The sequence below is a fragment of the Leuciscus leuciscus genome (genome assembly GCF_965113295.1).
Source record: "Leuciscus leuciscus genome assembly, chromosome: 4".
In the NCBI taxonomy this organism is placed as follows: domain Eukaryota; kingdom Metazoa; phylum Chordata; class Actinopteri; order Cypriniformes; family Leuciscidae; genus Leuciscus; species Leuciscus leuciscus.
Window position 1 is genome coordinate 49,595,223 of NC_138728.1, and position 72,089 is coordinate 49,667,311.

At 37.9% G+C, this 72,089-nt stretch overlaps 2 protein-coding genes and 2 long non-coding RNA genes across 11 annotated transcripts; 3 read left to right on the plus strand and 1 right to left on the minus strand.

Moving 5' to 3' along the window:
- The first annotated feature begins 2,747 nt into the window (after positions 1-2,747).
- On the plus strand, positions 2,748-6,048 carry LOC309497060. 5 transcript variants are annotated; one of them, XR_014205335.1, is made up of 3 exons: positions 2,748-3,582; positions 3,684-3,739; positions 3,944-6,048. It is a non-coding gene; the product is annotated as an uncharacterized lncRNA (long non-coding RNA). The 5 variants fall into 5 exon arrangements; XR_014205336.1 differs by having other exon boundaries at positions 3,947-6,048; XR_014205333.1 differs by having other exon boundaries at positions 2,748-3,739.
- A 2,556-nt stretch (positions 6,049-8,604) lies between these two features.
- Positions 8,605-23,015, plus strand: LOC309496981 (uncharacterized protein). 3 transcript variants are annotated; one of them, XM_082167190.1, is made up of 9 exons: positions 8,605-10,538; positions 11,183-11,206; positions 13,079-15,098; positions 15,562-15,633; positions 15,859-15,874; positions 18,248-18,306; positions 20,479-20,592; positions 20,717-20,791; positions 22,083-23,015. In XM_082167190.1, exons 1-9 carry the CDS (start codon positions 10,386-10,388, stop codon positions 22,316-22,318), a joined length of 2,769 nt encoding a protein of 922 aa, XP_082023316.1. In that variant the 5' UTR covers positions 8,605-10,385; the 3' UTR covers positions 22,319-23,015. The 3 variants fall into 3 exon arrangements, with proteins under 3 accessions (XP_082023316.1, XP_082023317.1, XP_082023318.1); XM_082167191.1 differs by lacking the exon at positions 20,479-20,592; XM_082167192.1 differs by having other exon boundaries at positions 10,402-12,544.
- Position 23,016: 1 nt separating this feature from the next.
- On the minus strand, positions 23,017-29,390 carry LOC309497085. The gene is made up of 3 exons (XR_014205367.1): positions 28,901-29,390; positions 26,739-26,791; positions 23,017-23,595 (listed from the first exon to the last, which is right to left on the minus strand). It is a non-coding gene; the product is annotated as an uncharacterized lncRNA (long non-coding RNA).
- Positions 29,391-41,945: 12,555 nt separating this feature from the next.
- On the plus strand, positions 41,946-54,236 carry LOC309497013 (uncharacterized protein). Of its 2 annotated transcripts, none has more exons than XM_082167259.1 (3): positions 41,946-42,680; positions 50,407-50,519; positions 52,012-54,236. In XM_082167259.1, the coding sequence occupies exons 2-3, from the start codon at positions 50,469-50,471 to the stop codon at positions 53,170-53,172; spliced, it is 1,212 nt and encodes a 403-aa protein (XP_082023385.1). In that variant the 5' UTR covers positions 41,946-42,680; positions 50,407-50,468; the 3' UTR covers positions 53,173-54,236. The 2 variants fall into 2 exon arrangements, with proteins under 2 accessions (XP_082023385.1, XP_082023384.1); XM_082167258.1 differs by lacking the exon at positions 41,946-42,680 and adding an exon at positions 49,403-50,249.
- Positions 54,237-72,089: the final 17,853 nt, after the last annotated feature.

Sequence of the window (72,089 nt, forward strand, 5' to 3'; positions counted from 1 at the left end):
CAGGACTCAGGCATGTCCGAAAGTGAGTAACTTTAGTAACTTGTGGATCAGTGCTGACGCAAGACGCGAACTGTTTCGAACGATTCAGTCCGATTTAGTGTACTGGTTCGACCAGCTCACTAAAAAGAACCGGTTCAAAAGAACGATTCGTTCACGAACCGGACATCACTACAACACACACAATCAAGACGTACAATGTGTGTGTGTGTGTGTGTGTGTGTGTGTGTGTGTGTGTGTGTGTGTGAGCGCGCGAGAGAGAGAGAGCATGTGTTCAACACACACAATCACACAGTAATCCTGTTCACTGTTTATATAGAGAGAGAGTGTGTGTGTGTGTGTGTGTGTGTGTGTGTGTGTGTGTGTGTGTGTGTGTGTGTGTGTGTGTGTGTGTGTGTGTGTGTGTGTGTGTGTGTGTGTGTGTGTTTGAATGTGACTGTGTGTGTGTGTGTGTGTGTGTGAGAGAGAGAGAGAGAGAGAGCATGTGTTCAACACACACAATCACACAGTAATCCTGTTCACTGTTTATATATAGAGAGAATGTGTGTGTGTGTGTGCGTGTGTGTGTGTGTGTGTGTGTGTGTGTGTGTGTGTTTGTATAGCTATCTTTGTGAGGACCTTCGTGAGTTTTTAACCTTTGGAGTGAGGACATTTTTGCAAAGTGAGGACATTTTGGCCGGTCCTCACTTTGTTTTCACTGTAATGGCCTCTGGAGGCTGAAAATAGGCTTCTCTCAAAGTTTCAGAGAGGTCCTCGAAAAGATAGTAAAATGAGAAAAAAGTGTGTGAATTTACCCCGGGCGTTCACACACATTTTGCTCTCTAGCGCCCCCACTGTCTTTTCACGTTTACTCCATTTTGCTCTCTAGCGCCCCCACTGTCTTTTCACGTGTACTGCATTTTCCATATATTTCAATGCATTATATCAGGAAGTTCTTCACATTTGCCACAGATGTTCACAAACTAAAAGATAAACTGAGTAGGTTTTGGGTCAAGGTCAAGATTACTATAACCACATGTTCTTCCCATTCTTGTGAATGTGGTATATCACGGAAGGAATTTATTTAATACAGATGTCCAGTTTCACTCACAAAATACTTTTAGGCCATAAATTAAGAATTGATTTGCTAATTTTGGACACATTTTAAAAAAGTATCTCGTCTAATAGGGTACAGTGATGAAATGCTGACACAAGGTTAAAGGTCAGCTTCAATGCAAAAACATGATTACCCTTTTAAAAATGATTAACTATAATCCACAAAAGACTGTAGCCATAGTTTAGTTAACCATTGCCATTTTTAGATATTATTGTATGTATAATAGTACAAAAACTAAGTTACCTTGGATAGCACAGTAAAACCATGGTTAATTTGCTCTGAAGAATAGACGTGTCTATTATAATTGTGTTTACTATAGTCACGGTTAAAATATTACTGCAGTAAAAGAGTGGTACATTTTAATAGAGGTATAATTTATTAACATGGATTACATATCATTTTCAGTGTTTTATTTAAAACTTTTTACATCCATATGCATTTACTTGCATAACAGGACAGATACACTAATGAAATATTAGTCCTGTAAAATTATTCCTTTTTGATTTTCCTTAAGAGTACAAAAGGACTTGATTTTTAGTGTATTTAGGCCCAGTTTAACAGACAGCTCTAAGACTAAGCCAGGACTAGGCCTTAGTTAAATTAGGATATGTAAGTAGCTTTAATAAAATGGCTCTGATAAGTACATTACTGGTGTGAATCTTGAGAAAAAAAAATGGCACTGACATTTTTAATATTTATCAGTGCAAGTTATTTAAAGTTAGACAGCTCTAACTTGAGTTTTACTTTAAGACTAGCCTTAAACCTTTCTGCCACTTCACTTCCTGTCTACTTACTGTCCTATCATAATACACACAAATCTTTGAAGATAAAGAAAGAAAAAAATCAGATTACCTGGGGCAGTTGTTTTCATGAATTCACCCTTACATCTGATGGAATAGAGTAAAATAATAAGGACAGTCTGAGGACAGTCTCCAAGTCTGGAGCTTCAGTCAAACCCAGAGTAGCTACTCTGTGTAAGCTAGGAGTAGGAAGCAGCAGAGAGCGAGGAGTCAGGTGCTGAGGGATGCAGAAAACCCCCGAGGTGAGACAGCTGTGTAAATACACCTCCTTCTACAGTATCTCTATCAATAAGTCACTCTCAATTCATCACATATTTGCTCAGAATCTCACTTTTTTAATGTTAATAAATAATTAATAATAATAATAATAATAAATAATACATGCAAGGTACTTCATGCTGATGCTTCAGTGAAAGACATGCATGTGTCAGACCACGAGGCACGCAATTCCTTGCATCTGTAAAAGCATACATTTTATATTAAAAATAGTATAAAAATTTAAAGGATATATATATATATATATTCATACTTTTGTAGAGCACCAAACCCCACTCCTACCCTGAACCTATCAACTTCTCAACAACGTAAAATTATATTAAGGAAAGCTATTAGTGGTTAAGATAAAACATTTTGTGAATATGTTATATGTTATTTCTAAGACATTTTTATAAAAGCTACTTGAATATCATAATTGAAGGTCAAGTCCTGGATTAAGCTAAGCTCTGTCTGTGAAACCAGGGCCTAGTGTGAAAACAAAATGAGTGCAAATAATAAAATATATAAAATAAGGAAAAAGAACATGTGTTAATGCATATTGACAATAGCAAACATAAAATATAAAAAGGTAACACTACGCAACCCAGCTAACAATGACCTGGCGGTCCACCAGCGTTTTTTGGGCGGCACGAAGTCAGCGGTTTGACACGGTCGGACCTCCGGCGGCACACCATCGGCAACCCGACCAATCTGAAAACCCCGTCGGTCTGCCAGCGTTTTTTGGGTGGCACGCCACCAGCGGTTTTCCGCGGCTGGGCCACCGTCGGCACACCAGTGGCAAGCCGATAGTCGGTCCACGTGTTTCTGAGCGCTTACAGGACGTCTTTAATTTATAAATATATATATATATATATATATATATATATATATATATATATTTATTTATTTATTTATTTATTTAACAGTTAAAAAGAATCTGAAAGCACAGAATAAAAAAATGGTGAAACTGACCTAATAGCTGCAGCAATATCAAAAGCAAAATGTTGGTGATATAAAAAATATTGCCTATGAGCATTTTTAGCACGCGTTCAAATGAAATATGGGGCTTGAGTGTTCGTAAAAACAACAACAAAAATATTTAAATTATTTTTAAAAAGCCACAATTGTCCCACTATCACGAGCAGTAGTGGTAATTGCACCTATGCATGGGTCATATAACTTCAAAATGAGTTTTAAATTCATAATTTTATGAAGAGATTTTTATTCAAGTAAGGTTCTTATTCTAGATGTTTATGTTTGTAAATGCTGTGTGTGTGACTGTGACGCGTTTTAATGTGCGTGCGCGTGAACACTCGAGCCGGGTTCAAACACTGGAGTGGAGATGAGTTGCCAAGGAAACGGCGCGGGTCCGCACCGCACTACTGCAACTGTCAGCAAAACTCCGTCTCTCGCTGTTGTTTTCACTGCTTTCAGGTGAGTTTAGCCTCTAAAATCACACAAATAATACACACAACTGTTCTTGACACTTATCTTACTTGTAATTGACACGCTTCTGTTGAATATTTACTTCATAGAAATGGTTTAGTGTCTTCGAAAAAGTCCGTTAGCATCTCAACCGTTTTCAGAAGAGGTAGGCTAACTATAGCTTGAGCTTTTGTTTATGAAAGTTTGGGCCTTTAATCACATCTTATGTGTAGATGAGAGGTTTTGATAGTTTTGTAAAGATTTTGCTTGTACTGTTAATCGGTGACGTCACTTACATGGAGTACTTAAAAATTGCTGAAACTAGCTCAACGGTTAACAAATATTGATAAAAAATGTTCTGTGATTTCAGCAGCAACACAAATAATCCATCTACAACAGAGGAAAGCTCCAAAATGTCGACATTTTTGAAGAAAGCTGCTGCCAGAGAAGTGGGAAACACATGGTGAGGTGAGGAAGCTCATTAAATAACAGAGAAGATTTTCTTTTTCCCGAAAATATTAGTTAATGTTATCTCATTGGTTTTTTTGTCAACTTGTTCTCTTTCAATTAGGACTGGTTTTATATTTCTATTTCCATCTGATTAATCGTGGGCCTCATTTAACTGAGAGTAGGCATTTATGAATAATTTTGGAAATATTAAATAAAATATGAAAAACATTGCACTGTTGATCAAACTAGTCTACTTTAATGTTTCAAAAGGAAGTTTGATTTGTTTTGTGTTTATCAATGTCAGATGGATAAATGAATATTAGATGCAGTTCAGGGTAGGATCAAGTTTCTCTCTGTGAAAAAGAATGTGTGTAATATTCAAAATAGTTTCTGTGTTTTAATGTGTGTGTGTGTGTGTGTGTGTGTGTGTGTGTGTTTGGGTAGCGTGTGTATGCATGTATCCACACATGCTCAGGTCCAAGGGCTCGATGTTTGCAAGCACACATGCACATATGTGTACATGAACATAATGAACATGTTCATATTTTACTTAATATTTTCAAAATTATTCATAAATGCCTACTCTCAGAAAAATTAGGCCCACGATTAATCAGATGCAAATAGAAATATAAAAACAGTCGTAACTGAAAGAAAACAAGTTGACAAAAATATTGAATCCAGAATTGGGTGATAATATAGCATAACAAGTGATTTATAAGCTATTTTTTGTAGACCAGTTATTTTTGACCGGGAACACCACAAGTGTTATAGGGTTTTGAACACAACACAATGAAAAAGTAAACCTAAAAACATACATTTTGTTATCCTAATTAAGAAATCATTGTCTGTTCTTTCTCTTTTCTGCATTTCACTTCTGTTGTAGCTTCTGTCCTTTTAATAAACCTGTCATTGTATAATAATATTGTTGGCTCTGTGGCAAATGGTTAGTTGTGTTCCTAGATCCTTCCATGCAGATGCCCTGCACCATAGCAGAGTTGAGCTGATCATCATCTCTGAGGCGCTATCACCCATATGACTAGTAAGTAAAACCAAGCCAAAGACAAATTTCCACTTGTGGACAATAAAGGAACTAAACTAAAACTTCAAACATACTCTAATGTTGTTGGTAAAAAAAAATGTTTTGAAAGAAGTCTCTTATGCTCACCAAGACTGCATTTATTTAATAAAAAATACAGTAAAAACAATAATATTGTGAAATAATATTCAAACATTTAAATAACTGTTTTCTATGGAAAATGAATTGATGAAACGTTTATGATTATTATCAGTTTTGAAATCAGTTGTGCTGCTTCACATTTTTGTGTTTTTCAGGATTATTTGATGAATAGAAAGGGAAAAAAAGCATTTTTTTTGAAAAATCTTTACTCTCTCTCTCTTGGTCAATTTAATGCATCCTTGCTGAATAAAAATATTTATTTTCTATTCTTATAAAAATAATCATTCTATTGAACCCAAACTTTTGAATAGTAGTGTAAACTACCATTTATATATGTTGGGTCTATATTTAACAATCCTGGAGAGAGAAAAAAGAAAGTGGATTAAAATGTTACACTGGTTTACAAAAAAAAATATTAATCAGCACAACTGTTTTCAACATTACAAATACTCAGAAATGTTTAGGACGTTTGCATTGTGAGAATGTATAGTATTCAAATATAAAAATGCTGACTCGTTAGGTCATGTTTTCTCATTAAAATCTGACGATTTCCTATTAATTCAATATAATGTAAGGGAATAACTCTAGAATATCCTTCCTGATATGTTTGGGGCCCAGAAACATGATCCTAATTTAAATCTAGATTAAAGACACATCTCTGTAGCCAAGCATTCAATTTACACATCTCATAATCTTGCACTACAGTTATATGTGATGAAATAATAAAAAGTGCACATGATCATCTTTTGCCTAAAATAATATGACAGCAGCAATGCTAATCTTTCTCCTGTTGCTTCCCTGTTTCTATCTCAGGATGCTCAGCAAGTTCACTAGAGATTACAGCAGCTCTAGTGTGGATCCAGCCTCACTCGTGAAGACCCAGTTTCACACACAGGGCTTAGATTAAGCCAGGATTAGGCCTTAGTTAAATTAGGATATTTAAGTAGCTTTTTTAAATGTACTTCAGAAAAAAAGAAGGAAAAAAAAACATTACTGGTGCGCATATTGAGACAAAACAATGGCCCTGAAATATTTTAAGATATGTCAGTGCAAGTTGCTTCCAGTTAAGACAGTTCAAAAATGCATTTTAGTCAGGGACTATCTTAAGCCTTTTCTGTGGAACCGGGGAAGGGAAGGGAAGGTTTGCATGACAGTTTTGCTGACAAATAAACAGGAATATCTCAGTACACGTAACTAAGAGAAAGAGTAAACATTGTTCTAACATATTACCAACATTGTAAGAATAGCAGGTTAAAAATCTGCAACCCTTTGAAGGATAGCAATTAGGACTTTAAACTCATGACTTGGATTATCTTATGGACATTACTTTGTTGCCAAAAGATGCTCTCCAGTGAATAGCAGTCGCCTCTGGCTGATTAAAGGATATTTCGCGATTGTATAACCTTGAACATGCATTTTTTGTAAAGCTGCTATGAAACAATTTGTATTGTGAAAAGCACTATATGGTTTTACTATGGTACAACTGTACCAACCATGTTATTTATTTATTTATTTATTTATTTTTCAAACCATGGTTCAACTAGTAATATTGCTGTAATAATTGCTGTAAAATTATGGTAATCATGACTATAAACGTATGTTTTTAAACCTTGGTTGTTGTGAAAGCATGGTTCATTTTGTTAGCAACTATGGTTTTACTGCAAATGCTGTGGTAAAACCATGGTTAATTTTCATAAGGGTACAACTTATCCTATAATGTCCTTGACTAATAGTCACATTGGATAAAAGAATCTGATAAATGTAATGCAAATGTATCCATTTCATCTGTTCACTGAAAATTAATTTAATAAAAATTAATTTGCAACTGCTATTGAAACTGGTGTACATTGCTTTTTTTATCCATTATAGTGAATTTTGGTTAGCATGAGTAACTGATTATAAACCGTGGACCGACCGTGGTCCGCCAGAAAACACTTATTATAAACCAGCGGCACGATAGCGGACCACCGTCGGGAAAGCGGCGGCTGCCGCTGGAGGTCCGCTAGAATAACGATGAGCAAAACGCCAGTGATCCGCCGGCGGCGTCCGCCGGTGGGCCGCCAACTTTGCCACCGGTGGTCCGCCACTGGCCCGCTGGACTCATGTTAGCTGGGAAGCATACTCGTTTTGTATGAAGATGCATGTGCATTAATTAATAACATGTCCACATTAAAGCAGTCCATGCAGCGGGCTTAAACATTTAGCTCACAAACACCTAACAGTCCTGACTTCATTTACAATATTTTAAAATTCTGTTTTTAATAACTTACATGCCGTCTGTCGCGCGCGCTCCCGCTGCCAGCGTCTTCCGTTCGCGGTGATCCGTTCAAACCGCATTATTTGAATCATATTCGGTGAATCACTGAATCGTCAACATGAACGAACTAACAAATCTTTCAGTTGTGTTTAATGAACCGATTTAACAGTTTGATTGAAAAGAATCATTTGGTTCACGAATCGAACACCGCTTCTGCGTCTCGGAGCACGTGATGATTATTTCAAAATAATAAGAAACTACATGTGTTTATGAAATTCTTGCAATTAAACCTTGGCATCAAGCGAAATAAAAGTTTGTACAAATAAAAATTATTTGATAAATTAGAGATACTTCTACTAAAGTACATTAACAAAGTAACAATACTCACTGTTACATTACTGTCCACCCCAGCTAATTTGACAAATATGACGTTATGGATGAGCTTTTATTGTTTAGGCCCCATTTGACCTATTTTTAGTCACTTTTTGTCTGCTAAAACTTGCTGGACATTCATTAATCGATGCATACCTGTGAGCTTTTGGCTTTTGTTTGTTTAAAGAGTGTAGATTTGTACACACTCATACAGGCTTTAACACCCCACTGCTGAATCATTAGGCTAACTGAAGAATATAGGCTTCCTTGAAACAAAAACAGGAGTTTGCTAAATTATGTTTGGTGTACAATGTGGATGAAGAAGTGCTGTTGTCTTGGGTTCCTCGAGTATCATATTAAGATAACAAGTCTTTTTGAGCTTTTCTGAAGAATCACAGGCCTCTAGCTCTATTCAGATAGGATTATTTTTTACTAGAGTAGAAGAGTAGTGTAATATCACCTCAAGATGTCTGTAATTTTAATGGCCAACCCAGATAGCACACGTACGTCTGCAAGATGTCTGTTAAAGATGTCTTGATCTGGAAAGCATCTGCTGTGTGCAGACGTCTGTAAGATGTCAGTTTTACATACATTCTACATCATAAACATCTTAAAGACATCTAATAGACGTCTATTTGACATCTGATAGGAAACGTCCAATAGTTGTATTGCAGATGAGCAAACTACGTCTTGCAGATGTAAATATAGACGTCAAATAGACGTCTCCGAGATGTACCTGTGCTATCAGGGAATTCACATTTGATGAGAAGTCTTGTGACACATACACAGGTCAAATTGAATGATATATAAATTAATTTAATTAAATTCTGATTGGATTCTGTCAGAAAAAAAGGCATCTACGGAAGGCTAAAAGAAATGTTGTGCCTTCAACCTTCTTTTTGATCTGAATTGTATGTGGTAAACACTCGAGGTGTCTACTTTTAAACAGAAACTGACCAAATCTTTTCTGTCAACACAGGATTGTTAGCTGAGGTATTTTCGTTGACCTTTTTACACAAGGTAGAAGTTGGCATAATATGTCCTGATATTGTCTGTAATGATCTCTGATACGGCACTTTTGTACGAGACAAACACCACAGAGAAGCTCTGGTAATAATTTCTGTACTCCATCTCTAAATGTAAAACCTGTCCTGTCTGAACAGGGCTTGTGTGTCCTGCACACATTCTTGGATGGACTCACCCTGCTGAAAAAACAGCATATGCTGGTTAGGTATGTTTTGGTGCTGGGATGCTGGTTTATGCTGGTCCTTTGCTGGTTTATGTTGGTCATGTTGCTGGTCAAGGACCAGCATAAACCAGCTAAAACCAGCATCCCAGCACCAAAACCTACCTAACCAGCATATGCTGTTTTTTTCACCTGAAAGTCTAGTCTGAGCTCTTTCAACTGAAAGAAACTTGCCCTGACTGAACTTAAAACATGTCACGGTCTTCGTTTTGTCTCAAGATGCACACCAGTAATGCTTTTTTCTAAGGTATATTCATAAAAATGTCTTAATTGAACTATTGCCTAATTCTGGTTTAGGCCAAGTCCTGTCTGTGAGACCCGGCCTTAAAGACTATCAGACGACCCTGCACAGTGAAAAAGGTGCTCAAGGCCACCCGGTGCAATGAAGCGGGTCTCATTCAAATGTTTAGTGTGTCACATGACTAATCACTGCAAACTAATCAGTGAGCCCATGTAATGAACCACTTTTTTTGTTTTCTTAGTAAGGAAACTACCATGAATGCAAAAATGATATTTATATATAACACACACTAGAAGTCCTTTGCACAATCTGACATGTGCTTAATATTGAACCGGAAACCGGCCAGAGGAGAACTGGCCCCAACTAAGCCTGGTTTCTCCCAAGATGTTTTTTCTCCATTCTCTCACGAATGGGGTTTTGGTTCCTTGCTGCTGTCGCCTCTGGCTAGCTTAGTTCGGGGCCCCTTATTTCTAGTGATTATCATCATTTTGATTACAGAGACCATCTCTGCATTTGATGAATAAATAGTTTAATCTGGTCATTATACATTACCCTCACTCTATTCTCCTATTCGATAATGTTCAGTGCTTTGCTACAATCTGTATTGTTAAAAGCGCTATATAAATAAAAGTGATTGATTGATTAATATATATTATTGACAGAAAACAACCAAGTATATAAATAATATAATTATATAAAAATATATCAATATAATAATAAAAAATAAAAAAGGTTAATAATTAAAATAGGATTGGTTTCATTTATGCATCAAAAATTATAATCTAGTATTTATTCTAAAAGATACTTTCAAAATAATTACTTTAAAGTATATTTAGCTGGTTATAGATTTTTTATTATTATTTTACTTAAAGAGTTCCACATTGTATTAATAATTTGAGTACTTCACTACTGATCCATTGTAGTGTGTTCATGAATGTGCATTTAACTACAGCAATAGCTGCCGTTTTAATATTGTTCACATTAATTGGACTGACGGTTTGTGACTTTAAACACTGGAGAACATGCTCGTGATAGTTTGCTCAGTTGAGTCCTGATTAGGCCTTAATTGATGGCCACGCCCACCCCTCCCCCACTCCCACCCCTCCCCCACTCCCCGAACACCTGCACAGCGAGTGCCGCAGAAATGGAGCGATTGAAGAGGAGGATGGAGCGATTGCGTTTGCATCACGATAAATGCGCTGCTGCTGCTGCTGAACGACAGGTAAGACTTCACCATATTTGTCATCGCAATTATTTTATTTTATTTTGTATTGGTCATGATTGTCGTGTGGCGCGGTGGTTGTTAGAGTAACTTTACAGGTAACATTTTACGATCTAAGGCCTAGTTCTTAACCCAGCGGGCACATTAATATTTGACGTCGAATATTAGTCATTAAGATGCTGTAACATCACTTTAAATTAATTTTGAAGGGCAATTTTTACCAGTAATAATTAAGTGAAAATCCCACACTGAGATTGGTTTAATGTATCTGTAGGTCAATATGTTTGTCGTTCGATTTTCACAAAATAAATATCAATTTTGTTTAGCCTCAGTTTGATTTGCAGGTCTGACCTGTTTTTAGACGTATTTTTTCCAATATCAGAGTTCGTGTAACTTGTGTGAGTGTTTGAGGGGGAGGGGGAGGGGCACGCGCTGGAAACAGTTTCAGTCAAGTAGAGAAGCGACAACTAATAACCAGGAGCTTTGACTTAGCTTTTCTCTCATATATATATATATATGCATTTCGTATTTTATTTATCTCATGGAAATAACTGAATGCTGAAACATTTGTCAAGTATTACTGTATAGCTTGTTAATTGTAACATGTTACTGGAATAATTTTTAATCTTCTCTATGATGTGCAGGTATTGGAAGGAAAGTCAGCACAGGTATGTGTCTTTACAAAATCTTTTAATAGTCTTCAGAAACTAAGTTTTCAAATTAAACGACACCATGTGATCGCATAATACAAATCAATTAAAGGATCTAGAATCATTATAAGAAAAGAATGAGAGAACCGTTAATTCCTAGAAGCAGTGTGATTATTTGTGATGACATCCTTCTGTAAAATCTGAATTATTAGGGTTAGATTATTACTCATGGCTGTTAGTCCAGCCACATTTACGTGGGCTACAGTAGAGAATATGAGACAGATCTTTAACACTTTACCATTTAACAGTAAGTTGTCGTTTGGTAACATTATTTCATGCATTAAAGTAAAGGTTGACACAAATGTAAATTCTGTCATTAATAACTCACCCGCATGTTGTTCCAAACCCAAGACCTTCAGTCATCATCTTTGAAACAGAAGTGAAGCTATTTCTGATGAGGGCGATTAATTAAAGGGATAGTTCACCCAAAAATGAAAATGTGATGTGTATCTGCTTACCCCCAGGGCATCCAAGATGTAGGTGACTTTGTTTCCTCAGAAAAACACACACACACACACAGACAAATCCAAATGACACCCTGCGGCTCGTGACGATACACTGATGTCCTAAGACACCAAACCATAGGTTTTTGTAAGAAACTGATCAATATTTATATCATGTTTTACCTTTGATTTTTTTTTTTACCACAGCCATGTCCATCTGTCCTGAGCACGAGCTCATCATCCGGCTCTTTACATGTGAACGCGTTCTGGCGTAGAATATGCAAACACCGGAAGGGAAACCGGTGATAAAAAACAGTCTCAGATGAGTTTGCGCAAGCAAACGTAATCTTTTAGCTTTAAATCGGTTTAAGCAAGTAATTACCGCTTTGAATAGCCGCTATACCCACAACCTCTGTGCTCTGTGTAAACAATGAGTGTTGTACTCATGCGACGGATCGCTTCCGGTGTTTGCGTATTCTACGCCAGAGCGCTACACGAGTCACGAACAGGATGATGAGCTCGTGCTCAGGACAGATGGACATTGCTGTGTATCAAAGGTAAAACATGATATAAATATTGATCAGTTTCTTACAAAAACCTATGGTTTGGTGTCTTAGGACATCAGTGTATCGTCACGAGCCGCAGGGTGTCATTTGGATTTGTCTGTGTGTGTTTGTGTTTTTCTGAGGAAACAAAGTCACCTACATCTTGGATGCCCTGGGGGTAAGCAGATACACATCACATTTTCATTTTTGGGTGAACTATCCCTTTAATTAATCGCCGTCATCAGAAATAGCTTCACTTCTGTTTCAAAGATGATGACTGAAGGTCTTGGGTTTGGAACAACATGCGGGTGAGTTATTAATGACAGAATTTACATTTTTGGGTGAACTAACCCTTTAACTTACATGAACTAACAATGAGCAATACATTTGCTGCACTAACCCTAACCCTATATATAACGGTAAACAACCTTATCTGCCCTAGAAACACAAATCTGCATGACTCTCACACTCGTCACTGTGCGTGGGGCAGCAGTTCTGCTTTTTAATGTAGTTTGGCCTAATATAGCCTATTTTATGTGCAACCATAGTTAACTGTAAAAAAAAAAAAAAAAAAGATAAAAAAAGTGCATTAACCGTTTCAAAATTTTATTTGAATAATACATAAGTAACTCTTGATGGTAATTTTAACTAAGATTGATAAATGCTGTAGAAGTGCTGTTAGTTGTTAGTTCATGTTAAGTAGTTAACTAATGTTAACAAATAAACCTTTTTGCTAAGTGTTACAGCTACTGTTGAACTTACTTAAATATCAGAAAGTCAAATAGCACATCTTCAAAATGTCTCTTTAATGATCTCATGATAATTATGCATTTTACTTGTAGTCTAATGATATTCATGAGGAGTCAGATCAAGAGGAATCAGAAGTCTCAGAGTTCCCTGAATCAGACATATCCAGCTGCTCTGGTTTAGATCCAGACTACAAACCTAAAAGTTCATCCAGTGGAGAAGATTTTTCAAGCCCTGACAAAGGAGCACCTAATCTGTCCAGCGAAAATGAAGATTTGAATGATGACAAACAGCAAGACGGCAAATGTACCATAAATAAAGAAAAGAACTCCCAAAGTTACATCAAAAGACACAACAAAAAACAACAGATAAACAAAAAAGACAAAGGCAAACCAGCTGTCACCGTAAAAACTTCAACAAAAAGGGAAGGCTTTAGGCGAGCATGGGACAAAAAACATTATTGTCTCTACTGCAGTAAAGCACAAACCAAGATCTCCAGACATTTGGAAAGAAAACATATGGATATTAAAGATGTGGGATATGCCTTTAGTTTTCCATTAGGTTCCAAAGAAAGAAAAGTTATTTTGGAACAGTTGAGAAACAAAGGCGATTTCAGACACAATACAGATGTTTTAGAGAAAGGATCAGGACAAATAATAACTTGGAAACAGCCTTCAGTTGATGCTTCTATTAAGGATTACCTGCCATGTCCTTTCTGTTTTGGGATGTTCAGAAAGAAAGATCTATGGAGACATCAGTCGTCGTGCAGAACAAAACAGTCCTGTTTGAAAGATCAAGATGATAACCAAAAAAACACACGAAGAAGAGTGCAAAGTCGTGCTGCATGCCTGCTTCCAATCGCAGCATCCTCCGACGGGTGTCAGAAGATCATCAACACAATGAGACAAGATGATGTGTCGTTTCACATCAGAAATGATTCTTTAATTTGCAAGTATGGAGAATCGCTGTATGGAAAACATGGTCGTGTCAGGTCGAGGCACCAGTACATTGCACAAAGAATGAGGGAGCTTGGCCGATTCATGCTGGTTGCTAAAGAAATGGACAACACTGTCAGAGGTCTTGAAGATTTGTGTGCACCTGCAAGATTTCAGTTTGTTGTTAATGTTGCCAAGCGTCTTACCCAATTTAGTCCAGGCAAGAATGAGTATGGAAAACCTTCAACAGCAGTAAAAATTGGATTCTGTTTGAAAGGGGCTGTAGAGGTCCTGATTGGGCAGGCTCTTATGAATGAAGATGATCTTTCAGAGAAGAAAGCAAAAAAATTCTTTGAACTTCTGGAGAAAAACTGGAGGAACAGTGTTTCTATCGCCGCTCACCAAACCATTCAAGAAAAAAGATGGAATAAAGAAGATGACATCCCCCTCACCAAAAATGTGATTGCTCTGAGAGACCATCTCAGGATGGTAGAAGATGAAGCAAGAGCAAACCTGACACAGCAAATGAATTTACGAGCTTACAAGGCATTAAATGAGACCGTTCTAGCACAAGTTATTATTTTCAACAAGCGCCGTGAAGGCGAAGCATCTCGCTTAACTCTCGACACCTACAAGAAAGCGAGCACAAATGCCATTAATGAGGATATTTACAGTACTTTGTCACCGCTGGAAAAGGAGTTGAGCAAGATATTAACTCGCATAGAAATCAGGGGCAAAAGAGGAAAAAAAGTTCCCGTTTTCTTGACTGAGAGAATGAAGGAGTCAATTAATTTGTTGGTCCAAAGGAGAGAAGAAGCTGGCGTACCTGCTGAGAATCCTTATCTGTTTGCAAGACCTGATGCAATGACAAACATACGTGGATGTGACTGCCTGCGAAAATATGCAAAAGAAAGTAAAACTGAAAACCCTGAACTCCTAAGATCAACAAAATTAAGAAAACAGGTCGCCACACTCTGCCAACTCTTGGACCTTACTGAACAAGAGCTGGAGCAAGTTGCAAGGTTCATGGGTCATGACATCAGAGTTCACTGTGACTTTTACAGACAGACGGACAAAACATTCCAAATTGCCAAAATAAGTAAGCTTCTGTTTGCAATGGAGCAAGGTACTGAAACCCTAAGAGGGAAGAACCTTGACACACTCCGTCCTTCAGTAAACGGTATGTATGCACTATGTATGTTTATTGCTGGTGCACTGTTTACTTTTTGGGTGGGGCTATGCAATCTTCTTGACCGTAACACTGGTTTAACGTGTCATAGAAATGTACTTTCACATAGACCAAGGGCTGGTCACAGACAGAGCTTAGCATAAGTCAGGCCATAGTTCAATTAGGACATTTGAGTAATTTTTTTATAAACATGCTTAGGAAAAACATCACTGCTGTGCATCTTAAGACAGAACAAAGGCTCTGGGATGTTTTAAGATTAGTCCGTGCAAGTTGCTTTCAGTTGAATCAGCTCAGATTTACATTTTAGTCTAGGACTAGGCTTAAATCTTGTCTGTGAAATCAGGGGAAAACGTGTAATTAATATATGTAGCTCACTTAATCAAAGTTACTTTTGTACTTCTGAGTTTTGGACCAAGATCAAGCACTAGTATTTGATTTTTAAAATCTTTTATAGGTGAAAGTCCTTCTGTCTCACAGAGACAAACAAAAAAAGGAAGGCCGAAGAGAGGAAAAGAAGCAAATGAAGGTATAATTTCAATTTTAAATTTAATACTTGTCCATATAAACAGTAAACTTGTCCAGCAAATGTGACATTAATTGGAAGCACCTTTTGTAAAAAGGTGGAAAAGTCTAACTAGTAAAATGTGTATACGTCACAGTAACTACTAACATGAGTAATCTTACTCCTATAAATGATCTCCTCCACTGCATCAGCCGCATCATGTTCTTCATGTCACTTTTTGTTTTTCAGACACATGTTCTGAGCTCTTCTCTATGGGATCAAATTCCCGCCAAATATATAGCGGTCATGAATAAAAAAATAATAAGCGTGAATAAAAAATTTAAAAACACATGTAAAAATATATTGCACAAACTGAAAAAAAAGAATGCAAAATGATCAGAATAGCAAACAACGTGGTCACAGATCAAAATATAATAAGCGTGAATCAAGAAATAACAAGCATGAATAAAAACTTTAAACACATTAAAAGTTATTTTGCAGAAAACTTAAACTTATGGTCATGCTTTCTTAAAAAGTATGTTTTCCTTGGTTTTATTACTGTGTTCTTTGTGCTTTCTTGCATTTTCTGCTCATATTTTACTCTTTTGTACGCTTGTGCTGTTTTTCTCTTCGCTCTTCTTTCTATGTTCTGCGCTTGCTTTCCCAAATGTTGCAGTTCGAGTTTCATGTAAATTAGGGCGGGCTTAAGCGTCACCATTGGTCCACTAGTTCTAGATTGACAGCTACTCCTCTAGCCAATCAATCGAAGAGGGGAGTTGACGTCACACCAATGCGACTCGTGGCTACTGATGCTTACTTGTTATACAGGGGAAGATGACCATCAACTCAGTTGGCAAAAACATTTCCGTGACAGGACACCTTTAAACTGCATGTGTGCCTGCAACTCAACCTGTTGCCGGTATATACGTATACCTGGCAATATGGTATCGTTAAATTCGTCATCCTAACGATGACCTGTTACAGTTATGCCTGTCTGATTATCCATCATTCACCTCTAATGCACTGGACCTGGCACCGCGAGCGTCGATCTTCTCCGAGCAGTAACTTGCCACCACCTACTGGCCGTTTTACTTTCATATTTAATCAATAACAAGGATGGGTAATGTCGGTCCTGGGTGCAGAGTTTAGCTCCTCCAACCCTAATCAAACACACCTGAACCAGCTAATCATCGTCTTTAGGATATTTAAGACAGGTGAGGTTTTTAATCGGAGTTGACGCTAAACTCTGCAGGACAGCGGCACTCTAGAAACAACGTTACCTATCGCTGATGGAGATGTTGCTGTATTCAAATTTTAAGCTATATTTAAAACATTAATCCTAAAGTAATATGCAATTATGTAGCTATGTAAGTAAACACAATAAGTTTGTAATAAATCACTGTATTAAATTCAACTGGTTTCTGTATATCTTCTCTGTAACACAATCATTTTCAATAATCTTGTCAAATTTGGCGAGGTTAATAAAAAAAAGGTAGGCAATGCGTAGCGCTGACAGGTGAAAGTCCTAAAGTCTTCAGACAATGGCCGTTTTTAACTTAGTTTTTGCAACGAATTGTAGCGTTTCATAACTGCAGGATGTTTCACTTACAGCAGCCTTAGCATATTGACATCATGAGCCAAGTACTATTGTTTAACACCAATTACCAGTGTGCACATTAACATTCTCATGTATCTCAAAAAAGATTAATTTAATTATTTATGTCCAGAGTTCAGATAGCTTTACTGCTTGAAAGTCTTTGTAAAGTTAAATTGAACTGCCGTCTTCCCCTGTATAAGTAAGTGCAGCACTCCTGAAAAAGAGGAAGGATTAAAGAAAAATGAAATAAAAGAGAGCGCAGCAGTGCTTCTTTGTTGTTATATTTACTCAGAATGAAGTGCATCACGGGCGCGCACCACCCACTGAAGTGTGCGGTGACGTAATCACGCTGGTAAGCCAAGCGAAAATAATTAATTTAATAAATGCACATAAAGCACAAATAAGAAATTGAACAGTATATAAAAGTATTAGAAAAATAACATTTTAGTATATTATAATGGAATTGAAGATAAACATAAACAGCTTGTACTCCTACATAAGCATCAGTAGCCAGGAGTCGCATTGGTGTGGCGTCAACTCCCCTCTTCGATTGATTGGCTAGAGGAGTAGCTGTCAATCTAGAACTAGTGGACCAATGGTGACGCTTAAGCCCGCCCTAATTTACATGAAACTCGAACTGCAACATTTGGGAAAGCAAGCGCAGAACATAGAAAGAAGAGCGAAGAGAAAAACAGCACAAGCGTACAAAAGAGTAAAATATGAGCAGAAAATGCAAGAAAGCACAAAGAACACAGTAATAAAACCAAGGAAAACATACTTTTTAAGAAAGCATGACCATAAGTTTAAGTTTTCTGCAAAATAACTTTTAATGTGTTTAAAGTTTTTATTCATGCTTGTTATTTCTTGATTCACGCTTATTATATTTTGATCCGTGACCACGTTGTTTGCTATTCTGATCATTTTGCATTCTTTTTTTCAGTTTGTGCAATATATTTTTACATGTGTTTTTAAATGTTTTATTCACGCTTATTATTTTTTTATACGTGACCGCTATATATTTGGCGGGAATTTGATCCCATACTTCTCTCCTCAGAAAGCCCCGGAGAGATGCAGTGAGGATGAGGGTTCAGATACAGCAGGTGAGTTTAAGTTTCTCCAGTCTCCGTGTACAGTGCAGAACCACACTAGATTCTGAACACAATCTCATTTCCACTAGATTCTAAGCCACAACAGTAGTCTTAGTCTAAAATATAGGCACAAAGTCTGAGCTGTTTGAACTGAAAGAAACTTGCACTGACTGACCTTTTAAAATATGCCCGTGCCTTTGTTTGTCTCAAAAAGCACACCAGTAATGTTGCTACTGTTACCCAATCCTTACTAGTCTCAAACATCCTCAATGGTGACACGTCGACGTCACTTCCCTGGTTTGGGAAAAGCAGGTAAAAGTCCACCTACTACGTCTGTGTGCATGTCAACTTGTGATGTGGGCGGAGTCTCGTGACATCACCTTGATTAAAATATAAATAATTTTTTTTTTCCTGAAGTAATAACAACTTAGTTTCACAATGTTTTTTTGTGAAATTGTTTTATCAACAAAATATCATTGCATTCGTCGTTAGATGCATCGCTTTCTGACAGGAAGTTGACATGCACACAGACGTAGTAGGTGGACTTTTACCTGCTTTTCCCAAACAAGGGAAGTGACGTCGACGTGTCACCATTGAGGATGTTTGAGACTAGTAAGGATCGGGTAACAGTTGTTTTTAATACACTCATGGTGGACTTAATTTTTTTTCCAATGCAGCGTTTTGTGGGTACATACCCTATTTACACTACTGTAGAAAATTGGTAAGATTACTTGCACATTGAGTGGTGCAATTTACCAGATCCATCACATGTACCATGTACGGCTGTAGCAAGCCATTCGACAAACTTAAAAATACTGAGATATTCACCTGAGCTAAATTACTAATGTTATCACTCCTGTTACTAATGTTACTTAAAGTGCCTTTCTAATTACTCTGTCTGACAAGTAATTTAGATACTCCATAAATAACTTAATTATTCAAACTGTTAATTACATCTTAAACTCCCTATAAACCTTAAAGCATACTTTTTTTTATTGTCTAACTCTTTATTCTTTCAAAATAAGAACAGGGAATAGTTAAGTAAAACAAAACAAAAAAACAACACTAAAACTTAAACATTTTAATAAAAAAATTTACTTCTTTGGTTAACAAATAAACTTTTAAACTTTGAGTAATTCTAACATTCTAGCATTGAGCCTTTTAGAGTAATGAGTATCATTTAATTTCATATGCACTGATAAACTGTACATGTTTTTGAACAATAATTTACCTGCTCTTAAAAAAAAAATACAATTTTTGTGCTGTCATTCATGCACGCATGCTTTTTTTTTTATTAGCACAGTATATAAATAATATTCCAATGTTTTATATACTAATTTCTTATTGCCTAGCTCATTATAAGCATCAACATCTGATCTAAACATTTCTAGACGCTCACATTTTAGTTGTTCAGGGAAAGCTCAACTACTAAAATCTATACAAGTTTGTGAAAACAGGTTAACTAAAAACCTGTCATACAGCAATATCTTGACCTCTTCTTTTTGGTATTGCCGTTCAGGAAGACCCATTTCATGATGATAATTTCTATTTTCTTAATTATAAAGTGTAGTGCTGTTTTTAAACTTGTAGTCAATCTATAATGTATTTGTCTAAAATCATTGATTAAAAATAAGTTGGTTCATTCTGCACTTTTCTCCTGTTTTTAGAGGTCCAATGAGTCCTAATAGAATTTAGAAATTGTGTAAATAAATGTCATTAAAAATGTATCTTATCTAATCTTGATGTCAGGCAGTGTTAGGTTTGATATGATGTTTGAACGAGGCTCAGGCGTTATCTGAACCGCTTCATAAGACCAGTTCAAACGCGTCTTAAAATACTCCACCATTAATGCTCATAGAGACTGGAGAGAGTCTGAGGTTTATCTGTGTACTCTCACAATAAAAACTGAAATAGTGTGTTAGTAAATAAAGCAGCTAGCACTTTCTGCTGTCTCTCCTCTTCTTCTGTGAACGTATTTGTGCTGGAGAGAGCATTGTAAATATAAATCAAAACTAAACACTGTTTTATTTCATTTGTTAATCTGTTAATTGAGTAAAATATCTCATGCATTTTTGTGCATGAAGTCTGTTTACAGAAAGTCTGCTCTTTAAGGACTGTTAATCACTCAGTGCTTCAGTACTGAACATCCCACAATCCCTGAGCTTCACTGTTTGTCTGTTTCAGATCGAGAGCAGACCAAGAAGCTCTCCTCATCAAAGAGGAAAAGAGTGGCTGAGCTCTTCTCTCCTCAGAAAGCCCCGGAGAGATGCATTGAGGATGAGGGTTCGGATACAGCAGGTGAGTTGGTGTTTGTGATGAAGTCCAGGTAACCATAAACACTTTAGTGTTGTCAGCTTTCACTATCAGTGCTTCAGTACTGAACATCCCACAATCCCTGAGCTTCACTGTTTGCCTGTTTCAGATCGAGAGCAGACCAAGAAGCACTCCTCATCAAAGAGGAAAAGAGTGGGGAAAAGGGCTAAAGGGAAAGCTAAGGGTAAGTTTTTATTATATCTTTGCTCCTAACAATTTTGATAACTGATGGATCTAAAGATTATTAGAACATTTATTTGTCTTTACAGCACCCCTGCCCTCCACATTTAGTATGTCTTCCTTAACAGATACACCCAATTCAGGTCTTGCAGTCTCTACTAATGAGCTGATGAGTTAATGATTCGTAATGATGCATTGATTATAAAAGTGTTGACCACTTCCATAATGCTTAGGAAAAAAACAACGCCTTTTCATGGCAGGCTTTACATTTTACTTGGAGTTTAAAACTAGTAAAATAGGCCCACGGTTTGTGTATTTTCTTCAAAATAATCTTCAATTTAAATTTATTATTTTAATTGTATTTATATTACTAATAACATTTAGTTTAAACAAAAAACAAGACACTCCTAAAGTATCATGTTTAAAAAACAAACAAAAAACATTGAATAGGACTAGTCTAAAGCGTTTCTCAACTGGTGGGTCAGTTTCTGTTCAGTTTCTTACAAAAGCCTATGGTTTGGTGTCTTAGGACATCAGTGTATCGTCACAAGCCGCAGGGTGTCATTTTAAGTTTGGCATTTTTCAGTGTTTCCTCAAAACTATTTTTTTTATAGTTCAGCAATTTTAAGTTCAATTCTTGGGTGACTTTTTTCCCATTATTTTTATTTTTTTGCAAAAAAAGTCAAAAGCAAAAACTTCTTTACTTATTTATGACCATTTGTTCACTTCATATTTGTTAGTGTTTATGACTAATCCTGTTAATCTACATGCATTAATGCATTAATTATTTATTATTGTTATCATGTGGATTGCTGGCTTGTGGGGTGTGCATGCTATTTACAATCTCCCCAGGTCAGCAGAGTCCCAGAATGCCAGTGGGCGGGGCCTGTGGTGTGGTGATTTATAGCTATTGGTTGATGTCTTGCTCTAGAGGTGGTCACGTGCAGATATATTTGTCCATGTAACGTCATCAATCCCACAGTATCCAAACAAGCTGCGTTTGGCGCTTGATTGATTAAATGCTTTTGTTTGTAATGAGGAGGGCAACTTAAGCTATGAAACTTGCAGAATGTTTTAATGGTACAGAGACCTCTAAAGACTAGTTTGAGCCAGGTTTTTTTTTGTTAGTACTGATGCATACTTAACAAATGGAATGAATTGGAACAAATATTTTTGAGGATAAAATTAGGACAAAATACTTTCTCTGACTGTGGACAAGTAAAAGCAGGTTAAGAAAGCTACATTTTGGTCTGTTTTTATTGTTCTGCAATCTGTATTGTCTTTGTCATTTGTAGAGATATCCGGAATAACACTGAGGAAACCATGGAGTGAAGCAGAGAGAAGGGCGGTAAACAAACATCTAGCAAGGTTTGTGGCAGAACAAAGAGTTCCTGGAAAAGCAGACTGCATGAGGTGCCTAGAAGAAGAGAAGGTCCTGAAGGAACGATCTTGGAAAGATGTTAAGAACTTTGTTTACAACACAATTGCTGCGGTGAAACGGAGGTCTGCTTCACGAATCCTTATGTTTTAAAAACGTCTGTGTCTGTGTTCGCCTTCAGTGTTAATTTCTGTGTTAAATGAATAAAACCGAGCTGTTCACTCTGGTTCATCTGCTTCGTCAAATTACACGAATAAAACAGTCTAACAAACGTTTAAGTAGACTGTTTTTAAAATACTTTTTTTTGCATTTCTCTAGTAGCTTAATGGTGACCAACAGGACAATGCTTAATCAATCACTTTCATTTATATAGCGCTTTTAACAATACAGATTGTAGCAAAGCACTGAAAATGACCAAATAGAAGAATAGAGTGATGGTAATGTATAATGACCAGATTAAACTATTTATTCTATCTTAATGCAACATGAAAAAAAAAGCTCTGAGTCATTACTGAACTCATGTTTGTTCAGTTAAATAATAACTTGGAGATGTTCATTCTAAAACAAATAAATAGATAAAAATAATGTACTAATTAATTAAAATATTCTAAAATAATTAAATCTGAAACGGACTCAATAGCGCCCCCCATGAAAATGTCCTCACTCAGGTGGTAAAAAACTGGGTCTTTTCCTTTGTTTTTTAAAGAATCTGAGGTGATAATGTGAATCACAGAGACATCTAGTGTTTAAATCTAGTCAACATTTACCTGTAGATGCAGCAGAAATGGTGGTCCTCAGTTTACAGGTTAATTTACCCGGACCTCACTATGACTGTCAAACAGGAATGTGTGTGTGTAGTTTAAAAAAATTGCGCGAACGTTATCACAGTTCGTGTGTGTGTGTTGCACATCCATAATTGCAAAGGGGACGCGATTAAAACTTTGTAAGTACATAAATGTATCAAATAACCATTCCGAGACGTTTAGTCCATTCTCATTGGTGTCTCTTCATCATCTGGGTCCAGCAGCAGGGCGGGGATATGCAGCTCATTAACATTTAAGGTGGTACACTCCAAAACTGCTCTTTTTAAAACAGGCCCCAAAAATGACATTTTCAAATGGTTATAATAAATTAACTGTGGGGTATTTTGTGCTGAAACTTCACAAATGCATTCTGGGGACACCCAAGACCAATATTACATCTTGTAAAAAGGGGCATAATAGGTGCCCTTTAAATATAAACTGGATAATGGAGTAGTCAATATTTCATAATTCAGTATCTACTGTATCATAAATAATGTTAAATATAATGTCTGACCTGAACAGAGGGGTCTCTGGGCCTTTTGCTGCCTGGGACTGCACTTGCCATCTCGCTCTTCGTTGCTCCAAACCAAGTGAAGTCCAGCTGCTGATCCGAGATATATAAAGGATCTGAGGGTGGTTATAATATTACAGTATGAGAAGAGATGGGATTGGTTTCTGATAAAACTGCTGTGCTGTTCAAGCTCAAGTTTCCTTGTGACAGTGAGGTAAATTAACCCCTTACCAGACACCCCCCATTTTGGCAAGTGGGGCATAAATGACATACCCAAAATAAAAAGGTTGCTGATCATAAGTCATTCTGGGGTGTGTTTCCGGTACAACGACGTAACTCGCTGCTTAACTATCACAGTGTGATGCATCATTGAAGAAATCAACTAGCTAGTCACGACGGTTTCCCAAAACCGTATTGTCACAAATTGGTCGTTCAACCACGTTGGTTGATGATGTCACCATGGCATAGACTGTAAAAAAATGTGAACGTAGTGTCCGTGACGTCACCCGTAGTGTTTCAGAAGAGCATTTTTTTAACCCCAAAGTGACATCAGCGGCAATCCACCTGTCACTCAAGTGACCACGCCTTTAATTATGCAGAACTTTACGGCTTAATAAAATGTAAACGAATGAGTTATAAAAAATTCACCTTCCTCACAGTTGTCATGAAGGGTAAAATTAGCTTTATAGACCAAAACCAATTGTTGCACCAGGCTGAAAACAAATTTTTTCTGCTGTAAATTTGGGCATTTTAACATGTGGGTCTATGGGATTGACTCTCTTCTGCAGCCGGTCGGTGAACTCAAGTCAAGTCAAGTCAAGTTTATTTGTATAGCGCTTTTCACAATACAGATTGTATCAAAGCAGCTTCACAGTATTAAATTAAAATAATACAACAAAGTTTGTTTCAAGAGGAATTTATTGATTGATAAAATTAAATTAAATATCCCCAAAATATCCCCAACTGAGCAAGCCAAAGGCAACAGTGGCAAGGAACCGAAAAACTTCATCAAGTGACCTAATGGTGTCCTAAAACTCCATCAGGTGACCTAATGGAGAAAAAAAAACCTTGGGAGAACCCAGGCTCAGTCGGGGGCCAGTTCTCCTCTGGCATTTATGAGCTAGAGGCCGGATTGTAGTTTGAACTGTAGGATTATATGAATGCCTGGCTGAAGAGATGCGACTTTAATCTAGTTTTAAACTGGGAGAGCGAGTCTGAGCAACGAACAGTATCAGGAAGACTATTCCAGAGTTTTGGAGCCAAATGTGAAAATGCTCTCCCTCCTTTGGTGGTTCTGGATATCCTAGGTATGACCAAAAGCCTTGAATTTAGTGATCTTAAAGAGCGCGATGGATTATAGGGTGATAAAAGATCCGTTAAATAGACTGGAGCTAAGCCGTTCAGGGCTTTATAGGTCAGTAGCAATACCTTGTAATTAATACGGAACTTTATAGGTAACCAATGCAGTGATGATAAAATCAGTGTTATATGATCATATTTTCTTGATCTAGTAAGAACTCTAGCGGCGGCATTTTGGACTAACTGTAGCTTGTTTATTGAGGATGCAGGACAACCAGCTAATAAAGCATTACAGTAATCCAGTCTCGAGGTCATGAATGCATGAACTAACTTTTCTGCATCAGAAACTGATAGCATATTACGTAGCTTAGCAATGTTTCTAAGGTGGAAAAATGCTGTTTTTGTAACATATGAAATATGATTTTCAAAAGACAGGTTGCAATCGAGTATAACACCCAGGTCTTTTACTGTAGAGGATAAAGTAACAGGACATCCTATGATGTTAAAGTTGTATTGTGCGAGGTTTTGTGGGTGGTTTTTTGAACCGATAAGTATTACCTCTGTCTTGTCTGGATTTAATAAAAGAAAATTACGGGTCATCCAATCTTTTATATCTTTAACACACTCTGTCAATTTGGAAAATGTTGCGTTTTCATCCGGCCGTGATGAAATATATATTTGAGTGTCATCAGCATAACAATGGAAACTAATTCCATGTTTCCTTATAATATTTCCAAGTGGCATCATATATATTGAAAATAACAGAGGGCCTAATACAGATCCCTGCGGCACTCCATAGTTTACTTCCGTGTGGCTTCAAGAGAGAGACTGAAAGGTTGCCGCTCAGATGTCACGCAGGTATTGGAGTAATAACGACTTTTAATGAATCTGTTCAAGATGGAATTAATGCTAGATGTTTTGCTATAAATTACAGACATGGCATCTGAGCACTAATTCTCTTTTTTCTCAGTTATCTTGCTTTATTTCCAGATTCAATCATTGGCTTGTTCTTGTATACTAGAGCATGTTCACACATGCGCACTCTTCAAAAACGGTGCTTTCAATCTCTTGACAAACTAAAAGACGTAAATGACACTTGTATGTATTCTAAATAAAAGACACAGGTTGTACTGAATGTCAGCTTGCTTATTTGGATCAAGATAAGGATTTATTGAGTCCACATGTCATGCAAACAAAAAAATTGAGTGCAGCGTTAGTTCAGACAAGCCATGTAGGCATAGGCTGCGATCAGCTGTCAAACCGATCCACCCACTACCATTCTATATCAGACGGGGACTCTGGGAGGATATACAAGGGTGTAACTTTGGTTTGAGAAGTGTGGTGGACACAAAATGGGGGAAAATGTTTTCGCACCCATTTCCTTTATTTACATACCTATGGACTATGGTGATCCAAATCCAGGAAATAATTAAGTTGATTATAATGATAAATTCTGCCAAAAATAATATAGTAGGCGCTGATTGCCAAGACTTGAGAAAATCATTTTATAAAGTCAAAAATGTACACCAATGTTTTGTGTGTAAATAAAATGTAAATAATGTGAGACTCAATTTCCACTTTAATGTAGAAACAACATAAATACAGTATATTTTAAATAATTGTTTAATGGCATCTTTTTATGAATGAAGGCCAGTATCACTGATATTAATTAGCTACTGATGTCTCTATGAAAATAATTTTTTTCTTTTGAAAATTATAACAACTTTTATAATGTAAGTGAACTTAAAACAATCCTCACGTAAAAAACCCCAAAATAAATGTAATATTTACCTGTGCCCTTCCTGTCTAACAGGTATGAAATATACAGAAATTGAACAGGACACGAACATAGGAAATTTCGCCCGTGAGGCACCACTGCTCGGTAAGCATGCTCAAACTGCTCGCAACCCTCCCGAGTCCCGCCCTCACCACTATAAGTATCAAGCATATTACTGTGCACCTTCTGGCTGTCGTCTTCTTGTGTTTCAGATTACCAAGGCTTCCAAGTCCTAGCTGTCATGGACATCATCGCCGAGAGAACAGCAGCATCCCGAGGATGGACGAACATGAGAGAGATGGCATTAACACACGCAATTATGCCAAAATGTCAGTTTTGTCGAGTATCCTCATAAGAGCAGTCTTAAATTAGTTAAATAAAGTCATAAATGAAGGCAAAGAGTTGTGAGAGAATGAGGCGCGTCTCTGTCAGCGGCTGGTTTTAAGGAGACAGCAGCCAATAATGCTTTCTTTCAATAAAGTTAATAAAAGAACAGAGGTAATAGAGAAAAACACTTACTTCTCTTAACTAAAGAGCTTTTTTTAACTTTAATAAGGATTAATCTATATACAACCTAAAATGTATGCCATGTATAAATAAAGAATCATGAATAAGTCTTAATCATGTTTATTTTAATTGAATATTATGTATTTATTTATGTTAAAATCTGTGCAATTAATGTGTAGTTAGCACTACACCAGATATAGGGTTCACGTGAATAGGGTAACATTTTTAACCTTTAGATATCACCATGAAAAATACTGAGTTGATTACTTACATCAAGACAAACAAAATATGTATTACAAGTTTTTTGAAATTGTTTGTTAACATGGACAAACGGTGCATAATCTAATTACGTATGTGCTAATTTGCATAAATACCACAACAGATCTAAACATTGGGTATAGCCAGGTGAACATGTCTTGTTGAATCTTGTTGACACATAACAGTAAAATACCTGATGTTAAGGTCTGAATGGAACCCATTTAGGCTATCCATGAGCATTAATACATAGAGGCAGGAAGAAGTACTTTAGAAACCAGCCTTTATTAATTATTAAGAGATGGGGTTTGGGGCTGGGTCCGTGGGACTGTTTCTGGGGGACGATTCTGAGGGAAGAACAGGAGACGATGGTAAGGAGAATGCAGAAGACAAAAGGTAGGTAAAATAAAAAGTGAATCCCCAGAAACAGTCCCACGGACCCAGCCCTAAACCCCATCTCTGCAATAATAATTAATAAAGGCTGGTTTCTAAAGTACTTCCTGCCTCTATGTATTAATGCTCATGGGTAGCCTAAATGGGTTCCATTCAGACCTTAACATTAAGTATTTTACTGTTATGTGTCAACAAGATTCAACAAGACATTTTCTCCTGGCTATACCCAATGTTTAGATCTGTTCTGGTATTTATGCAAATTAGCACATACGTAATTAGATTATGCACCGTTTGTCCATGTTAACAAACAATTTCAAAAAAACTTGTAATACATTTTTTCTTTGTCTTGATGTAATTAATCAACTCAGTCATTTTCATGGTGATATCTAAAGGTTAAAATATTTACCCTATTCACGTGAGAAAAAGAATGAATAGGCGTATGAATAGACTATATTTGGGTCTTTTTCGAAACTTTCCCCTTATGGGATTCTTCGGGACTTTTTTTTTCCTTACTCAGGACATATTGAGGATACAAAATCAGTTGAGTTTGCTTCTGTTGCCATTCGTGCCATTCGTTCAACCTTTTTTCATAAAATGACTGGACTACTTGTCACTAGTTGTTTTTGGGAAACATCGATACTCGTTGAACTCGTTGAAGATGGTACTTGTTGTGACCATAGTTGTTTAACGATGCTTTTGGGAAACGCAGCCCTGAATAGACAGACTTGAGAGTTTACAGTTCAAGACTCGGAATTACTGAGACTGCTATTAATACGGTGATATACAAGCTCAAAGATAAAACTGTATCCTCTTTTAACTATTAAGGAGTTAATATTAGATTGTTTAACTTGTTAACACTCACCGAGATACAAGTTCACACCTGATGAAATACAGCTTCAAATATAATTGTTCCAGTGTTCATGACAATCCTCATTATCTTTTAGAGTTCAATTCACTACCTCTCTAAAATCAGATCAAACTTCTCTTCTCTGCATTTGCACTGCAACACATCTCATCACTCTGCTAATATTTTCTTTCTGAGCAACCCACAAAGGGGCGGGGCTTCCTATTTTTCCACCAATAGTAATTTTCCATTTGCTAACACACTGTGGGATTTTGCATAGGGGTTATGTAATACTAATAATACTAGAATTTAGAATAATCCTGTTACAATCATACATTGTTCTCACCTGCAGGTTAAAGATGCTAGATGTTGTTTCAGGCTACTCGGCGGTGTCCTTAAACCAACTCAGTCCTGGATTCGGTTGCACTGGGTGTTTGCTAGTATCAATATCTAAACTACAGCAAAATAAAACATTTCTAGGGAAAATCTGGGAAAAAAGACAAGAGTCTTGTTTTGAACGTTTTTCGAATCACCGCAGAATGGTTTCGCTTTACTTAAGAAAAAATCTAAATAATACAAAGACAATAAATTCATAAAGGAAAAAATAACAGAAATGCCTGTAGGTCTTCACCTGAATTGCGGCCCCAAGAGACAGCAAATAAAGCCTTTTATACGCTCCCTGTCATTGGGCTGTCGTAAGAGTTTGGGGCTGTCATTACATTGCAGCAACTCCTTACAAGGTAAATAACTGGCCTTGGAATTATCCAAGGACAGGTTAAGGCAAGTTTGCAAGAAGCACACATACATCTTATTTTCCGCAGCTTATGCTTGTGTAACTGGAGTGAATTATTCATTGATTTGTTTTGACTTGTTTTTTTGTTTTTCCTCTTCTGTACTGTATTATTATTATTTCATTTACTCTTTATACTAATGTTTCATTTTTCAAAAGTTTTGAACTCAGAGTGGGTTAAACCAACGTTTGGGGTTGGTCCATATTTTACCCAAATTTTTTCTTGTGTTTTGTGAGCGCTTAGGTTTGTTTTCATCGGCCAGGCCAAGAGGCCAAAATGTTGTTGTTTTGTGTAGCACACGTTTTTTTTTTGTTCGTTTTTGTCTTGTGCAGTATAGCATGCAGCTGGATTTTTTTCACTGGCTGCATGCATTCGTGTTTTTTGTGAACAGGCGGCATATGAGTTTTCTCATAGTTGTGTTCATGTCTCGTTTTGTGTAAGAACAATCACAAGCCATGTGCTTGTTTTAGTCATGTTTGTTGTGAGCACATGGCTTGTCATGTGTGTTTCCTTGTGCCCATCTTACCAAACACCAGACGTCATTTGGACGTTGTTTTTTGGGCTACATCAAGTCGGCCACTTGATTTAGCCCTACAAAACAACGTCCAAATGACGTCTGGTGTTTGGTGATTATTGGTTCAGTTGCTCCACCTGTCTGTCTCTCCCTCGGTAACTCCTTGTTTATTAGGGCCATGGGCGACGCTAGGGAGGGTCTAGCTGCACAGTGGTTTTCAAACTTTTTCAAGAGCAACCTTTTTTTTTATTTTTTTTATTGACGCGACCCATAGGCCTATTCTTAAGCCTAGCATAGGCTGCAGAATACAATGGGGCTAAAGGCGCATTTGACTTTATTCTAATTTAAAACACTGTTGTGCACAACTGGTACAAAAATTCAGCTCAGCACTTTTCTTAACAACCGCTTTTGATGATGCAGACCTGAAGGGAATGAAGAATTAGGGAGAGGGCAGCGGCAGAAATATAGCAGCATACTTTCTGAATCAGAAATATTTAATTCTCTTTTATTTACAGTCGGTCAGTAAACAAGTTTCTGAAAAGAGCCGGATCCTTTCTGCAGCAGTATAATCTAGAAAAAGTAAGATTATTTCTTTTTTTTTCTTTTATTAAATAATTTTATTTATAATAGTTTTTATTAGGGGTGTAACGATACACAAAACTGACGGTTCGGTACGTCCCACGGTTTTGACATCTCGGTTCGGTTCGGTTCATTTAGGTGGAGTGGGGGGTTTAGAAAACTAAAATTGCTTGTTTTTTTGTTAAACAGTGCTTTAATGAACAAATTGTGTCCTTGTCTTTAAATTAATTCAATTACAAGTAAACGTTTCGCAAGGATAAAAAAAATCATCTGCTAATGCTGTAAACTATATAGGAGCCCTTACTTGCACATTACTATAACATTAAAGCTTAACAACAGAGCCAAGACTTTTAGCCTAAATTCAGTTGCTATTTATTTTTAGATATAATAATAATCAACACTCAAGTAACAAATTGTATGAAAACATGTAAACTGCACATAAGGCAGTTTTTACATTAACATTTTTACTCTAATTTATTATTGAAATATAATAATTTACACAGTTGCTGTCATTTTCATGACAGATATTTTAAACATACATTAAATAATCAAGATGTCATTAACAGGTTAAGTAAAATATAATATATAGGCTAATATAGTGCATTTATTTAGTGAAAGAGTTCATTTCCTTAGCAAACCAACAAGCTGTGGACACTGAATGACTTGCCTGAGGTAAATAAAGCTATGTGAAAAACTAAGCGTTTTATTGACGTATTTCCGCTGTTGAAACACTGACTGAGCGATTACACGAGTTATGATGCCTTTCAGTAAGTATACTGTATCTTTCAACATACCTTCAGGTGTCCATTCATGTTTATTCTGTAACTGAGGAAGAGAATCGCGTTTACTCGCGCTCCGCGCTGCCGCTTTAAATGAGGAGTCACGCCACATCAAAGAGCGCCAAAACGACATTTAATGTTTGAATTTCGTGATCAAATAGACAGAATTTGAAAGATTACACCTGGCTTATTATCGAATGTAACAAAACACTGAGCTTATTGCGATTAAATGTGGTTAATGGTGGTTAGGCAACGCTGTATTCGTTGTGTACACATAAGACATGAGGTGAGGTCCAATGAGCCGGGACAGCAGGGGGCGGGGCGGGCGTGTTCGGTACGCCATGAGAGTATCGCGATTCGTATCGTGGGTGGTGTATCGCGGTTTTTCGGTTCGGTTCGAATATCGTTACACTCCTAGTTTTTATACAAACATAAAACAAAGTTGCACAAAATGTATACAAAAAGTATGTTGTACATAAAAGAAAAAAAGGGAAAAAAACTGAAAAAAAGAAGAAAAAACAGAAAAGAAAGTACACCTCCCACCCAACCCGCACCAGATAGAAAGAGTAATTACACCTTAAGGCCATACATAAACTTAAACAAAGCATTAACAATGGAGTGAAGAGATAAAAGAGAGAAGTTATCCATATTACATATAGGCTCAAAAATATTTCAACTCTTAGAAAGATGCCTAATGAAGGGGCCCCAGACTTTATCAAATTTTTTAGAAGCATCCACTCTAGAAAAACGAATCCTTTCGAGCTTGAGGGCAGCAACCATTTCAGCCAGCCATTTATGAAAGCTGGGTGGTACAGTGGACTTCCAGTCCATCAAGATCACCCTTTTAGCCACCACCATACCAAACATAAGAGACAGTTGCTGAGAATGTGTCAATGCTAATATAGGGCCAGAACATCCAAACAAAGCTAACCCCAAATCTGGACTGATATCTTCTCCAATGACGTTTGAGTACCACAGAAAAATATTCTTCCAAAACTCAGAAATCTCAGGACAAAACCAAGAGGTAAGATTATTTCAACAAAGTTACATATATCAGGGCTCTAGACTCATTCTAGATGTATTTAACAGTAGCATACAAGAAATAAATTAAATGAACAAATATAAAAAATAAAACACTACATAGACTTTACTGTACAAATTATACATTGATTCTTATTAAAGTTCTCACAAGACTCTTATTTTCACAGCACCCATTCACTGCAGAGGATCCACTGGTGAGTCAATGATGTAATGCTACATTTCTTTAAATGATGAAACAAACTCATCTACATCTTGGATGGTCTGGTGTTGAGTACATTTTCAGCAAGTTTTAATTTTTGACTGAACTACCTCTTTAATAACTACATACAAACTGTATTAACAAATGTTTTACAATTCTAGGAATCAAGCAGGGAGGCAACAACATCAACAACGACAAGCAATGACAGTGGAGTCAATCAACAAATATTGGCCGAATTAAAAGAGATTAAGAGTTCTTGTGGAAACTCTAACACTTTGAAAAAATGGTAACCCAATGAAAAGTTTTAAATTTTTCGAAGTGATTGCGTCAAAATATATAAAAACCTAGTATTTTGTTCTAGGATGCACTCCATTAATGACTGCACCAGTCCAAACTCTCCCTGGACCCACTTCGGATTTGCCAGCCCAGAGTCTTCGCCTGTGGTTCCTGCCCCTTCCTCTTTACTGCCCCTTCCTCTACTGCCTCTTCCTCTACTGCCCCTTCCTTTCTACTGCCTCTTCCTCTACTGCCCCTTCCTCTCTACTGCCTCTTCCTCTACTTCCCCTTCCTTTCTACTGCCTCTTCCTCTACTGCCCCTTCCTCTCTACTGCCTCTTCCTCTCTACTGCCTCTTCCTCTCTACTGCCTCTTCCTCTACTGCCCCTTCCTCTCTACTGCCTCTTCCTCTACTGCCCCTTCCTTTCTACTGCCTCTTCCTCTACTGCCCCTTCCTCTCTACTGCCTCTTCCTCTACTGCCCCTTCCTCTCTACTGCCTCTTCCTCTCTACTGCCTCTTCCTCTCTACTGCCTCTTCCTCTACTGCCCCTTCCTCTCTACTGCCTCTTCCTCTCTACTGCCTCTTCCTCTACTGCCTTCCTCTCTACTGCCCCTTCCTATACTGCCCCTTCCTCTCTACTGCCCCTTCCTCTCTACTGCCTCTTCCTCTACTGCCCCTTCCTCTCTACTGCCTCTTCCTCTACTGCCCCTTCCTTTCTACTGCCTCTTCCTCTACTGCTCCTTCCTCTCTACTGCCTCTTCCTCTCTACTGCCTCTTCCTCTCTACTGCCTCTTCCTCTCTACTGCCTCTTCCTCTACTGCCCCTTCCTTTCTACTGCCTCTTCCTCTACTGCCCCTTCCTCTCTACTGCCTCTTCCTCTACTGCCCCTTCCTCTCTACTGCCTCTTCCTCTACTGCCCCTTCCTCTCTACTGCCTCTTCCTCTACTGCCCCTTCCTTTCTACTGCCTCTTCCTCTACTGCCCCTTCCTCTCTACTGCCTCTTCCTCTCTACTGCCTCTTCCTCTCTACTGCCTCTTCCTCTACTGCCCCTTCCTTTCTACTGCCTCTTCCTCTACTGCCCCTTCCTTTCTACTGCCCCTTCCTCTCTACTGCCTCTTCCTCTACTGCCCCTTCCTCTCTACTGCCTCTTCCTCTACTGCCCCTTCCTCTCTACTGCCTCTTCCTCTACTGCCCCTTCCTTTCTACTGCCTCTTCCTCTACTGCCCCTTCCTCTCTACTGCCTCTTCCTCTCTACTGCCTCTTCCTCTCTACTGCCTCTTCCTCTACTGCCCCTTCCTTTCTACTGCCTCTTCCTCTACTGCCCCTTCCTCTCTACTGCCTCTTCCTCTACTGCCCCTTCCTCTCTACTGCCTCTTCCTCTACTGCCCCTTCCTCTCTACTGCCTCTTCCTCTACTGCCCCTTCCTTTCTACTGCCTCTTCCTCTACTGCCCCTTCCTCTCTACTGCCTCTTCCTCTACTGCCCCTTCCTTTCTACTGCCTCTTCCTCTCTACTGCCCCTTCCTCTCTTTGCAGGGCTGATTCAATCGACGGCTCCCATGTCACTGAGGTTTTTTATCTTTTCTTTTTTTCAAAAAGAGTATATTTCTGAAAAAAGTACTTTTAATAACTACTAATACTGCATTGGGGAAAAACTACTAAAACCTTAGTTAAGCAAAATGATCTTGCATACTCTAATGTATTTAAAGTATCAAGAGTAAAACTAGAGGTATGTATTCTGCAGGGGGAAAACTCCTTGTCAGGGTTTTTATTATAGTTTTGTATTTATATTATGCTACTACTGCATTTTACTTCTGAATATTTTCAAGGTTGTTACATTATATACTTTTGTGTAGTTTAATGTAAAATCATATGTGAGGGAAAAAAGGTACTTCAGTAGGTTACTTCACATTTGCACGTGAATACTTAACGAAATATGCAGTTCCAAAAATTAAAGAAACAAAATGTAGGTCTATTCTCACAATATTAACAAATTGTTACTAACTACAGCTGCGTCCCATATCAAATGGCGCATCTGAAGCGCTCGGACCGGTCTAGCCTACAGAGGATTGTTCTTGTCGCCTGGCAACTGTGACTGACAGCTGATGACGAGCGCGAGAAATACTGGACTTTTTTAAATCAATATTATCACGGTTTTGTTAAAACGAGATGAAAGTGTTCAAAAAGAACTGATGCTCACACTAAAAACAGTTTAATATTTGAAAATCAACAAACAACAAATAAAACAAGCAGCTCTATGCACTTTTTTAAGCAAGATTATATTCTGTGGCATTTCCTTCCTTATAATGACCGTCGTCAATAGCAACGCATCATTACACAGCGCACATCCATGTATCGCAAAGGACGCGCACGCGCTCTCTCGTTTCATTCAAATACAACTTGCCGCCTTGCGTCTCCGTTCTTGGGCGATTGTTTTGTACGCTGTACAAAATGGATTTATAAACAGGTAAGATTTAAAACATTAATCTCAATTCAATATGTCCCCATAATTGTGTGGTAAACAAAATCGGTGTAATAATAGGCAGTGGGCCAAGTCCGTCTATCTCGTTTAGTTTTTGATTTGACAGTTACCCAGCAGCTGTGTGGCTCATTTTTTTTATTTGTCTGTATGAATAATTCACAAAAAGATTACCGATTGTTTCCAACGCCAATTGTTGCACATTAAAGTATAAAAATAGATTTAATTTCGCTTGCTGATCACAAACGTTGGCCGGAGTGAGATCCAATCAACGCTTGTGTTGTTACCTTGTTGAATTGATTTGGCCAATCACGTTATTCGTTGAACCGGCTTCGTGTCAGTCTGAAGCCAAATCCATGAGTCTACAACCCAACCTGGAGAGACCGGTGTGTCTCGGCAAGACAACGTCAAGGTAAGATTTGTTTTACAATGATTATACACCCCTATGTCTTAATGCTTTTCATATAAGTTGTATTTAAGACTGCAAGCTATAGTTCGCCGTAAATATATGCGTTGTCGTTGATGAGAACAGTAGCCACGAAAGAATGTTGGTAGTGGAGCAGTAAAGCTAACGTGAGGTCTAACGGTATGTTGTTTAGGCTAATCCAAAATAAGCATTCGGTACATACACAATGAACTAAGCAAAGAGTATACAAATACGGGATAATTACGGGAAAAATATTTAAACGGGAAGACAGCAGGAAATAAGTCTAAGGGAGAATCACGGGGTAAACGGGAGGGTATGTCCAGGTTGGTTACAGCAAGCTACCTAGGCTACAAGTAAGCTAGACTAATTATCAGCTAAAAAGAGTGCAAACCAAAACAAAGAAATTATTTCAAATCAACTTTATAGTGGTAGTCATGGAGTTATTTAAGCCAATTATGGTTGATTGTCACGATTGATAGTGGTTGGGCTTCACCTACATAACAGAACAGGTATGGTGGAAAAATATTTTAGTTAAAGATGGCTGTTTTTGAGCTATTTAACAAAATTATTTGTGGTCAGAACTGCAGTAGTCTTGTCAAGCTCAAGATGGTTAGCATCTTAATACAAATGTCAAGATGAAAAGTGTGATTTAAAATTATTTAGTAATGTGCGCTTTCTGTGTTTATTTATCTGAATTAAATTCAGTTGTTTATCTAACACACAGACATGGACAGGACAACATCATATCTCTCCACACCCAAATGACTACAGAGGTGATCGTTGACAATCATGACATGCAGGTCAAGATCACGGAGTTGCTTAGTATCCACATCACAGATGACCCATCTTGATCTATCGACACCACCAACAGAACCTGGCCAAGAAAGCCCAAAAACCTCTGCACTTCCTCCCACAGTTGAGGAAGGCTCATCTCCCAAAAATCCATCCTCTTAACTTTCTATAGGGGAATCATAGTGAGCCTCTTCCTCCCACCCCCACCCTCCAATAACCTAAGGGCAGCTGATTGACTCTTGCACAAACACACTGGTAGTTTACACTATGATGCTGCTACATTGGTTTATTTAGAAATTTGCTATGAACATTTGACCCCACTTACACACAAATTGCTCTGCCTTTTGCCGCTTGTCATGTCATCCACTTACACAATAATACTATATTAATTAGGGATGAGTCACGATTTTCGAATATTCGATTAGCTGATTTTATTATAGAATAGGATGTGCGGGATGATTGTCTTTAAAAAATTCCCATGTTTTAGTTGTGGTTATAAGTTGCAATCCTAAATTCACTTACATTTTTTTATTCATTTAATAAATATATTCTTAATATTTGTTGTTTTTTGTTTCTATGTTTGAGCTTGTATATCTCAATATTAATAACAGTCTGGTTAATTTTGAGTCATGAATTGTAAACTCTCAAGGGTTGGATTTCTAAATATATGTTGGTTATGTGTCAATTCAGAATGACTTCTGAGCAGCAACCTTTTTATTTTGGGTATGTCATGTATGCATCACTTGCCAAAATTGGGGCTGACTAGTAAGGGGTTAAACGTATATAAAAATAACACATATAACGTATGTTTACGTTTTTTAAATTATATTTAAGCGTCACACCGCTCCGCTTTATTCATATGCTCTCATTTTATTAATAAAAATAATTTAGTAGCCTATTCTTGCCTTGTTTTTGAATGAATAAATCAAATAGTGTAAAAAACATTTCAGAGAAAGTTTTTCTCAATCTTTTCCACTGGCCAAATAGTATTTTTAATTGATTTATATTTTTAATGGAAACAGATAGACCTTGTGCATTATTTGCACGAAACCATTTTCTCAGATTAATCTGCTATTATCATGATAAGCAATTAGTTAAAACATTAAAACACAGCATGCCAGAGGAGAAGTGTTCAAAAGCATTGCATCCACAACAAAATTTTTTTAAAATTGAATATAAAAATGTTGTAACTTCTCAGTAATTATTTCATGTAGTTAAAGTGTTTAACAACACCATTAATGAGAATGGCATATTTAATCTAAATGTTTATATCAGAAGTAAAACATATAGTTTAAATCAGTGGTTCTCAACTCCAAACTCAGTGTGTCAGATAAGGGAGACATACACAATATGCAGAGCAGTGGGTCCCGAGGACTGGAGTTGAGAACCACTGGTTTAAATCATTCTTTTATTTATTGAAACTGTTATTGTGAACATGCACTGTATTTATGATTAGGACTCATAATAAAGATTTACGGTTTTACTTCATCTGCCGTTAGATAAGCTATATGCGTCAGTTTCACTATATGGCCCAGCTTTCTGGTCACTGACAAAGATTACATGCCTCCGCTGCAGAATCTGTGTTCATTATTTACATTGGTTGTCAAGGAAACGGGAGGTTTTCTAGCGTTATGATTAGTACTCCTGCTTCTTTGCCGGTTTAAAGTCCCACTCCGATCATATTTTGAGCTATTTTTAAACATTCTCAGTGGTCTTTAAATGATGATTATGCCGTTTTTAGCCAAAATCACAAAACCTGTGCCGTTTTCTGGGACTTCGCTTCAGCAGAGCGGCAGTAGCTCATTAGCAATTCGCCTCTGCGTTGTGGGCGGAGCCGTTGGCTGAAGCGAGATACATAGGCAGCAACAGCCTCTTTCTGTCTTTCTTTCTTTCTGTCAACACAGAAAACATTTCATCACTGGATAGTTTTTTTCGTTTAATTAAAGTGTTGTTTTGTCTCAGCTGAATGTCCGGAACGCTTTTCAGAGAAGATAAGGAAACTTATTTAGCACAATTCACACCCAGCGGCAATTCAGAAAAAGAAAAAAAAAATCTCAGAATGCTCCACATGAAACTTTGGTCTTCCGACCTTTTACCGCCGTGTCGATTTATTTTGATTAATATGTGCGAGGGAGAGAGAGCAAGACAGCGCTTAGTTTGGAGACGGTGAGGTCTTGTTTACATTTTCGCCTGGCTCCGAAGACAGAGAGTGCGCGCGTCCGGGTCTCTCTCTCTGCTCGTTCTTTCAGTTATAAACATTACAAACAGTTCATCTACATTACTCACCGATCAAATAAGACTTTGGCGGGACAAAAATTCACTTTGGCGGGCGCTAAAACAAGTTCAATGCAGGAAAATTCATGCGTGAATTTAACTGAGTAGTAGCCTACATGACCATGCACTCGCACAAATGCGACCACATAAAATTTTAACTCGCACATTCGCAAAAAATGGTCGCAGTCTGGAACCCTGGAACGTAATCCATTAATCTCTCACAGCAACATGTTTTGGTAAAGCATGAAAGCTAATACCAATATCTCTCCTCTTAGCATTGCAACCCGCTACCGCACATAGGTATTGATCCGCCATCGTCTTCTCTACTCCTCAGAACCTGACCGGGCGGGCCCCGCCCAGTGGAGTTACTACGTCACAACTCCAGTCTATTTTAGCCGGCATTTTAGCGTCTGCTACTGATTCACAGCCATTTGAATGCAGAAATACTCAGAAATACAACTTTGAATTTATTTTTCTCAAGATATGTCCTCTAACATCAGAAAAATACCACAAGAACATGTTAACACCTAGAAAAACATGATTTTCATCGGAGTGGGTCTTTAAAAAAGTAAGAGTTTGTAAGGACATTTTGCGTCAAATGTGCATACAACAAAGTTGGAAACAATGTCTGTAGTACTTATACGATTTTATTACATGACCTCAGCAAAAAAAAACGTACACAGCTATGAGGTAAGTATTAAATTCGTAATTTCGAGGTCCGGCCCACCGCCTATAAGTGTACAATGATAGTCTTGTTTGAACTTGTTCACTCGTCTTTGGCTCAAAGCCACTTGCTGCAAACTTTTATTCGCGGAAGTGAGATAAAGTATTTCAACTCAAAACAACATTTTGTGGCCAATTATTTCCCAGACGTAGTTTTTGGTAAGTTAACTTGCCTTGCGTTCGCTATAAACAGTAGGTGATGGTCACACAAGAGGACTCGGCAGATTTGAAGTGTTTCCCCCATATTGTAGTGACCATCCTCGATTAAGTTTCACTCAGGACTTTTGTAAAAGCCAAAATATGACCACACCTCAGATTTGGTCCTCTTAAAAGGCTGAAAAATCTCCTGAGCACGGCCTTTCGCCATTCCTTCTCGAATAAAAAAACAACAACATTGCGCGCTGCGCCTGCGTCAGACTGCTGCTGGCTGGACAGGATTTACAGTGAGTTATTAAAATCGCGATAATCAAACACGGTTTTAATGATAATTAAATTTTGAACGATAATACTAACCGTCAGTACATTTTATCGTGGTTTATAGTGAAACCGGTAATCGTCCCATCCCTACACTAGACCATCGGAAAAAATGTAATCATACGCTTATACAGACCGTACATGATGTATAAGATGAGTCATATTTACTAAAACAAATTATTTCTGACTTTTATTTCAGAAGCATCATACAGTACTACATTCTCTTGAATAAATTATTCAATAACAAATACATTTTTTAACAGTCACTTGTCGCCACCTAGTGGCGAAACAATGTCATCGACAAATGCGTTATTTTAAGCACCAAGTTTCTATCAAAAGCTGATTTTGATCGCTATCGAAGACATCAGTGTTCATATTTGAACTTTAAACTTTTATCCAAGTACTTCTATGATCATTTTATCTATTGCATCACAGAAATAATGATACTATTATGAGGTTTAAAAGACCTTTTGTGAAGCTGTTTCATGACGACTCTCTCAGCGGCAGTGCCAACACAGATCTGAATGTTGTGATATGATTTTGTCAAAGTTTAATAGACAGACGGACTGAAAGATTGCGAGTGTGTTTGAATGGAGATCAGTCTTTTAAAGATGAATAGTGCAGCTCTAGTGTCTTATCTCTCTCTCTGCATATGAGCAGCGCGAGGGCTTTCAGTGCATTCAGTCTCACGTCTCTTCACGCGAACACTTGTGATGTTACGTCACTCAACACTCATAGATAAAGACACATTTCATCCTCTGTTGGAACTAAAGTGGCTAACTTCTGTCAGCCTCTTCTACAAGCGAGGACAAAAATAAAGCAATTGAATTTGAATTAATATTGATTCTAGATTAAAAAAAATCTATTTTAGAATCGTAAAAAATAAAAATAATTGTGATAGCTAGGTGAATCGATTTTTTCCCTCTCAGCCCTAATCCCTAGTATGTAATGGTGAACAAGAATATAGGCACAGGCTTCCCTTGAGGAGTTCTGTTGTGAACATAGATGCCCAGTACCATTCCACAATAATCATTATGGTTTGTAAACGTATGTTCTGTTTATTTATTTCCTTACAGGCTACATCAAAAATAAATTCAATATTGAAGCAAGTATAATTAAGAAGGCCATCTCCCAGAAATGTGCAGATGAATGCAAGATGCCAAAAAAGGCGCCACAATGATTGTGTGTGAGTTTGTGTGAATCAGACTGATTTGTTCAGGATTTTTAATATTGTATTTCACACTTGGTGTGTGTGTGTGTGTGTGTGTGTGTGTGTGTGTGTGTGTGTGTGTGTGTGTGTGTGTGTGTGTGTGTGTGTGTGTGTGTGTGTGTGTGTGTGTGTGTGTGTGTGTGCGTGTGAATCAGACTGATTTGTTCAGGATATGTTTAATGTTGTATTTCAGTTATCGTTGTGTGTCTGTGAGAGTGTGTTTGAGTGTATGTGTGTGTAAGTCTGTAATAAATATAATCTGTAAAAAAAAAGTAATAAATTCAATAGTTATGAAAGTAGAAATAAATAAATAAAATTACTACTGAAATTAAAAGAACAGAAAATGCATTTGTTGATTTGTGTTTTGTATTTCATCAATCCATTATCAGTGCCTTAGAGATGTGTGCACTAATACTGTGTGCCCAAATCACCTGCCATGCTGTTTATAATGTGACTGCAGGTTGCACAACTTACATTAAACAGTGAACAATATCTACATTGAGGTGAGTTTAAGCAAACTGCAAGACACAATCAAAAAACTACTATTAGTAAAAGAAAAACATTGGAAAAGTGCACCTTTAGGATCCTTAAAAAAAGCAAAAAAAGAAAAGAAAAAGGAAATCCCATATAAACCTAAGTAGAGACCTAATTGGATCTTATTAAAGTCCTGTAGAAAATCCAAAAGGATATTTATGCATTGTCCTGTAAGACAATTTCTATTGAAATCTCTAGAATATTTATGTATAGTCCTATAAGACAATTCCTATTGGAAATCCTAAAGGAATGGTTCCAAAATATGACAGAAATACTAATTAGAATCCTGTAAAAAAATTCTTATTTTAATCCTTTAGGATTTTTTGACTAGGGGTGAGTGTTAACAAGTTAAACAATCTAATATTAACTCCTTAATAGTTATAAGAGGAGACCGTTTTTATGTTTGAGCTTGTATATCGCCGTATTAATAGCAGTCTCAGTAATTCCGAGTCTTGAACTGTAAACTCTCAAGTGTTGGCTTTCTAAATATAATGTGACGTCGTGCACTTTCCCAGAGAAACAGACAGGAGACGAGGATCCGGTTTACAAGCACCAAACGGCTGAGGTTTATTTCCTGAACGTGTACAACCTAAACACGGGTATCAGGGGGTGTCTTAACTGTCCTCAAAAACAACTAGAACGCCCCAAAAAGAGATGTCACGTTAGACTAACTTTCCTCCGCACCGCTCTCAGTCCCCCTCACCTCCCCCAACAGCAGGAGAATCAAGTAGCATATTTATAACAAAGAATAAACAGTGTCAGCGCCACATCATGTTGGATATGTGTCTATTCAGGGCTGCGCTTCCCGAAAACATCGTCTACTATGGACACAAGTTCAGGCGTTGTCAGCAGTTTCAACGAGTCTGTGTTTCCCGAAAACATCGTTAGCCAGCTATTGGAGAATGGAGATGTGTCTGTCTGCGGACTGAAAGAGGTGGGCGTAACTTCAAGCTGTCAAAATCACACAAAACCATACGATATGTCGAACTCAAAACGAGATGCTGTCGGCAAGATATCAGCTCGTATAGAGACAACGGTAAGAATATTTTGCAAATCGAATTGTATAAGTCATATTGCCGCTTTTTACATTGCAGCAAGGGCAGAGCAAAGCGTTTGGGAACTTCGAGCTTGTCAGTCTGTCTCTCTGAGTGTCACACAGATGCCGGTGTTGCGGATCCACTGGTGACGCGCGCGTGCACACAGATAGTTTTGCCTGGATTTCCATCAGATGTTAAACGGCGACAGATTCGTGCCCTATTTCACGGATCACCGATTAAAAACGAATATTTCACCAGTTGTTTACACTGCATGCGTTTAAAGCGCTTTGTTTTTGCAGTGTATATTACTACGTATTTGACGCACGCAATTTCAAAGAAGTTTAACATACTTTAGTGTCAAGCTCAGAAACCACGTTAACATGGGGCATTCGGTTTCACTGGATGAACAGACTTGTCCGCGCACTTCAGAAGACGTGTAAGAATCTTCTTCTCAACATTAGTGTATCATATTTTCTGTAGAGTGTTGTCATGAGTCCTAATCACAAATAACAACAGATGTAGATTAAATTAAAGTAGCTAGGCTGCCTAAAAGAAACATAAATTGCAAAGTCATTGAAATGTTTTCAACAAGTTGCATTTATTGATCTGCGTATATAGCCTATAACTTTATAATGGACCTATTATTTTTACATAAAAACACTTATCATCATATTTTACTCTGCTGATTATATTAAGATCTCTTTTCTGTACAACCAGCTCTGACGCCTCCGTATCCTTTCCCCTGGACATAATGCTTATAGGGTCATGAAGTTAATTATCTTATGAACTTGTAACATTTTCAACAGATTTATAAAATAAAAAATAAAAACTCATTTTGACTCTTCTTCTTTCAGAACAATTCTGTATGTTATTCTGCATCTTCTTAGAATCATATAATCATTTAAATTCAGTGAATTTTATACAGTAATATTGTATATAAATTCCCAGGGAAAGCAAAAACTGAATTTAAAATGTGTACCTTGAAATACAATGCAAGTCTCTTTGGATAAAAGTGTCTGTGTAAATGTAAATATACATTATTCTCAGTAGGAGCATGAACTTGAATGACTAATGTCTTGTATTGGACATGTAGAGAACACTTTGTCTTTAGTGATTAAAGTCCTGTGAAAAACACAGAGTGGCAACCACAAACTATATTACTGAAATAAGCAGAACATATGATATAGTGATGATGAATTATTACAAATATAATAATTAAATCAAATCAAAAACTTTGCAGGATAAACAATATCCCGATCGCTGCTCAAGAAAGGAGTGCGATTATATAAAGAGGAGATGTGAACATTTCACAATGAATGTTAATGGTGTGTTAAATTGGTCTTACTATAAAAAGGTTATTCAACTGTGACATTTATTTACTAATATAACATGATTACATTAGATGGAGAGCAGCATAGGTATGAACTGGCCAATGGGCGAGAATTTTTTTTATATATACATTGCAAAACAAGTGACAAGTTCTTCATGAACATATAACTTATTCTATAGTTTGTTCTTCCGTAGATTGAATGTTCAGAATGTGGAAGGTGGGACTGTGTGGTCAGACATTGCACCGTTGGCAAATACAGCTGTCCTGCATGCATGCACATTTGCCTTTTTTTTCTTTCTTTTGTTATTGTTGCTTTCATAACTGTTAGCTAATGAATATGTTTGTTGAACATTCCCCTGAATAAATTGTGTGGGTAATTCAGTGGATCCATAAGCTATGGCTTATCAATTTTCACCACTCTTTGATGAACATTTATGGAGTGTACTGTATGCTTTATTCTTTAACTCATTCCTCAGCAACATTAAAATAAAATAAAATAAAATAAAAATAAATGCTTGACATGTGCCTTTAGCCACAGCAGTATTGCTGCTCAATTTAAATTAAGCCACAAATTGGTATCATAATAATACTCTGCAAATACAAATAGATACTATAATAGATAATAATAGATACGAATTTCATTGAAACGAATGTAACAAAATAATGTGGGCGTGGTCTGTGTGTCGCTAAATTAAAACACATTAAAACTTCCCTTAAAGGTAGGGTTGGGTATTGGTTGGGTTTTATCCGATAACAGTATCTACTCTGTATTTTTTAAACGGTTCCGGTGCTTAAATGGTTCTTGAACCGGTACACAAACGAAACCGCACACACTTTGTCAAAAAAATAATACTGATGTAAAACACTTTAGTTAAGATCAACATTTTGTCTTAACATATAATGACTTTTACTTTAAAGCAGAGAAATATCTGACACTGAGCAGAAATATTTAACACAGACAGTGTAGCCTCATTTAAGTGTTGGAACTTTGTTAAAACATTTTGCACACGTTGTCACACTCGCTGTTGAATGGCAACGGTGTTTGCTAGCCTACTTGATATGCAAGATTTGCAGTTGGCATTAAAATACTAGACTTACCCGAAGAGGAACGGCTGCTGTTATCATCATCTGTGATGTCCACCACCACACTGGCAGCCTGCTGAACTTGAACTTTCGTCAAGCGTGTCAGAGGTTTTGGGTTCTAATCTGCATTCGTACATTTTATTTTATTTATTTTTTATTTATTTTTCACGAGCACTTTGATCACTTGATTTAAAAAACACATTTCAGCGCTAGATCGTCTCTTATTTAACAAATGAACGAAATTAATGCTCTGATGGTTAACTGGAGATGTTTTATTATTGGAACATTCGTGCCACAAGATGTTTTATAGTGGGCGGTAAAAAAAATGTCGTTCTTATTCGGTCTTGTTACTACCGTTTACGTCGGAACCCAACCGCGTTTTGGTACCCAACCCTACTTAAAGGGATAGTTCACCCAAAAATGTAAATTCTGTCATCATTTACTCACCCTCAAGTTGTTTCAAACCTGTATGAATTTCTTTTTTTCTGCTGAACACAAAAGAAGATATTTTGAAAAATGTCGGTAACCAAACAGTTGATGGACCCCAATGACTTCCATAGTAGGAAAAACAACTACTATGGAAGTCAATGGGGTCCATCAACTGTTTGGTTACCGACATTTTTCAAAATATCTTCTTTTGTGTTCAGCAAAAAAAAAGAAATTCATACAGGTTTGAAACAACTTGAGGGTGAGTAAATGATGACAACATTTTCATTTTTGGGTGAACTATCCCTTTAAAGGGGTCTGAAACATACAGCGGAGCAGCGACAGAGTAAACAACAAAGCCCTAATATGATACAAACATTTAACAATAACGTGGAAAGCTTTTAAATCTGCTCAGTGAAAAATTCGCTGTGATGAATCTGTCACCGTTTAACATCTGCTGGAAATCCAGGTAAAACTATCTGCGTGCACACACACGTCCCCAGGTCACATGATCCCCAGTTGATCCGCAACACCGGGTCACTTTTGGTGTGGCAAGATGTCTTAAAATCTTAAAATGTTTGTGCTACCATGTATTTGCTATAACGATGAACATATTTGAAAACCAGTTAAAATCAAGTAATGATGCACACAATTAATCTCCAGTGACACACATAAGACCAAAGATCATTATTCTTCAACTATAATTAAGTAGATGAGACTAAATTGCTCCATTTGGCATACAATCTAAATGAATAGCTTTGCATAAACTTTATCTATAAATGGGAGTCACTGGTGTTACCCATAAGAAATAACACCACTGACAATTTTAATGAAAAAAAATGTATTTTACGAAATGGCTGCTGCAAGGTATCAAACCAAGTGTTGTCAATCATGTTATACTCACTAAATTAAGTAGTTTAATCCATTTGTATTCTAGTTTTTTACAATTCCCTAACAGTAAAGTGGGTCATACCAGTGAGTTCAACTAAAGCTTCATATGAACTCATGAGATAAATGAGAAGATTTCTGATAACTGAAAAGAGACAGTGGACTTACCATGGGCTTCTCTTCTTAGATATTCAGGAAACTGGAAGAAGGAAATCAAGTGATGTCATCAGTAAGATAAGATGTCACATAATAGATGTAAATTTATAGAGGTTGCCTAATTTATTGTTTTCTATACCAGTTTACGACTGTGTCCTCTTTATTTTTTTAAAAGCTGTGGTGCTTTTGTATGGTGACGCATTGCTGCCACATACATATTCTTTTTTCCACTCAATTATGTCGTAATAACGAGATTAAAACTTATTTTCTTGGCCTTATAAGGACATGTGTAGTCATGTACAAATGTATGCCTTTATCCACATAAAATTGATAGCCTATCACGCCTTTATCACACTTCTACGTTCAAAACGCAATGGATAAGACATATGCCTTTGGTGTGAGAGACCCGGGTTCAAATCCACTGTGAGACACCAATGTGTCCCTGAGCAAGACACTTAACCCCTAGTTGCTCCAGAGGCGTGCGACCTCTGACATATATAGCAATTGTAAGTCGCTTTGGATAAAAGCGTCAGCTAAATGAATAAATGTAAATGTAAAATGTAAATGTAAGTGCGGTGTAACTTGAAGTGGGGTGTAACTTGAAGTGTGGCATAACCATAGACAGTATAAGAAATGGACAGAGTCATCTCATTGGAACTCAATTGAGGCAAGTGAAGCCCATTTTCAGCGATTTTTTAGGACTTCCGTTCCTGACGCGCAGACTCAAACCGAGCTTGACGACGTAGATGTGACGTGAGCAACCCGTCTGTCTTCTAGTGGCTGTGGCATGAGAAATCTGAATCATTCCCTTCCGAATCTTGCAGAGACGGAGATCGTGAGTAGGAGGTGTCCACGAGCTAGGAGCAGGAGAAACTTTTGCTAGGTATTCTGATTAATTATTTTGTCATTTTGCCTCCACGTCCCCCCGATTGCCCGCGAGCTTCTCCTCCCGTCAATACGGTAATCTCTCTACTGTGCGACAGAGAGTTGTGTGGTTATGACGCAATTGTTAGCCTACTTTTACTAAAACTGTTTTTACGGGGCCATAACGTAAGCTACAAGGTAATGGAGCATTTTATACATTGTCGTGTTTCTTTAGAAATAAATAATGGACAAATGGAGTCTTCAAACGCCTCAGATGTAAAGTTATTCGCTGTCAAAGTGACGCCAAAATGAATGGGAGTCAATGGGATGCTAACAGCAGGTGAAGTTCTGCTACAAGATGGTGGCACGCGGCCGGCTTCAACTTCCGGTCGACTTCCTTCCCGCTTGGGCATAACTTGAAGTGGGGCGTAACTTGAAGTGGGGCATAACTTGAAGTGGGGCATAACTTGAAGGGGTGTAACTTGAAGTGGGCGTAACTTGAAGTGGGGTGTAACTTGAAGTGGGGTGTAACTTGAAGTGGGGCATAACTTGAAGTGGCATAACTTGAAGTGGGGCGTAACTTGAAGTGGGGCATAACTTGAAGTGGCATAACTTGAAGTGGGGCGTAACTTGAAGTGGGGCATAACTTGAAGGGGCGTAACTTGAAGTGCGGTGTAACTTGAAGTGGGGTGTAACTTGAAGTGTGGCGTAACTTGAAGTGGGGTGTAACTTGAAGTGGGGTGTAACTTGAAGTGGGGCATAACTTGAAGTGGCATAACTTGAAGTGGGGCGTAACTTGAAGTGGGGCATAACTTGAAGGGGCGTAACTTGAAGTGCGGTGTAACTTGAAGTGGGGTGTAACTTGAAGTGGGCGTAACTTGAAGTGGGGTGTAACTTGAAGTGGGGCATAACTTGAAGTGGCATAACTTGAAGTGGGGCATAACTTGAAGGGGCGTAACTTGAAGTGGGGTGTAACTTGAAGTGGGCGTAACTTGAAGTGTGGCATAACTTGAAGTGGCGTAACTTGAAGTGGGGCGTAACTTGAAGTGGGGCGTAACTTGAAGTGGGGTGTAACTTGAAGTGGGCGTAACTTGAAGTGGGGTGTAACTTGAAGTGGGGCATAACTTGAAGTGGCGTAACTTGAAGTGGGGTGTAACTTGAAGTGGGCGTAACTTGAAGTGGGGCGTAACTTGAAGTGGGGTGTAACTTGAAGTTGGGCGTAACTTGAAGTGGCGTAACTTGAAGTGGGGCGTAACTTGAAGTGGGGTGTAACCTGAAGTGGGGCGTAACTTGAAGTGGGGTGTAACCTGAAGTGGGGCTTAACTTGAAGTGGGGCGTAACTTGAAGTGGCGTAACTTGAAGTGGGGTGTAACTTGAAGTGGGGTGTAACCTGAAGTGGGGCGTAACTTGAAGTGGGGCGTAACTTGAAGTGGCGTAACTTGAAGTGGGGTGTAACTTGAAGTGGGGTGTAACCTGAAGTGGTGTAAGTGGGGTGCAACTTGAAGTGGGGTGTAACTTGAAGTGGGGTGTAACTTGATGTGGGGCGTAACTTGAAGTGGTGCGTAACTTGAAGGGGCATAACTTGAAGTGGGTGTAACAGCGCTGCCCATCAAAATAAAAGTCCAGAGCGCTGTAAAAATAAAAGTCCTGCTTCCAACACATAAGCCAATCAGAAAAATTGATTGGCCATGGCGATATATCTGCCAACCACTAGTCCTGGCGATGATGTTCATGACAGCTAGGACTTGGAAGCCTTGATAATCTGAAACAAAGAAGACGATAGCCAGAAGGTGCACAGAAATATGCTTGATACTTATAGTGGTGAGGGAGGGAGGGTTGTGAGCAGTGGTGCCGCGTATATCCTGGTCTGATATAGAATGGTAGTGGGTGGAGCTGTTTGACAGCTGATCAAACTTGTGATACCAACTATGCCTACATGGCCTGTCTGAACTAACGCCACGCTCGATTTTCTTGTTTGCATGACATGTGGACTCAATAAATCCTTATCTTGATCCAAATAAGCAAGCTGACATTCAGTACAACCTGTATCTTTTATTTAGAATACATACAAATGTCATTTACGTCTTTTAGTTTGTCAAGAGATTGAAAGCATAGTTTTTGAAGAGTGCGCATGTGTGAATATGCTCTAGTATACAAGAGCAAGCCTTTGATTGAATCTGGAAATAAAGCAAGATAACTGAGAAAAAAGAGAATTAGTGCTCAGATGCCATGTCTGTAATTTATAGCAAAACATCTAGCATTAATTCCATCTTGAACAGATTCATTAAAAGTCGTTATTACTCCAATACCTGCGTGACATCTGAGCGGCAACCTTTCAGTCTCTCTCTTGAAGCCACACGGAAGTGACTTCAGTTCACCGACCGGCTGCTGGTGCAACAATTGGTTTTGGTCTGTAAAGCTAATTTTACCCTTCATGACAACTGTGAGGAAGGTGAATTTTTTATAACTCATTCGTTTACATTTTATTAAGCCGTAAATTTCGGCATAATTAAAGGCGTGGTCACTTGAGTGACAGGTGGATTGCCGCTGATGTCACTTTGGGGTTAAAAAATTCTCTTCTGAAACACTACGGGTGACGTCACGGACACTACGTCCATATTTTTTTACAGTCTATGGTGACATCATCAACCAACGTGGTTGAACAACCAATTTGTGACAATACGGTTTTGGGAAACCGTCGTGACTAGCTAGTTGATTTCTTCAACGATGCATCGCACTGTGATAGTTAAGCAGCGAGTTACGTCATTGTACCGGAAACACACCGCAGAATGACTTATGATCAGCAACCTTTTGATTCTGGGTATGTCATTTATGCCCCACTTGCCAAAATGGGGGGTGTCTGGTAAGGGGTTAATTTACCTCACTGTCACAAGGAAACTTGCGCTTGAACAGCACAGCAGTTTTATCAGAAACCAATCCCATCTCTTCTCATACTGTAATATTATAACCACCCTCAGATCCTTTATATATCTCGGATCAGCAGCTGGACTTCACTTGGTTTGGAGCAACGAAGAGCGAGATGGCAAGTACAATCCCAGGCAGCAAAAGGCCCAGAGACCCCTCTGTTCAGGTCAGACATTATATTTAACATTATTTATGATACAGTAGTTACTTAGCTTTACAAACACTGAATTATGAAATATTGACTACTCCACTATCCAGTTTATTTTTAACAGTACCATGCAAGCACACTGTTTATGTGCTACAATTAAATTGTTTTTTTTTTGACGCATCATACTTTTCATCCGAAACATTATACAATGCTTAACAGATTATTAGTTAATATACAGTATATTCACATAGCTAGAAATATAAGATAATGTGCTTGTTAATGTTTACTAATGAACTTATTAAACATTACATAATGATTAACAGATCACTGTTTTTAATGGAAATTGAAATGCTTACAAATGTCATTCAACTTTCAATTCATATGATCAACCACTTATAAAAACCTACAAATGATTTTAAAATAAATGATACAATGATTAAAAGCGTATTTGTTCCATTTGTTGTATGAAGTATGTGGAATGCTAAATGTGGTAACACTTTCTATGAAGTCTGTATTTATAATGCATTATAAGGGTATTCCTAATGCTTTATAATATATAAATAATGCCTTATAAACAACCTTATTATTAAATGTTGTGTCATCTTATGAATAATCATAACACCAGTTACAATACATTATAATGCTTACCTAATTGGGGTTATAACTTTTAAGAGTACAATGTATTATAACACCAGATGAATCCTGCATTTATAATGCATTATAAGGGTATTCTTAATGCATTATAATACACGCATAATGCCCTATAAACAACCTAATAATGTGTTGTATCATCTCACGAATAATCGTAACAGTTGAAATAATACTTACCTATTTGTGGGTATAACTATTAATAATATGATGTTTTAAAACACACAATGTACATAATTTTATCCACTTAAGTTATAATAGATTATATAATTTATCCCACAGTTTTTATATCTTGACATTGTTTACTTAAGATCTGCACAGTATCATACTACATCTTATACTTTGCTTAAAGCGTAAAGCGACAAAACAAAGTCTTCTTTTAAAGCGCTTTATAATGTGGTCATAATATTTATAAGTGGTCTTTGTCTGCTTTAAGTAACAAAAGTTACTTTTAAACATCCATAATATATCATAAAGTGGTTACAAGACATTTGATTAGAAAAAAATATTCGCTTTGAACATTTTTATTGCAATACTTAGAAAATAAAATGTGTTCCATTATGTAAAAATCGACAAGTTTCCGGTGAGATTAAAGGCTTAGTTGACCCAAAAATAAAAATTATGTCATCATTTACTCACCCTCAAGTTGTTCTAAACCTGTATGAGTTTCTTTCTTCTGTTAAACACAAGAGAAGATATTTTAAATAATGTTGGTAATCAAACAGCCATAGTGAGAAAAATACTATGGAAGTCAATGGCTACTCTCCTGACCAAACGTTAATGTGTTGAGTTGGGAGGGAGAACGTATTGGTTCTTTCACTGACCAAAATTACTTAATAAGTGTGTTCTGTCTCTTCATCAGGAGTTAAAGGTCAAGTTTTTGATCAATATACCCTTGAAGGTGGATTCAGTGGAAGAGGCACAGAGAAGATGTCGTTATCTACTCGATGCTCTTAATGACGGCTTTGAGGAAGAGGATAAGAAATTTATGAAGGACAAGAATGGCAAAGACGTGCTGGAAGACGTAGCCGTGATTTTTGGCATGAATGGAAAACACAGCCCAGAACTAGTTCAGGTCCTGAAGAAGCTCGAGACCTTCAGGCACAACTGTAAAATCAAGTATTCAATAATCACGTACACCTGGGGAAGCGGTGGAACAATAGCAAAAGATGAGACTGAGCCACCGTACCAGAGTATTAGAGAGCGTCTGAAAGATGACGCAGCTACTACAAAACTTGTGGAGGAATTGAGGGGGAAAGATCGAAGTTGCCTGGTTTACTTCAGTTTCGTTGATAGCGATACTATCAGTTTCAACTCCATCTACAGTGAATACTTACAAATTGTGAGAGAGGAGCTGAGAAAAGACTCCATCCCACCCACCGTGATGTCGACTGGTCATGAGTTCCACAGCGGTAGCGAGTTTCACATTGCGAGTTGGCTGGACCGCTGGATTCGCGTAGCCGTGGCAAAGGAACATCCTCTCCTTGTCTATTACCCAGAGCCCAACTTCTGCGTTCTGGTGCCTGACAGACTCAACACCATTAAGGAGAGTTTCATCGACGAAAAAAGAAAGAAAATGGAGTCTGCTGTTCTGATCACCCAGGTCAAGACACGTGCCAATTTTAAAGCTGTGTTTCCCGACAGAAAACCTATCATCATCGATATTCCGGACAGATTTGAGCTAAGTCCCGATGGCCTGAAGACGGGACAGTCTGCTCTGTACGGGATGAATTTGGCAAAGGGTGCAAACTGTTGTGGGTTGCTCATAAATGATCAAACATTTATTAAAGAGGCACTCACAAATGAAAGAAAAAAGCAGAAAGGAATTGCCGGACGTAACAGAGGGTTCATCATGAACTTATATTATGCTGAAAGTGAACAGGAATTCAATGAGCTGAGTAAGAGAAATCCGTACACCCTAGCAGATGGCAAAGCTGCCACAGTAATAGTTGATGCTGTTAGAGAAGCAAGAGAATTCCGTATGTTTGTTGAAGAATTTGATGAAAAGCTAAAATGTCAGTAATTGAAAAGAGTAAAGACATTAACATTTTGGCTTGGAGACATCTGGCTGTAATTTGTAGCTAAATTTGTCACGGATCCACTCAGCACACCTCAGCCAGCGTCAACTCAACACACCTGGTCTCGATCACACTCACCCGAATTCTGATTAACTGCACCTGCAACTCATCACTTCACATGCCACGCTCACTCTGGATATAAACCCCAGTCACACCACAGTTCACTGTCCGGTCTCGTCTTCAGACGTCTGTGACTCCCCAGCGTTATTCCCAAGTGTCTCTGCGATCCCGCAAGTATTCTCAAGTTCAGACTTTCCACAACTCTCTCTGTGTGTTCTCTGTCTGTATCAGTGATCAGCGATTACCTGGATATCCTCAAGATCAAGACCTGTTCCGTTTGTCTCCACCAGCGAAGCTTCCTGAATCCCAGCTCATTGCCCTGAGTGACTATATCTGTTTCATGCATGCTAAAGACTCTAAGTTCAACGTTATATTCCCTGAGTTTGACCTTTTGTGCTTCCTTGCTATCCGGAGCTGCATACAGTGTCTAAATAAACCTTTGTTACCATTATCTCTGTGTCCTCGTCCATACAGTGGTGTGACAGAATTCTAGTATTATATAGTGTAGTAGTATAGTGATATAAGTAATGAAAATAAACAGAAATAATAATTTTAAACTTTCACCTGAAAATTCTTGATTCTTGAATTGCACAGTAGCTATTTTTAGGTAGATTTTGCCTTTACTAATTTCATATTTAATAATTACGAGTGTACATGCTAACATGATACAATTTACTTATTTTACTCCGTATTTAAGATCTGAATCAGGAACGCCCACAATAATTAGGGCCTGTTTTTATGTAAATGATTTGTGCATAATCTGCTAATGAAGCTGGAGTTTGATGCTGTATGACATTTTTATGAATAGTGTGTAGCCTATGTTGTGCCTGATGCATGAATCATAAATAACAAATAAATGACACTTAATCAAATGTGTACTTATTAAAGTTGTATCTAATGATGTTTGTTTTTGATATGCTGAATAATTAAAATATAAATACATTCTGAACTATATTTACTCTTTTACATTTATTTCCTAAGTGATTTCAGTTGTTTGTTGTTGACAGCAGAATTAGACTTTGACAGCATGGACACTTATTCAACTGTGGGAGAGGATCTGAGGGGTTTTACATTTACATTTAGTTATTTAGCTGACGCTTTTGTCCAAAGCGACTTAGGAATTAGGACTAAGTTAAGCGAGTCATTGTGAAGAGGCAAAAACAACGCAAGAAGTGCTCAAAATACTAAGTTCAGGCATTGTTCAGAGTAGCATAAGCCCGATAAGGGAGGATTAAAGGAAAAGAAAAGAAATATATATATATATATATATATATATATATATATAATTTATTTTTATTTTTATTATGAGGTTAAGTGATCACGGAAGAGATTAGTTTTCAGCTGTCTTTTGAATGTTGTCAGGGATTCTGCATTCCGGACGAGGGTGGGGAGAGCATTTCACCAGCATGGAACTGTGAATGAGAATGTTCTGGAAAGTGATTTTGTGGCTCTCTGTGATGGAACCACGAGAAGTCGCTCGTTAACTGATCGTAGACTTCTGGTAGGGATGTAGACTCGTAGGAGTGAGTGAAAGTAGGAGGGAGCTAAGCCTGTGATAGATCTGTAAGCAAGCGTCAATGCCTTGAACTTGATGCGAGCAGGGAGTGGTAGCCAGTGCAAGGTGATGAACAGAGGAGTGACTTGGGCCCTTTTGGGCTCGTTGAAGACAAGACGAGCTGCAGCGTTTTGAATCATTTGTAGAGGTTTAGATGCACATGATGGAAGTCCAGCCAGAAGAGCATTGCAGTAGTCAAGCCTAGAGATGACCAGGGCCTGGACGAGAAGTTGTGTTGCATGCTCAGTTAGGAAAGGCCTATTCTTCCTGATGTTGCGCAGTGCAAACCTGCATGATTGAGCTGTCTTTGAAATGTGATCTGTGAAGGTCAGCTGGCCATCAAATATTACTCCAAGATTTCTGACCGACCTTGATGGGGTGATTGATGATGAATCTAGCTGAATAGTGAAGTCGTGCTGTAGAGACAGATTGGCAGGGAGGACGAGAAGCTCAGTCTTTGCCAGGTTGAGCTGCAGGTGATGTTCCTTCATCCATGCCGAGATGTCTGCCAGACAGCTTGAGATCCGTGGAGCTACTGTGGGATCATCTGGTTGTAATGAGAGGAAGAGCTGTGTGTCATCAGCATAGCAATGGTAGGAGAAATCATGGGCCTGTATGATGTGTCCCAGTGATGTGGTGTAGATGGAGAAGAGGAGGGGTCCAAGAACTGAACCCTTAGGAACCCCTGTGGTCAGATGATGTGCTTTGGATACCTCGCCTCTCCATGCGACCCTGAAGGACCTACCTGTGAGATAGGACTCAAACCAGTGGAGGGAAGTTCCTGTGATGCCCAGTGATGAGAGGGTGGACATAAGGATCTGATGATTCACAGTGTCTTAGGCAGCAGACAGATCCAGGAGAATGAAAACTGAAGATTTGGAAGCAGCTTTTGCGATCCGTAGGGCTTCTGTGACCGACAGCAATGCAGTCTCGGTTGAATTACCTTTCTTGAAGCCGGATTGGTTGACATCCAGCTGGTTGTTCAGACACAAGAAGGATGTTACTTGTTTGAAAGTAGCTTGTTTAAGTGTTTTCACAATGAATGGTAGGAGAGAGATAGGTCTGTAACTCTGTACAAGTGATGTGTTTAATGTTGTTTTCTAAGCAGTGGAGTTACCCGAGCCTGCTTGAATGCAGTAGGGAAAATGCCAGTATGGAGGGATGAGTTGATGATGTGTGTGAGTGCTGGTAGAAGTGTGGGAAAGATGGCTTGTAGAAGGTGTGATGGGATGGGGTCTAGAGGGCAGGTGGTAGGATGACTGGAGAGGAGAAGTGTAGATACTTCTTCCTCGGTTAGCGGACAGAAGGAGGAGAGAGGGTTATTGGCTGTGGGAGAGGTTGGTCTGGGTTTCTGTGTGTGTGGAGCTGAGAACTGACTGCTGATAGTTGTTGTTTTGTTGGTGAAGAAGTTAGCAAAATTGTCAGCAGTTAAAGAGGAGTTGGGTGGTTGTGGAGGTGGACAGAGGAGAGAGTTGAATGTCTGGAAGAGTGATCGTGTGTTGGAGGAGCTGTTGATCTTGTTGTGGAGATTTTGCAGCATGAACATCCACAGAAAAGGAATAACCAGAGATTTATACATGCTCAGGTCAGATGTGTCTTTTGATTTGCGCCATTTCCTCTCCGCTGCCCTGAGTTCGGTCCGGTGTTCACGAAGAACCTCGGATAACCAGGGGTTAGAGGGAGTAGAACGTGCAGGCCTGGAGGAGAGAGGGCAGATATTGTCTAGAGAGGAATTTAGAGTGGAGCATAAGGTATCCGTTGCGGTATTCACATCCAGAGATGAGAATTGTGAGGGTGAGGGAAGAGAAGATGACACAGCAGAGGAAAGATGGGAGGGAGAAAGTGAGCGCAGGTTTCGTCTGAAAGTGACTGGTGGGGGGGTTGGTGGTGCATGGGTAGAGAGTTGTAGACTGAAAGTAATGAGGAAATGATCTGAAACATGGAGAGGTCTCATCAAAATGTTGTCTGTGATGCAGTTGCGTGTGTAAACCAGGTCCAGTTGGTTGCCTGATTTGTGAGTACCTGTGGTGATGAGCCGTTTGGGATCGAAAGAGGCTAGAAGAGAGATGAAGTCTGTTGCATACGGCTTCTCTAGATGAATGTTGAAGTCACCAAAGACTACAAGTGGGGTGCCATCCTCAGGGAAAGAGGACAGCAGCACATCCAGCTCCTCTACAAACCTTCCCAGCTGACCTGGGGGGAGATATATGATTACAATATGGATCATACTGGGAGTTGTAAGTGTAATAGCATGATATTCAAATGAGTTGTTATTGCATAGAGAAGAGAGCGCTGAGTATTTCCAATTGTTAGAAATGAGAAGCTCTGTACCCCCACCCCTCCCAGACTGGCGAGGGGAGTGAGAGAAAGAGAAATTGCTAGAGAGAGCAGCGGGGGTTGCTGAGTCTTCTGGACGAATCCAGGTCTCAGTCAAGCCCAAGATACTAAGAGAAGAATGAGATGCAAAGGCTGGAATAAAGTCAGCTTTATTGACTGCTGACTGACAACTCCATAGACCCACGGAAAGAGAGAGAGGTGTGTGTGAGGATGAGAGAATGGGACGCAGATTAGCAGTATTGCGCTGCCTTCTGCGCGTGATGAAAGAGCGTTGTCGAGAGACAGCAGGAATGTATTGAAAGCACATGTTGAGTAAGGGGAAATAAGATAAAAGTGGGAAAGGAAAGGGAGAAGAAGATACTTAAGTACCTTGCTCGGTGGAGTCGCACAGGTGGAGTCGATGGTCTTTACCCGAGTTGGTCTTCACACGAGGAGGCTGTACACGAGCTGAACGCTTCCAGCACGCAAACTACATAGATATAATACTTTCTCCGCTGAGTGAGGACAGCTGTCTCGGCCCAGCAATTAGCAGAGCAGAGCAAATAATCAGAAAATGGGAGGAATTGGACTTAAGTGTAATAAAATTCAAACTGCAATTCTTTTCAGACGCAGCTGTTATTTAAAATAGGAACGTGTACAAATAAAATGCAGATTTATGTGAAGGTAAAAATTTTAAATAAGTAGAGAATCGAAAATAGCCTTACCTTGACTCAAATAGTAAACTTGACTCAAAGAGTAAACTGAAACAACAGGAGAACTGGATATTAAGAAAAACCACTTGCGTTTTGTTGTGAGATCTGATATTATCTCATCTCCTGATTAGCTTCATAGTAACCAAAGTTATCTAGAATAGCCTTGTGCTGTCAGGTCAGGTTTACAAAGATAGTCTCCCTCGGCTTGTCTAATATATATCAGCAAATCTAGGAATATAATAACCTTACTGTGAAACAATACATTTCTACAAGTACAAGCCTATGGACCAAAAGTTATGCTTACCTTCCAGCAGTATCTTGTCCAAGGGCTTCTTGAAGAATAATCAACAGCGTAACTCTAATTATAATGCTCTGTTGCTATTATTATAGAACTGTCTTGTGATGAGCTGAAATACGAATAAACGGTACTTGTCTTTATAAAATAAAATTTATTTATACAAAGGATTAAAATACTGGTTATACAATAAAAAGATGTGTAGCAAAATCAACAAAAGATTACAGGTTATAATACTTTCAGCTCTATCCAATTCCAGGGCAGTCCTGTGAATGGATTCACAAAGGCTAAATACTTTATCTGCAGTTCAAGCAATATATGAATAACTTGTTCTCATCCGAGTATATCAAGTTATAAATTTCAGCAGAGCAATTATCATTGAAGAGTCTAAATAATCTGAAGATATATTGATCCTCTCCAGGGCTGCATCGACATCAAAATCAAAAAGCACTCACTCATACAAAAGCACCCATATATATAGGAACGTTTTGGTTACATCAGTTCCTCTGCCTACGCTAGGGTTTTTCCCATAAGAAGTAAAACCATGTGACTTAGTAAATCATATGACATGTGAACATGTGACATATATAAATCATGAAACAATGTGACATATTTAGTACTACATTGTATTACCTCTTGGAAGCTGTGTTTACATTGTGTTCACCATAAGTGTGCATTCATTTCAGCATTCTTTCTACCTTTCCTTCCTTTCCCTCTTGGAAATCTTTGTGTATGTGTTCTGGAGTATAGGTCTGGAAATGGAGATGTATTTGATAGTGCATTAACCATTCCAGCATCAATCCGTACACCCCCGCTTGCAGTATCAATCACATTTTCATTTCGATAATCATCTAGAGTAAAATCATCCAAAGAGTCAAGGCTAACATTGAACACATAAACGCTGGGTAAAACAAAATCAACGCAGCACTCGTGGAAACGAAATTTTGTTTCAGATTCTCTTACAAAAAATCCAATAACTAGCAGACTACCATGCTTTGTCGACAAGCTATTCATGGTCTGGCAATACCATCTTCTGCTCACTGGCATCCACCGAAATGAGTCTCGACTCCTTGGAGCCTGGTCCAGTTTCCTGAGATCTTCCGGATACAGGGCTATTTCGTGGCCACTTCTCGCCAAGCCCTCGTCCAATCTTCTTGCTGTCCACCAGAATCTCGTGATTCTTTCCAGCACTTCCTATTGGATCAATGACAATTTTATAAGTCACCCTCCCATTGAACTGTATCTGTTTCGTACAGAAACCAGGAACTAGGAGACCTTTCCATAGGTAACTCTGAATGTCGACACAGCATGTAGTTCCAGTTACTTTTTCTCTATTGCCAATTAATAGCTCCGAGGCTTCATTAATGCCTACTACGAGCCATTTCATTGCAATGATAAATCTCATTGCCTCATTCGTTAGGTAATGAGTGCGGCCTGGTTTTGTAAAATTGCCCCCACCGTCACAAAAGGTAAAACTTTTCATTTCAGCCATGCAGTAACCTTCAGCAATTATACATTCTGCACAAAAGTATTTAAACTCATTAACACCCCGTTTAAAAGCTTTGATTCTCAAAGGGTAACATGCAAACTTAAAACAATGATCACATTTTCTTCTCAGACCATGCCATAAGGAATTTTTCTTGTAGGTCCGATCCGTCGTGACCTATGAAATGACACAAAATAACACAAACAATAACCCCCTTCTCCTTTTTTTTTTTTTCTATTAACCCAGCAATAAAGGCAACACCCATACAATTAATGGATAAGAGAAAAAAAATAAAAAAGAAGAAAAAACAAGGAAAATCATCATACATTTTAAAGCCCTTTCAGAGAATTGACTACTAGCTCTGTGCTCTGCATTTTCATCTTTCAATAGTCATGTTTTGTCAAAACAAAAAGGATAGATAGAGAAAAAAAAAATATATAATCTCGTTCCACTCTTTTTTTTTTTTTTTTTCGTGGATCGTTTAGGTTTCCAATACAACCCCACTAAAATCCGTTTTGAAGACAAGAAAAGAAAGAGAAACAAAACTTAAATCAAAAGAAAGTTCTTTTTTTTTTTTTTTTTTCTTAGATCGTGTCACTATAGCGAACAATTGTTCCGAAACAGTGGGCCCCCTGTCTCGCAACAAGTGTGACCACGAGACAAAACGAATCCATGTCAACCGTAATAAATTTACTTATCAATTTCCAAATAAAATAAGGAGAAAGATAAAGAGAGAAAAAAAAAAATTCACTATAGAAATCACCTATATTAATGAATGTTTCCTGTCTCTTGTAACCATCCAAATCAATTGAAATCGACATAATACTTCAAGCAATTCGAATATCAAAATGAACAACAAAATCAAATACTATATTACTCCTTATAAGATATATACTTTGTCCATCTTAACCGTTTTGATATCAAACAGTCAGCAAAATTCAATTTACTAATCTGTCCAATAATTTAAACAATTTACTGTAGTCGTTAATCCCAACCAAAATGGCTAAGAAGAATAATTTCGGCTCGTTACAGATCCTGGAACATGCCGAAATTATTAATACTATAAAATACAATACCGCCAGCTTAATCACCACTGGTCTTAAGATTGTATTTCTCCTATAACTAATGATGAATAACAAAAGATAGGTCAGGCACGCTAGGCCAATACCCACAAATTTGATCCAAATCATTTTAATATAGCACTGTGTCAATTTGTACACAGTAGTAGCAAAGGAAAATGTAATCACGATTATTATTCCTTCGCCCCCAAAAAGATTAACATAACGTTTACTACGGAGTAATTGTGACACCAGAATTAAAACCAATGAAAAATCATTTACGACATTATATAAAATCAGACTCAAAATCATTAAAATTGTTTGCTGTTTAAATTGAACGGTTAAAATTCCTGTTACCCAATAGGAGATCAACCATACATTTACTGATAATATACTCACAATTTCTTTTGGTGAATCTCCACATTTCCAAGTGGAGTTAGTCTGATTCGATGCCATGTCACAATTACTACCGTGAGTTCAAATTTAGGTTTGTTATAGGATCGCTCAAGCCACCCTTAGACCGTCAAATCCTTGATGTATAAAGAGCCCCGAAACCAACACGCCCTTCCATAACTTTCTCGGACTTCCCCTTTCCTGCTTCGTTTACAACTCATTCTGAGTCTGAAACGTCGCGGGGGATCAGTTTCTTCCTCATCTCACCCGATTTCCTCTTTGAAAGCCTAGTGCAAACCACACCTAATTTGGCAAATTTAACAAACATTACAACTATCAATATAATTACAAATACGACAGCTAGGCCAATTGCAACTATCTTGATGTAATATCCGTATTCCCCAATTAAGTCCCAAACAGATACGGCAAATTCCTTGATATTATCTGCTACCCATAAAATGGCCTTCTTTTGAATTTTCCAGTACACTGTAAATAGATCTCCATTTTTCGGTTTAATAACCTGATTAACAAAGTCCGAGTAAAAATACCAATGAGGACCAAGGGAGAATCCAATTAAAAAATCATTCACGGGATAAAAGAAACCCCCTAATTCATCTTCGTTATTCACTAGGGAAGATAAAGCACATTTATCCATTACTTGATTTCGTGCAATCATCAACAACGGAGCCGCACCTGTTACTGCGCTGATGTCACCCCAGTGCCTTCCTTCGCTACTAACAGTGATCTGTCCCGCTTTAACTAAATCTTTAAAAGTACAAAAGATCTTTTCATCACTATTCAACCAAGTCTCTTCTGGATGGAATAGTGATCCCGGTGTCTTAAATCTCCAGTTATTGAACATTTCCGCTGTACAATACTGCTTCTTACCCGGATACCAGATAAATTTAGCTTCTCCGTTATGTTTATATTCAAACTTTCCTAAACCAAAATTCCACACGTTCGATCTAATCTTCTCACGGTCTTTTATATCATGATCAGGTCGTAAACTATGACGTGAAAATGGTGCCGAAAGTTTTATATCAAATTTATTCGAAGCCATCAACACCTTATAGTCGATCCTTCTACCACGCCGATGCTCAGCCGGTCTCATCATTGGTAGATAATATTTACTACTCCAGTAACCGTGAATGAAGTTATGAGTTTTCAATCCTTTATTATCATTTTTTCTGTAATAAATTCTAATAGGAAAAATATCTCCATTCGCATGAGGAATAGGCTTTCTCCAAGTCACCGTGCGATTTGTTATCTTATCTAAAATCATTTCCTGCAGTTGCTTTATACAATGTTTTCGCTTTAGAGCTATAACCAGGAATTAAATCGCGTACAAAATTTAACCTACCCAGTATGCTCTGTAATTGCTTCAAACTTGTTATTCGTTTGCTTTTTAATTCGACGAGTTTATCATGCGTGGATTTAGCTATTCCTCGATCAGCTCCAGATATTTCAAAACCCAGAAAATCGACTTTTTCTTTTCCCAGTTCCAATTTCTTTAGGTTCAATAAGAAACCGGCGTCCGCCAGTCTCTTGATTGTTTCCCTTAATATCTTCATGTGTTCCTCAACCGTGTCTGTCGCTACCAGAATATCATCAACATAAACGGTAACCGGTAAATTGGCTAAAACGTCTAAAACCACGGCCTGGAATACGTTAGGGGCGGTGCTTAGTCCTTGCGGTAAACGGTTAAAATAGAATTGGCGGCCCTCGAAAGTAAATGCGGTACGCTCACGGCTTTCTTTGGCCAAAGGCACGCTATAGAATCCGTTCGCGAGATCAATTTTTGACAATATCCTCCCATTGTTTAAACAGTTGGTAGCGTCTTTGGCATTAATTAGATACCTTGTATCCGGAACCGTTAATTTATTCAGCGCTTTGTAGTTCGCAACCAGGCGGTAACTCAGATCCGGTTTACACACCGCCTGAATGGGAGAGTTAGTCGGACAATTTTTCCCTACACTAATCACTCCCTTCTTCAGTAATTCGTTCAAGGTCTCTCTTATTTCCCCGTAAGCCGCTTTGTTTAACGGGTACTGTCTCTGTGGTGCAGGAATTCCTCCCACTATTGTGTATTCGTATTTGTCAGATAATTTTCCACAATCGTTTTTGCTTTTCGCGCAATTATTCTTATATTTTTCTAATAATTCTCTTAACTCCTTTTTAGGTAATAGACTTTCGTTTACGAGTCTATTTATTTCATACTCTAGGTCAACCGTTTTTAACCAACTAATCTGTGTAGTCTCTATCCGATCTCTGTCTAATTTGTTTTTTATTAAAGAGGCATCTTTTAGGCACATTAAATTCGAGCTATCTATTATGCAATTTAAACCCTCCCAGAGATATTTATCTCTGGTTACTGGTTTCATTTCTCGGCTAAACCCATAAACTATGTATTTGCCTTTTAATTTTTTAGCTCCATCAGGTATTTTATCCAGTGTGGATATGTCAGCTCCCGAATCTAACCTAAACCTAATTCCTTTATATTCTACAAACAATTCTTGATCTTTCGTTTCTTCCACTAGACTAGAGGCAATGGTTGCTTTTCCTAGAGCTGTTATTTCCTATTTTTGTTTTTCTCGTTCGGTTTTGTTGGAGTTAATATTTCGAATCTGCCCTGTCTTTGTTTCTGGTCTTTTACTTTTCTTATTTATATGCTCCCTTTTTTGTTCAGCAGTCATGTTTTTCCATACATCTTCCTCGATATATGTACTTTTCTTTTCTGACTTTTTATTCTCTGTCAATCTGTTCGGTTTTTTAGTTTTCTGATAAACAACTTTATTAGGCTCTCTCGTACTCGTCTTTTCTTTTATTGGCTCGAACGGCCTATATCTGTCATTTGGCTTAGTCTTAACATCAAACCTTCCACTTTGTTTTTGAAATTTACCGTTTTGTTTTACTCTGACCCCCTCTGCTGGTCTTTTCCAGTCTTGGCCCGAGCTTTCTCTCATTTTATTACGCCGTCTTGTTTCTCGGTCATATCGGGCTGCGAATTTAGACAGTTCGCACCAATCAGTCTCAGCCCCCCACGAGTTTATTACTTTACAACCCGGTAATTCTGCTGCTATTTTTTTCAGCTTGGCTACCATTTTATCTGCTGTCCAGCCATCCTGGGCCTTACTAGTTAGATATGGCCATAATCCTGTCTTTCTTATTGCTGTTACCTCCTTTTTATATTCGTCATCCTCATCCATCCCTAAAACTTCCTCATGATGAGCCAGGAGGACATTCAGTTTTATACATACCCCAGTATGATATGTAATAATACGTTCAATTAGGGAACTGGACACATTTAGGTCTTTGCCTAAATCAGCTATCATTTTAGCTTTATCCATATCATCTTTGACCCCAGGGAATTTCATGTGTTGCAATAACTGTATTGCAGTTATGCTGTCACCTTTGGCCTGTCTTGGAGGACCACGCCTAGGCTTACAGCTTCTAGGTTCCTCTTCTGACTCTGACTCTATTTTTTCCTTTTCTTTTTGAGCGATTAGAGCCACAAGTGATAGATCAATTTTCGGTTTAGCCATAATGGCCTGTTTCCGTTCTCTCACTTCTTCTCCTGACTCAGACTCTGAATATTCTGATCCGGTCTGATGATCAGAGAAGTCCTCTACTTCCCTATGGTTATATCTGCTTGATTCTTTTACAGCCTTTATTTCTTTATTCTTTTTTATAGCTTCTCTATTTTTTCTACCATCTTTATTATCTTTTTCCTTGCTCCTCGGGGCTTTGCCCTTATTAGGCGGTGCAACTTTATGAGTTGCGTCCCTCAGTCTCCATACGTCATTTATTGTTGGTTCCTGTCTGTCTTTCTTAGGTTCCCCCAACAACAAATAACATAATGACTTCTGCATGCAATCAAATTGTTCTGCTAACATATCGATTTTTGCTTTTGAACTAGTTTCTGGCAAGTCCAAAATCTCATCAGCAGTTGGCCCGCCAGCCAATTTCATTATCTTCTTGTTCACCCCTTTTAAATCTGCCAAGTGTGAATCTCGTGGAGCGAACACAAGCCCAGGGCATGTCAGAAACGTTCTGCCCCCCAAGTTGTCGTGCTCCCTCTGATGCGAGCTGCTTCGCCGCTCACGAGATTGACTTCGAGATTTTTTATAATTAACTCTCTTTCTTTTGGGTATTTCTTCATCCTCAGTGTACTCTGAGTCTGAATCATCATCAATTATTTCCTCCCCTGTGGTTCTACATCTATTGTCTTTCTCCTTTTTCTCTGTTGATGTTTGACGCGGTCTGAACCCTGTTTCTCTTAATTCCCATGATTCTCCCCCTAAAATTAGAGGACTAAATTGGGTTAATAGATTTTTTGTTTTAGGTTTCGTTCCTGTTTCCAAAGCCGTCCTCTCATAAAATTTTTCGAAGTGGTTATATTCACCTCCCACGGCCCCCTCCTTATCCGTGTACTCAGATAGTGATGGAGAGCCGGCCCTTGTTACGGCTTTAGGATCAGGATCGCCGTGTCTAGTTACCCGTATGTTCGTCCCTTGTAATATTGGTATAGTGATATCACTATCCCCAATTTCTACGGTAACCTTTTTGTTAAAATTTTTCGAAGCAACGTTTTGGGCTAGTCTACCTACTCCTCTTTCATTTGAGGTGTATATCGTATCTTCAGTAGTCATTATTTCTTCACCTTCTAACTGCCCTGCTTCATTTAGTTTTGTATTTATTTCATCTTGTGAGAGCAAAGTAATCTTAGTTATTTTATCCATGACTGTGTGTCCACTTCTCTGGAAATTTTTATTTCGGTAATTATCTCTTTATTTTGAGGTTCTCTAGTTTGGGTACTCTCTGGTCCCACAGCGCTGTCCTCGAGATTTTTTATTACTCTATGTGTAAAACTATAGAATGTTTTCTCTCAGGCGTCCCCAAGATTTTATTCTATAGTTTTATAAATGAGATCGTTACTCTTATGTAACTTCCTCTTTGCACTTACGAAGACACTGCTTACGTGTGCAGATTTTAGTGGCATTTGTTTAGCTTCGTTCTGTATTGTTCACTCGGATTCCGTCTATTATTTCAATAATAGCACATCCCGGCTACGAGCCCCCATGTTGTGAGATCTGATATTATCTCATCTCCTGATTAGCTTCATAGTAACCAAAGTTATCTAGAATAGCCTTGTGCTGTCAGGTCAGGTTTACAAAGATAGTCTCCCTCGGCTTGTCTAATATATATCAGCAAATCTAGGAATATAATAACCTTACTGTGAAACAATACATTTCTACAAGTACAAGCCTATGGACCAAAAGTTATGCTTACCTTCCAGCAGTATCTTGTCCAAGGGCTTCTTGAAGAATAATCAACAGCGTAACTCTAATTATAATGCTCTGTTGCTATTATTATAGAACTGTCTTGTGATGAGCTGAAATACGAATAAACGGTACTTGTCTTTATAAAATAAAATTTATTTATACAAAGGATTAAAATACTGGTTATACAATAAAAAGATGTGTAGCAAAATCAACAAAAGATTACAGGTTATAATACTTTCAGCTCTATCCAATTCCAGGGCAGTCCTGTGAATGGATTCACAAAGGCTAAATACTTTATCTGCAGTTCAAGCAATATATGAATAACTTGTTCTCATCCGAGTATATCAAGTTATAAATTTCAGCAGAGCAATTATCATTGAAGAGTCTAAATAATCTGAAGATATATTGATCCTCTCCAGGGCTGCATCGACATCAAAATCAAAAAGCACTCACTCATACAAAAGCACCCATATATATAGGAACGTTTTGGTTACATCAGTTCCTCTGCCTACGCTAGGGTTTTTCCCATAAGAAGTAAAACCATGTGACTTAGTAAATCATATGACATGTGAACATGTGACATATATAAATCATGAAACAATGTGACATATTTAGTACTACATTGTATTACCTCTTGGAAGCTGTGTTTACATTGTGTTCACCATAAGTGTGCATTCATTTCAGCATTCTTTCTACCTTTCCTTCCTTTCCCTCTTGGAAATCTTTGTGTATGTGTTCTGGAGTATAGGTCTGGAAATGGAGATGTATTTGATAGTGCATTAACCATTCCAGCATCAATCCGTACAGTTTCCACAGACTGACCGCTTGTTTAGCTGAAAGTGCTTGTCTTATAAATAATGCCAAACCACAAAAAAAAGAAGGACAATTGTGCATGATGAGGTCAGAAAAAGTGACATATCTGAGGGAGTCAGGATCTGTTGGTCCCAGAGAAGCAATGGCTGCAGCTGTATAGTAGAATAACTAGAGAACTGCCTGACTAAAATCACCTTCAAAATGCTATCTCATGAAACAAAGGTAAATTCTTAATTTATTTACAATGTAAAGGTAAACTGTGTTATTTATCAGTCAATCCTGAAAGTCTGGTGGTTGAAAGCTTCTGGCAACATTTAATCCAGGAGAGAAGAGAATTCTAGAGAAAGAGCAAGTAGAGATTAATTTCGCTGCCTCCTACTACATAATTTTTTTCCTTTTGAGTCTGACCTTCTCAGCGCCACCTTTTCCTTTTTGCCTTTCCATCATTTACACTCACTCACACACTGTCTGTTAATGTTAGACTTACAAAACGTGACGAGGAAAAAAAGAGGTGTTCGATGGCTTTACGTCTGGGGTCTCCAACCTTTTTTCATTTGAGAGATAGTTTTTAAAAATGAAAGTGGCCGAGAGCTACTCATGTAATACAATACTTAAATCTCTTAAATAATGTCTCATAACTCTCATATTAACACCTATCTAAACTTTTATAGACCTAAAAGAGTTTTTGTAGGCCTATATGTCACCCTTAAATGTCAGAGAAAAGGTATAGTTGATTATAACTAGAGATAAAATGGCATGAACATTTCATTTCATGATAATAGTGCCAAAAATGATCACGGTTATCACAGAATCCTGTTCAGAAAGTACTAATACTACACAATGAAATCAATTCACCAAATTTTATGTCGAAAACCAGCAAATAACAAATAAAATTAGCTTCAGTATTCACTTTTTGTTTACATAAACATTAAAATAATAGCATTAAAAATGATGGCCAGATTTTTAAAGAGTGTCTTGCAACGTCATCTACTAACTTGTACAAGTTCAAATAAAGTTTTGACAAAAAATGTTTTATAAAAAGATAAACCTCACATATTTCAGCCTTTAAATAATTTTTTTATAAAAAGTACTGACATTTACAATGCACATTATCTTAGCTTTTTTTATTAATAGTAAAATTGCACTGCGCTCTCCACAATGACAAATAAGTTTAAGTAGCTTCGGGATTTCCACCACCGAAAAACACTTGCTGTAGCTCTGCTACAAGATTTATTTACGGAGAAGAGAAAAACACCCATAGTGTTTGGGTGCACCCCATAGGCGTCACTAGGCCCTTTTTAGGGGGGCTTCAGATTTTTTCATTTCGCTTCACCTTGAAAAAATTAGTGTGTCACTTCTATCATGAGTCGACGCCTACATTTGAACGAACTCGAGCGTGCAAAAGACGCGATATGTGAACGGCCCCTTGGCGAGCTACCTCCAATCAGGCCACGAGCTACTTGTAGCTCGCAAGGGATGTGTTGGAGATCCCTGCTTTACGTCATAGGCCGACAGGCTATGCCATTTGGGGAGGGGCCGCTCACTGATCCCCCTATATTTTTGAAAATCCTAGACATGGTTGAACCTGCACTTCATTAGTCCTTTCTGATTATTAGTCTGTGTTTCTATTGAAATAAGAGGCTGCTGCGGCCCGCCGCATGGGTTGAGCAGAGAGGCTGCACGGTCTCAGTAATTTTGAAAAGTGATTACAGTACCAGTTTTGGCCACAATCTTACATACGGTTCCTTTAAAATAACATCATAGAAACGGCCTCAAATGAACTATAAAACCGAGAAGAAAAAATTGTCTGAAAACTCCAGTGTTTTTTTATTTATTATTATTATTGTTTCAAATGAAAGGACCTAATCCTATCTCATGTTTTTCAGGCACGATTTGGAAAAAGAAATAAACAGTAAAAAAGTAAGAATTCCAAGAAAAAAGTCAAAATTGTGAGAGGAAAAAAGGCATAATTGTGAGAGAAAAAAGTCAGATTTGGGGGGGGGGGGGGGGGGGGGGGGGGGGGAGTCATAATTGTGAGGAAAAAAAGTCTGAATATTGAGAAAACATTTCAAAATTGTGAGAGAAAAAAAGTCAGAATTGGAAGAGAAAAAAGTCCGAATTTTTTAATAAAAGATAAAGAAACAAACTTTATATAAAAAGAATGCACTTTATTGGCATCTCTGTCTCCTTGCTGGAGCGCATCACAAAAATGTCCAGAAACATGCCTTGGTCACGGTAAGAATTAAATCTATAGAAAGCTTGAAATTCAAATGAACCAATTCAAATCAAAATGAATTATGTCATATTCAAACCTCTCTGTCTCTCACCGAAAATGAAAATTTGATTAAAAGAAAAAGAAAATTTGTTATAATTTACTCCCTTGTTGTAAATATTGGAAATATGGGACAAGTGATGGTGAAATCTTCTGAAAAATCCCCTGAAATTAGATATGTTGAAAATCATTTGCATGCTTTACATGTGACATACACAAAGTTGAGGAGGAAGAGGAGAAGACGCTTGTGAAGATTTCCCGCTAAAGCTCAGCTTTCCAAGAATAAACTGATCTGTCGGGGCCAACAGTTAATAAAAGTGATCAGACAACTTGAAAGATTAACTAGAAAATGAATGAACATTGTAAAAACTTTTATGGCTGAATATGAAATAGACTGCCTAGATGGTGAAGTGTTTAATTTGCAGAACAAGCTTGACCTGCAAACTTAAGGGTCATTGTTACAATAATTGTGTGTGTGTGTGTGTGTGTGTGTGTGTGTGTGTGTGTGTGTGTGTGTGTGTGTGTGTGTGTGTGTGGTTTCACAGGGTTTCGGCTGTTGAGGCTCTATGCATTTTTGAAAGAAACGGTTAACAATTTTTGCTTCTGACAGGAAATGTGAGGGGTGCTGGGAGGGGTCTCAACAACCATTATGAAAAGACTTACCAAACTGGCTTTATGTATGTGCGGCATAAGATAAGTGTGAAAAAGAAAAATAGATAGTTGAATATGTGCTATTGCAGGCGTATGTTAACTCTGGACCAATATGAGTCCAATTGTTTACCTTATAAGGGAAGGGCTGCATTATAATGACGAGAAGAGTATAAAAAGCTTTGTGTGAAAAAGCTTTCCAATTCGGGCGAAGACTTATGCGCATTTATGTTATTTTTTTTTGTTGTATTTTTGTCTTTGTATTATTCAGAACTTTTTTGAGTAAAACGAAACCATGTTGTAGTGGTGATTCGTTAAACCTTTTAAACAAGTCTCATAGTGATTTTTCCCTAACAATATTTCATGATTGTTGTAGTGAAATATTGATACTGGCAAACGCCCAGTGCATCTGAATCCAGGATTCAGGGTTCGTACGGGTGCTTGAAATCCTTGAAAATGCTTGAATTTTTATGTTGTGTTTTCAAAGTTTGAAAAGTGCTTACATTTTGGATGAAATGCTTGAAAATGTTTGAAATTGTAACTGTATTTCTTAATGTTAGCAGGGGCATAACAACAATTGTTGATTGCTAAACAGAAATCGTGTCAGTGTCATACAAGTAGCCGACTGTAAGGTTGAGGATGGCCTTATGCAGTATTTATTCCAGTAGATAAATGTAAATGTCTTGGCAATGAAAAACTTTTTTTTTGTTGTTGTTAATATAGGCTATTTATCAGGCAGGTGCGTGTGCACTGTCAGAGTCTTCTGGGTAAAATGGAATTACAGGTTGTTGCACTGTCTGTCACATGCCTGTCCTGTCTTGTGCTGCACATGGGTGTTTTGTTATTTTGGGCCATGTGCTCGTGTCTATTGTCTAGCCCCCCCCCCATCTTGTTATCTGATTATTGGTTAATTTGTCCCACCTGTCTGTCTCGTTTCCCTCCATTGTTTGTTCCCCTATTTAGCCTCCTTGTGTTTGTAGTCTTGTGCTGATCCTTAAAGAGTTACACTGGAGAAAGTATAGCTAAAGATGTTTTAAATAATTGTTGGGAATATTTAAGTAACGAGAGAGGATATGGATGGAAGATAAATCAGTTAGCAGAGAAATATCAGATTGCTAATATGGAATGTAGTGTGTCACCTGCATGGGGAGAGGTTCCAAAATGGATTATTTCTGAGGTTAAAATTGATTTAGGAATATTAGATAAAAAACGGGAATGGGAGGAAATGGGTATGATTAAGTACCAAGTTAATAAATACATACAGGAAAGATTCTATGCAAGTATGCACATCTATACTGATGGATCTAAAGAACCAAGATCAGGGATTACAGGAATAGGAGTGTATATTCCAGAGTTTAAAATATCAAATTAAACGATTAACATCTAAATTGTCAATTTATACTGTTGAAATGGTCGCGATTATAATAGGATTAACATGGGTAGAGGAGGTAAAACCGGACAGAGTAGTCATATGCTCTGACTCTGCTTCTGTTTTAACATCACTGTTTACTTATTATACTGCTAGAGAAGATTTGATGTGTGAAATATTTTCTTTATTATGGAGAATACAAAGGATAGGAATAGAAGTTGCATTCTGCTGGGTGCCAGCGCATGCAGGAATAGCTGGGAATGAATCTGCTGATGAATTAGCAAAAAATGCTTTAAAAAGGGAAGAAATAGATTTTAATGTTCCATTAAGTAAAGGCGAAATCAAATCTATTATTAAGGAAAATATTATTAAAGAGTGGCAGGAAAACTGGAATACAGATAATAAGGGGCGGCATTTATATAATATTAAAAAAATTGTAGGTAAGAAATGTATAAATGGTAGAAATAGGAAAGAAGAGGTTATAATGACTAGGATGAGACTTGGACACTCAAGACTGAATGCATCGCTCTTTATAATTGGAGTTCATGAGACTGGTTTATGTGAGAATTGTGGGGAGAAAGAAACAGTAGAGCATGTGATAT

Coding starts and splice junctions, on each gene's coding strand:
- LOC309496981 (XM_082167190.1), top strand. CDS start 10,386: ATGGCCACGCCCACCCCTCCCCCACTCCCACCCCTCCCCCACTCCCCG. Junction 18,307..20,478: donor TGAGGGTTCAGATACAGCAG/GTGAGTTTAAGT, acceptor TGTCTGTTTCAG/ATCGAGAGCAGACCAAGAAG. Junction 20,593..20,716: donor TGAGGGTTCGGATACAGCAG/GTGAGTTGGTGT, acceptor TGCCTGTTTCAG/ATCGAGAGCAGACCAAGAAG.
- LOC309497013 (XM_082167258.1), top strand. CDS start 50,225: ATGATCAGCAACCTTTTGATTCTGG. Junction 50,250..50,406: donor CAGCAACCTTTTGATTCTGG/GTATGTCATTTA, acceptor AACCACCCTCAG/ATCCTTTATATATCTCGGAT. Junction 50,520..52,011: donor CCAGAGACCCCTCTGTTCAG/GTCAGACATTAT, acceptor TCTCTTCATCAG/GAGTTAAAGGTCAAGTTTTT.